General features: G+C 34.9%; 7 protein-coding genes across 7 annotated transcripts; 4 read left to right on the top strand and 3 right to left on the bottom strand.

Moving 5' to 3' along the window:
• Window positions 1-15,083: 15,083 nt before the first annotated feature.
• Window positions 15,084-16,830, top strand: LOC115979628 (acetylajmalan esterase-like). Its single transcript, XM_031101686.1, has 3 exons — window positions 15,084-15,508; window positions 16,381-16,599; window positions 16,692-16,830. The coding sequence occupies exons 1-3, from the start codon at window positions 15,220-15,222 to the stop codon at window positions 16,808-16,810; spliced, it is 627 nt and encodes a 208-aa protein (XP_030957546.1). The 5' UTR covers window positions 15,084-15,219; the 3' UTR covers window positions 16,811-16,830.
• A 14-nt stretch (window positions 16,831-16,844) lies between these two features.
• Window positions 16,845-17,608, top strand: LOC115979629 (GDSL esterase/lipase At5g03980-like). The gene is made up of 2 exons (XM_031101687.1): window positions 16,845-17,130; window positions 17,219-17,608. Exons 1-2 carry the CDS (start codon window positions 17,004-17,006, stop codon window positions 17,359-17,361), a joined length of 270 nt encoding a protein of 89 aa, XP_030957547.1. The 5' UTR covers window positions 16,845-17,003; the 3' UTR covers window positions 17,362-17,608.
• Window positions 17,609-19,428: 1,820 nt separating this feature from the next.
• LOC115982355 (GDSL esterase/lipase At5g03980-like) lies at window positions 19,429-22,305 on the top strand. The gene is made up of 3 exons (XM_031104930.1): window positions 19,429-19,607; window positions 19,698-19,846; window positions 21,885-22,305. The coding sequence occupies exons 1-3, from the start codon at window positions 19,568-19,570 to the stop codon at window positions 22,143-22,145; spliced, it is 450 nt and encodes a 149-aa protein (XP_030960790.1). The 5' UTR covers window positions 19,429-19,567; the 3' UTR covers window positions 22,146-22,305.
• Window positions 22,306-31,170: 8,865 nt separating this feature from the next.
• On the top strand, window positions 31,171-33,565 carry LOC115981634 (acetylajmalan esterase-like). Its single transcript, XM_031103915.1, has 5 exons — window positions 31,171-31,517; window positions 32,187-32,405; window positions 32,505-32,653; window positions 32,763-33,036; window positions 33,133-33,565. Exons 1-5 carry the CDS (start codon window positions 31,247-31,249, stop codon window positions 33,342-33,344), a joined length of 1,125 nt encoding a protein of 374 aa, XP_030959775.1. The 5' UTR covers window positions 31,171-31,246; the 3' UTR covers window positions 33,345-33,565.
• A 6,444-nt stretch (window positions 33,566-40,009) lies between these two features.
• Window positions 40,010-42,519, bottom strand: LOC115981669 (pro-hevein-like). Its single transcript, XM_031103960.1, has 2 exons — window positions 42,059-42,519; window positions 40,010-40,489 (listed from the first exon to the last, which is right to left on the bottom strand). Exons 1-2 carry the CDS (start codon window positions 42,512-42,514, stop codon window positions 40,283-40,285), a joined length of 663 nt encoding a protein of 220 aa, XP_030959820.1. The 5' UTR covers window positions 42,515-42,519; the 3' UTR covers window positions 40,010-40,282.
• A 4,774-nt stretch (window positions 42,520-47,293) lies between these two features.
• On the bottom strand, window positions 47,294-50,292 carry LOC115980661 (barwin-like). The gene is made up of 3 exons (XM_031102891.1): window positions 50,043-50,292; window positions 48,567-48,880; window positions 47,294-47,598 (listed from the first exon to the last, which is right to left on the bottom strand). Exons 1-3 carry the CDS (start codon window positions 50,290-50,292, stop codon window positions 47,428-47,430), a joined length of 735 nt encoding a protein of 244 aa, XP_030958751.1. The 3' UTR covers window positions 47,294-47,427.
• A 1,324-nt stretch (window positions 50,293-51,616) lies between these two features.
• On the bottom strand, window positions 51,617-53,539 carry LOC115982114 (pathogenesis-related protein PR-4). Its single transcript, XM_031104633.1, has 2 exons — window positions 53,065-53,539; window positions 51,617-52,123 (listed from the first exon to the last, which is right to left on the bottom strand). The coding sequence occupies exons 1-2, from the start codon at window positions 53,488-53,490 to the stop codon at window positions 51,953-51,955; spliced, it is 597 nt and encodes a 198-aa protein (XP_030960493.1). The 5' UTR covers window positions 53,491-53,539; the 3' UTR covers window positions 51,617-51,952.
• Between the last annotated feature and the right edge of the window lie 17,695 nt (window positions 53,540-71,234).

The following is a 71,234-nucleotide window of genomic DNA, read 5'->3' as shown; positions in this document are numbered from 1 at the left end:
GATTGTTCCTAGATGCATATACTTAGTGTATTATGCATTGGTTGAGTGTTGGGCATACAGGTAACTTGCATTGTTCTTATTAACTTGTATGTTCAAGTGTTCATTCCAAGTGTGAATGAGTATTGTGATCACTACCTTGTAGTGATTACTTGTTTGATCAAGCCATGGTTTATTTCTTAACTCCATCTTTACTTGATCACTTTATGTCTGTTTCATATGCATTTTATGTTTTCTGCATACAATGATCATGGTGTATTATTGTGTTTCAGGAGTTTCATGTTCATTTGATTCAAGTGCTTCACAGTTTCTAGAATTAGGTTTAAGTGAGTTTTGCTCAACTGTTCCCAACTTACATGTTAAGTTTAGAGCCTGTTTAGGGTTTTGTCACGGAATAGTCAAAGGGGGAGATTGTAAGGTTGAATTTAATCAACCATCTTGTTGGCTTTATTCCGTGCTAAATTTGCTTGTAATTCAACAATTAGTAACCCTGTATTTATGTGGGTTTGTTGTAAGGGTAGTGAGTGAGATAGAATGTTGAATGCTCAAGAGTGTGCAAGAAAACAGAGTCTCGTAGCTGGATCTCGCGGGTGACTCGTGGCTGCAAGCCGCCAGAAGCAGCACACGTGCCAAGCATGCCAGAAGTTAAAGCGTTATGCTAGCTGGAGCACTACAGGACAAAATAGGACAACTGGTCGTTCTGTTATCTCGCAGTTGGATCTCACGACTCAGTCAAGCCGCGAGCCAGCCCTGTTTTGAAAAACCTGACGTTTCACATTTCATTATTACCCCAGTATACATACCCCTTATACCCATAAAATAATGAGAGCTTCCAGAGAGAATTTTGAGAGACAAACCCTAGAGTAAAACAAGATTGATTCATCCATAATCTTTACATAAGAGACTCTTCAAATTCCTTAACTCTTTTCCTCTCCATTGTTAAATCCTTGAGAAACATTTTACCAAAACCTTTTCTCACCATATCCATTACTGTGAGAGGGTTGTTTGGTGTTCTGGGAAGTAGTTAGGAAGGAATCAATTTACATTGGTTGATGCTATGGTCAAGTAGTAGAATCCGGGAAGCTAGAAAAGAAATAGGTTCGACGCAACCTCGTTGGAGTAAGAAGCTTGGAGGGCTTAGGTACACTAGGTAGATTAGGCTTGAAGGGTCTATTGCTGTTCATGTATCCCAACTACATTTTCTAGTGGATTGTTTACCGCTTGGAGGGCGGCGGAGAGGTTTTATGCTGAGGGCTTCGGTTTCCTCTTCAATAACACATCGTGTGTTGTCCTTGTGTTTGTATCTCTCTTCCCTTTATCTTTGCCTTTTATTTTCTACTGTGGATGTGACTTTAATTGGCTTAAATTGTTTACCAATTCTGTATTAAGGTTTAGTTCATGTTCCGTACATTAATTGTTTGATATAGAGCTTGAATTGGTAATTTGTAAATTGGGGGTCTAAACATTCAAGGGTGTTTTTACACTATTTGAACTTTCAGATGATTAATCACTGACTTGGTATGATTCTGCCTTTATAGCCCCTTACTATTATAAACTTGGTTACTAGTTGGTCTTGTACTTGGTACTAATGTATTGTTTGTTGAATATTTTTTTGTCTATTGTAGGAGGATTGTAATTTATTTTGTAAAGAAGGCAGCATTTTGGGAATATTTTGGAAGCTTTTTTGGACATATCGTTTTTCTAACTTGTAACAATACTCAACTGTCAATGCTTATAGAAAAGAAATCTTAGTTCATAGGTTTTTTTTTCTATTAGTTATAGACTTATAAAATATAGAGTAGTTATTTAATGCTTTGGAAAAGCTATTTTTTGGAAATACCTATGGTATTTAATTATTGTAATTAATTATATAGCTTGGAACATTGTATAACTAGCAAGCTTTTTGCCTTATGGGTTATTGCCCAAAAAACTTGCAGTGACTGCCTCTATGTTACTAAGTATATATATCTGTTGGAATATTGCAGTATAGTATTATCTGTTGTGATTTATTTTATTGCTGGAAATATTATTTGTTGTGGTTTGCAGGTTTTATGGGTGTTGAGCAGTTTACTGCCTGGGTGCTTATTGTGTTGTTTAACAAATTACATATTATTTTTTGTGTTTATTTTTTGTTGTTAATGTGGGAAAGATTATGTATTGGGATTGATAGGTGCTTCTTGTTTCAAATCACAAGTGACTAAAAAATAAAAAAGACTTTTTGGTGTGTTATGTTGATCACAGGTGATAAAAAGAATAGGCCTTATTTGGGCCTTTTTGATTTGTCCTGATTGAAGACCCAATAGGCTTAGTTTTGTTAAGCTGGAAGCCCTATTTTAAAATAAATTAAGTAAAAAGGCCCAAAAAAAAATGAATTTTCTGTAATTTTAACTATGGCAAAAAGTCTGGCCCAATTTCAGGAAACTGATCCAACCGGGTTGAGTTCAGTTTGGGCCCAAAACTGACCCGGCCGAACCCGTGGACAGCCCTAGTTCTACCCGGTAAGTCTTAAACTTGGCTTTTTGATTCTATCTGTTGCAATCACTTGACACCTCACTCGTCCTTATTCTCCAAACTTGACCCTGCACCACATCCTCTAAATATTCTTATAGCTGATGGTTCCACCATGCATGGGAATAGTCTAGGTTTTGTTTCAACCTCTAACCTCTCTGTTCCTAGAGTCTTCCATGTACCTGACCTGTCCTATAATTTGTGCTCTGTGGGACAATTAGTTGAACTAGGTTATTGCCTTATTTTTTACTATTCTGGGTGTATTGTGCAGGATCCAAGGATGGGATAGGAGCTTGGGACCGGTCCTAGAGTTGGGCGTATGTTTCCCGTGGACAATCTTCATCTTCCACCTATTGCTTCTGTTTCTATTGCTGCTACAGTTTCTTCCTTACCTTCTCTCGCACTTTGGCATTCTCGTCTTAGTCATGCACCATCTTCTCGGGTACAACAGTTAGCTTCTAAGGGTCTATTGGGTTCTGTGTCCAAAGACAATTTTGATTGTACTTCATGTTAGTCAGGAAAATAGCCAGCTTTGCCTTTTAATAACAGTGAATCCATTTCTAATAGTATTTTTGAGTTAATTCATTCTGATGTTTGGGGACCTTCTCTTGTTGCTAGTATTGGTGGATCTCGATATTTTGTTGTTTTTATTGATGATTATTCTCGTTATAGTTGGATCTTTCCTATGAAATCTTGTTCTGAAATTTTACCAATATGCAGCAACTTTGCAAAATGGTTGAAACACAATTCTCCAAACGTATCAAAACTTTTCAATCTGATAATGCTCTTGAATATACTCAATATGCGTTTCAAGCTCTGTTACATTCCTATGACACTGTACATCATCAAACTTGCCCAGGTACCTCTTAGCAAAATGGTCGAGCCGAAAGAAAACTTCGTCATATTCTTGACACTGTTCGTGCTCTTCTTCTTTCTGCTGAAGTTCCTGCCCCATTTTGGGGTGAAGCTGCTCTTCATGCTGTTTATATGATTAATTGCATTCCAAGCGCTGTCATCCATAATCAGACTCCGTATGAGCGTCTCTTTGGGTCACCCCCTGACTATCATCACCTTCTCTCCTTTGGATCTGCTTGTTTCGTTCTTATTCAGCCTTGTGAGCACAACAAACTTGAGCCTTGATCTAGACTTTGTTGTTTCCTTGGTTATGGTGAAACTCAAAAAGGGTATAGGTGTTATGATCCTGTTTCTCATTGTCTTCATGTTTCTTGTAATGTTGTCTTTTGGGAACACCGATTGTTTGTTGAACTCTCTCACTTTTATTCTTCCTTGACTACCTCCTCTGTTTTAGAAATCTTTCCAGATGAGTGTTTTATTCCTTCTACAAATACTTTTGATCCTCCTTTGGACTTCTCTCTAGATATTTTTTATGCTTCTCCAAGACAGGTTGAAGATGAACAGATTGATGACGAGCTACCCCACCTTGAGCCTTGGTCCTCTGCTCCTGCTCCGCCTGAAGATCCTCCACAAGACATTCCACCTCACCATTCAACCAGGGTAAGATTCATTCCACATTTACTTGACTATCATTTGTTAAACTGCCCTTGCTACACTTCACGAGCCTCAAACCTATCGTGAGGCCTCCACTGATCCTTTATGGCAGATTGCAATGAAAGAGGAACTTGATGCATTAACCAAAAACCATACTTGGGATCCGGTCACTCTCCCTCCTGGACAGTCTGTGGTTGGTTGTAAGTGAATCTATAAGATCAAGACTCGCTCTGATGGGTCCATTGAACGCTACAAGGCTCGTCTTGTTGCAAAAAATTTTACACAGGAGTATGGGATTGATTATGAAGAGACCTTTACTCCAGTTGTTCGTATCTCATTTGTTCGTACCCTCTTAGCTGTTGTTGCTGCTAGTAAATGGGATCTTTTCTAGATGGATGTTAAAAATGCTTTCCTTAATGGGAATCTGAGTGAAGAAGTCTATATGTAACCCCATCCTGGTCTCTCTGTTGAATCAAACAAGGTTTGTCATCTTCGACGTGCACCTTATGGTCTTAAACAAGCTCCACAAGCCTGGTTTGCCAAGTTCAGCTCCATTATCTTTCGCTTGGGTTACATTGCTAGTCCATATGATTCTGCCTTATTTCTTCGTCGTACTGATAAAGGCACCATTTTGCTTCTTCTATATGTGGATGATATGATCATAACTGGTGATGACCTTAGTGGCATTCAAGAATTCAAGGATTTTCTTAGTCAGCAGTTTAAGATGAAAGATCTTGGACATCTCAGCTATTTCTCAGGTCTTGAAATTATTCATTCCACAAATGGTCTTTATATTACTCAAGCCAATTATGCTTTTGACCTTTTGTCTAGAGTTGGACTCACTGACAACAAGACTATTGACACTCCAGTTGAACTTAATGCGCATCGGACACCCTCGGACGGAAAACCATTATCTAATCCTTCTCTTTACAGACGATTGGTTGGCAGCCTAGTTTATCTCACAGTTACTCGTCCAGACATCTCATATGATGTTCATCAGGTGAGCCAGTATCTGTCTGCTCTACGATCAACTCACTGTGCTGCTGTTTTGCGCATTCTTCGATACCTGAAGGGCACTCTCTTCCATGGCCTTTTCTACTCAGCTCAGTCTCCTCTTGTACTCTGTGCATTCTCTGATACAGATTGGGCAGGAGATCCCACTGATCGCAGGTCCATTATAGGTTATTGCTTTCTCCTTGGTTCTTCTTTGATTTCTTGGCGAAGTAAGAAACAAACTTTTATGGCCTGCTCCAGTACTGAAGCAGAATATCGTGCCCTTGCTGATACCACATCTGAGTTCCTTTGGCTACGATGGCTTCTTAAGGATTTGAGTGTGTCCACATCCTCTGCTACTCCCCTTTATTGTGACAACCAGAGTGCCATTCATATTGCTCATAATGACGTCTTCCATGAACGGACTAAACACATTGAGATTGATTGTCATTTTATCCGTTATCATCTTGTCCATTGTGCTCTCAAGCTTTTCTCCGTCTCCTCCAAAGATCAACTTGCAGATATCTTCACCAAGTCACTTCCTAAGAAACGCACTCGTGATTTGGTTGACAACCTCAAGCTGGTCTCACATCCACCTTGAGTTTGAGGGGGGCTGTTAACGTATATTATGTTATGGGCTTTTGGCCCAGCTAGATTACTTGTATAGCACACTCGTACTTGTACTACACTTTACTTGTACCGCACACATATGCCTCTTATATAAAGGGACTTATGTATATTCTTTGATTGAGAAATACAACATAATTATTCAGTATTTCTAACAGCAAGAAAAATAAAACATTCACCAAAAAATTGAAAGAGAGAGAGAGAAATAATCTTTTTTTTGTGAGGGAAAATTATGCATAGAAATATAGAATAGAAAAGATAATGAAAATTTTATAGGCAAAAATCACATTTTCGTCCCTACATTTTCAAGCGATTCCCACTTTGGTCCCTAGATTTTATTTTTACCATTTTTAGTCCCTATCCTTAAAAACGCTTCCCGTTTTGGTCCCTGCTGTTACATCAGAGACGGAAAATTCACACGTGGCAAACGGCAGAATTAAAAAAAATATTAAAAATATTTTACTTTATTTTAAAATAAAATAAAATTTTAGTTATCAATAATTTTAAAATAAAAATATTAAAAATTTTAGTTAAAAATAAGTTCTTCATGTTCTTCCCCCAAGAACATGATTGCCTAGAAAAAAAAAAAAATACACGGTCAGATCAAAAACAAAATACCAACACTCAAAGCCAATCCTCATCAATAAAATACACCAAAACACAATTATGAGCTAGTCAAATCAAACCACGGTGACCATCAAACCGCAATGACCATCTGGGTTGAGAGAGAGAAGATCAGATCTCAGAAAGAATGTTGGCAACTGATGTTCTGTTTGGACTCTGAAGCAAGGGTTGACAAATAGACCTGATCTAAAGTTAGTTGTAATGAGTGCTACTCTTGAGGCTGAAAATTTTCAGAGTTATTTTGATGCACCACTAATGAAAGTTTTTGGGAGGCTCTTTCTCTCTTTCTCTCTCTCTCTCTCTCTCTCACACATAAATCACCATCACCCTCACCATCGTGGGTTTGAATCTGGTAGACAGCGGTGTATTTACTATTATGGGTTGCTTTGGTTCCAATTTGTTGTGTTTTGGGTTTGAAGTTGTGGCTTTCAATAGATGTTGATTCAGTGATTTTGGGTTTGAATCAGTGGTGGTCTAGCTTGATTTCGGTGGTGCTAAGTTGGTTTCGATGGCTGGGACTTGCTTGAATTGGTGGTGAGTTGGTTTGAATCGGTGTGGTTTAGCTTGATTTTGGTGGTGCTGGGTTAGTTTTGGTGGTTGGGGCTTGTTCGACTTTGAATTGGTGTGGGTTTTCAGTGGTGCTATGTTGTTTTAGTGGCTAGAGCTTCTTTGAATCGGTGTGGGTTGGTTGTTTCAATGGTGCTAGGATGTGTACGGTTGGCGCTTCTTTGAATCGGCGTGGGACGTATTAAAGTAGTGCCTTCGTATTCTTCCCTTTCTTCGGCTATGCAACAGAAGATGTTTGAACCAGCTCCACCTCCTGTGAAAGAGAGTGAATGTTGTTTTTTGGGTTTTGTTAGTTGATTGTGATAGAGTTGTTTTTTGGGTTTTGTTAGTTGATTGTGATAGAGTATCTGAGTTTGATCATGATTTTGTATATGTTTTTGCTTGTTTGGATGCTAAGAAAATGAAATAAAAGAGAAAAAAAATCTTGAATTTCTTATTTTCTGGGCAACCATGTTCTTGGGGGAAGAACATGAAGAACAATTATTTTTAACTAAAATTTTTAATATTTTTATTTTAAAATTATTGACAACTAAAATTTTATTTTAAAATAAAATAAAATATCTTTAATATTTTTTTAGTTCTACCATTTGCCACGTATGCATTTTCCGTCTCTGATGTAACGGCAGGGACCAAAATGGGAAGCATTTTTTAGGATAGGGACTAAAAGTGGTAAAAATAAAATTTAGGAACCAAAGTGAGAATCGCCTAAAAATGTGGGGACGAAAATGTGATTTCTGCCAGTTTTATAATAAGAGGATAAGAATAAGAAGAAACAAATAAATGATGATAAAGGGAAAGATAAAGAATGATATTTAGGTAGATGGTAGTGGGGCGATGAAAATGTGAAAGGAATGAGAAATGTTGAAAAAAGTGTAAATGTTAAAAAAAATGAGTACGATTTTATAAGGAGATTTTTATTTATTTTTATTTAATTAAAACATTATATATTTAATTTTTTTAAAATTAAAAAAATGAGAAAATATTAAAAATTTAATGATATGGAGGATATGACTGAATTTAAATGGTCAATTGTAGTGGTGCTATTGATGTTAGCTTGAATATATATATATATATATATATATATTTATAAAATTTTATTTTTGCAACATGAAAAATGATAAACTCTATCCATATAACTAAATTAAAGTTACTTTATGATGTTGAGTTAACAAAATGAATTGGTGGTTACCAGAAAGCTAAGAATTTTTTTTAATAGAATAACCTGAAAGTTGAACATGAATTGTCTTGTTTTATTGCTTGTATTTGGGTGAAATTGAAGCCTCGCATAAATTAATGAAGTCTCATTAGACCTATCAACCATTATAGCTCAAAGAATACCAATAACAAACACTTAGCATAAATCAGTACTTACCCTTCGCAAGTCAAGAGGCTACACATACAATCTAACATACATCATTACCCAACAATATTTCAACTCACCACACAGCAAAGTAATCATGCAAATGAACTTTGAAATGTCCATTTGGTGTTACAATTGATAGTATGTAACTTTCAGGAAAAAATATGTAGTAGTGATAAATTAAACAACAACACTATTCAACTACTCAAATTTATCACTACATGAGGAGAACATGAATTTATTATGACCCCTTTGTTCCTTATGTTATAGTTGATTTTTAATTCAAATGATTTAGATGACCTAATTAGTAGAGTATATGCTCCACAAACTTTCAAAAGATTAGAAACATTAGTTACATAGACAGACTAAACATTAGTTTCTTTCACACTACTTTTAAGGAACAATGTATGGCTTAGAGGAGTCGATCCCTATAAAGCAAATTATTGTAGAATTTATTTTACTTTTATTTTAATTTTCATATTAATTGCTCAATAGAATCCATGGCCTATACAAAATTTAAACGGTTGGAATTAAGAAGAAATAGATTTCTAAATATATAAATAGAATAGTTTTTTTTAGAAGTCAATCACTGCACATGAGGAGAGAAAAAAAAAATCAAATGAAAAGATAACGTATCAAGTCTAAAAGGAATTTTATAGAACAAATGTCATCTTGTACAAAAATAACATATATAGAACAACTAAATAGGTGAATTCAAAGCAACCCAAACTAAGAATTTAAAGAAAAACACATATAATAAAATTAAAGAGAGAAAAAAACTTAAATCACAAAACTAAATTGCATCAGCTCAATATAAAGTTCTAAAGAACACAACAATTATCAACCTAAAGCAGAGATGCAAGAAAAATAAAACTTTCACCAAAAAATTGAGAGAGAGAGAGAGAGAAACCTTTTCTGTGAGGGAAAAATATGTAAAGAATGGAAGAGAGAATGACAAATTTATAGTAAGAGTGTGTGAATAAGTAAATATGAAGACTGATATTAAGGTAGAGGGTAGTGGGGAGATAAAAAGGTAAGGTAGAGGGTAGTAGGTAGATGAAAAGTGATATTAAGGTAAAGGGTAGTGGGGCGATAAAAAGGTAAGGGATAGAAAAAGGTTAGAGAAAGTGTAAATATTAAAAAAATAGAAAAGTAAATGTTAAAAAAAAACTATAGGAAAATTGGATAAAAAAATGATAATGACGTGAACGTTGATATGACTCAATTGGAGTATAGCAACAATAAATGATATGCTTCAACATTTAGATATATATATATATATATATATATATATATATATATAAAGAGAGAGAGAGAGAGAGAGAGAGATTATAATATTTAAATATATTGAATTATTTAAATTTAATTATTCTCATGTTCCACAATGTTTTTCCAAATTAGAAAATCTAACTTTTTTTTTAAAAAAAATATCACTATATGTAAGTGTCTTGCATCTTAAAAATTGCCCTTATAAGCTTTCAAGAATTTAAATTTGAATAAAATAAAAGTTTAAAATTTTTGAGAAATCATAGATCAACCTATTCAATTGGACAAGCATTTCAGGATAACAAAAAATGAAATAATGGACAATCAAGATGAGACTATGGAGTATGAAAATAAATATTTGTAAAATAAAACAAAAACATTTTTACAGTGTCCTCTTTTATCATTTCTCATATGTATAACAATTTCAAAGCACTTTATAACTGTATAGCATGCCAAATGCTAACAACATTTTAAGTTAAAGGCTCCTTATTGGGACAAAATGGGCTTCTGCCTTTTTGGGGAAAATTAATTAGCCTTTTGCCCTTCTTCCCAAACTAAATAGGGAAATGCCCCTCTTTTGAAAATCGAGTTTCTCAAAATCGAGTTAAAAAAAAAAAAAAATTTCTGGAGACCTATAGTGACGTTTTTAAGGACCTATAGTGACGTTTTAAGGACCTATAGTGGCGTTTTGTAACTTGATATCCATGAAATCGATATAGGACTTAACTATAGGTCATTGAAAACGTCACTATAGGACTTAACTCGATTTTGAGAAACTCGATTTTCAAAAGAGGAGCATTTTCCTATTTAGTTTGGGAAGAAGGGCAAAAGGCTAATTAATTTTCCTGAAAAGGGCAGAAGCCCATTTTGTCCCTCCTTATTGAGAGAGAGAGAGAGAGAGAGAGAGAGAGAGAGAGAGAGAGAGAGAGAGAGAGAGAGAGAGAGAGAGAGAGAGAAGAAGAAGAAGAAGAAGAAGAAGAAGAAGAAGATTACAACTAAATATCTAATTTTTACAACATTTCTAAATGAGCTCAAACAATCAAACTGAACACAATCTAAAGGTTATTGGGAGAGGGACTTAGGGTATAATTATTGATATGTAATTTGTGTTGACAGTATCCCATTTTGCAACCAAGAGTCGATTCATCGTCCAAGGGTAATTTTATCTAGAAAGGTTAAAAATGTCATTCGAATCATTAGATGAGCAAGAGTTTAATTCCAAACATCAGAGACTCAGAGTTTATAATAATTGAAATATCATTTTTAGTACAAAAATTGGAGTCTAGAATTGAAAAATCAAACCATGATAAATTTCAATGAACAAAATACATTCTTGAAATTTAGCTAAATCTCTAATTTTTACAACAATTCTAAATGGACTCAAACAATCAAACCGAACACAATCTACAGGTTGTTGGGAGAGGGACTTAGGGTATAGTTATTGATGTGTAATTTGTGTTGACAACCCATTTTGCAGCCAGGAGTCGATTCATCATCCAAGAGTAATTTTATCTAGAAAGGTTAAAAATGTCATTTGAATCATTAGATGAGCAAGAGTTTAATCCTGAACATCAAAGGCTCAAAGCTTATAAAATTGAAATGTCACTTTCAATACAAAAATTGAAGCATAGAATTGAAAAATCAAACCACAATAAATTTCAATGAACAAAATAAATTCTTGAAATTTAGGACAAGATGCATGTGCTCATTAATTATGATTGGTTTTTTTTTAAAAATAGTTGTAGTTAGTTATGTTTCATAATTTCATTGGTTTAATCTTAAAGACAACAATACACGAAAATGTACAAGATAATTCTAATGAATAATTGTTGTTTTTAGCCAAATGGTCAATTATCTTCCTAAAAAAAAATTAATTAGAATTTTAAAACTCTAATTATTCCATAGAATAATTTGATCATATATAAAGTGGAAGAAGATCAAGTCCAAAACTCCTACTTCCCCAAATCTTATAAGAAAATTGGGAGGGAAAAAAAAAATCAAAATGGAAGAAAATAGGGTTCAAGATGTACACCAAAAATAAATCTTCCGCTTAAACCAAGGTGGTCGATACCATACCGTACCGGCCGGTACTGCCAGTATGTACTATACAGGTACGTGCATCGATACCGAAACATCAACGTTTCATAACGGTTTAAATATTGGCAGTATTGGCCGTGTATTGATTGTACCGGCCAATTTCTGGTGTTTCAGCTGGTACCAGGCATACCGGGCGGTACAAAAATAAGTTTTTTTTTTTTCAATTTTGTAATATGAATTTTTGTAAAGGTAGAATGGTAACTTATTTGCATTAACTTATTAGTATTATTTGTTTTCTTAGTATGTTAAAGTCTAAAATCTAAAACCATGAATAATTTGTTCTAAATTGAGGTAATGTTTTATGGTAAGTTTTTATTTTTATTATAATATATATTTATAAATATAAAAAATAATGATAAACCCGAAACGATACATCAGTATTGACCGGTACTGTAATATATAGATTTATTAGTCAAACTAGTACAGCTTCCAGTACGAGATTGACTCTCTTGGCTTAAACACTAAGACCATCATCATTCTTTCGAAACATGTTCTCAAAGATTAAATAATCATAAAACCAACAAAATTTAAAGGTGTCGAATATTTGACATTTCACCAAAACACCTTTAACCAAAAGCTGAAGTTCCAATCAACGCATAAAACATTAAAACCTCTATAATTCGGCAATCTGATGCTTAGATGTTGAATTTTAGTAATTTTTTTTCGTTTTCTGATTGTTTCTCTTATGCTATCATTTTGGGAGGAAAATTTACTTTAGATAACATTAAAGGAAAGAATCCTAATAGATTTCTATGACCCAAAGACCTTTTCTCATTAAAAAGAGGAGAAACTCAACTCATTTATGGGTGTTTTGGTTGAAAATTATGATCTAATTCACTAGAAAGAGAATTCATCCACATTTGTGAAAGAAACTTTCCCAATAGCCATGAAATTTAGAGAGAGCTAGACTCCTCTTCTTCTTTTTTGCTAAATAGAGAGAGACCTCTCTACCCCTCTTCATGTCCCTCATCAAAAAACCTTCCAAACACCATCAAAGAATCCATCATTCATCCCTCATTGCAAATAAGAATACCAATGCATCAAAATTTATCAACCGTTGTGCACTTTCAGCATCATAGCCCAACACCACAAAAGTTTTAATTATTTTCTTATAGCCATTATACCATCCAAACCACATGGCCCAAAGGCTTGTTCAACCTTATTGAATTCAAATTTCAAATTTCTAGTCTATCTAGGCAACTCAAAAAACACCTAACGTGAACGTAAAAAATCCACCCAAGGGATATAATACAGGTCGATTTCATGTAATTAATATCCAAATTCGACCAGAAATTTTGGTTAATATCCAAATCCAGCCCAAACACCTTTTACCCATGATGAAACAGTATTACTCGGAATTTTCCGGTTGAATCGGGTAGGATACCCATGACCCTATGAGTTTGGCCATCCCTACGCACATATTTGCAATAGCCACCAATGCACTCCAAAACACGTCTCCTCCATTCCACGTAGGGACGAAGTTCATGGATCGTGAAAGTAAGTGAAAAGCTGGACATTTATAAATGCTTAAACCCAAGAATTACAATCTCGAAGACCCAAGAATATTGCATTAGTTAGGGTTAAACGTATATTTGTGCATCTGGTTGCAACTAATACTGATTGTTTATTTCTTAGTTGTTGGAAGTTAGTTATGGTATGATGTAAAACAAGGCTTTAAAAATTTTCACATAAGCAAATAAACTAAAATTAAACGAAAAAATTGATGGCAAATAGAATAAATATTTTTGAAAACTTTTTTTTTTTTTTGAGTAAAATATTTTTGAAAACTTGATTGTGTAAGATGAGATAAGATATCTTGAATTACATTAATCCGTGCACGACATAGATTTGGTCTTAATAAGCAATCCATGAGATTATTTTTAAAGAGCGAGTCAAACCTGATACTCATTGATCATTATGATAAGATTTGCATGTTTAGGCTTATCTTGAAAAAGATTTGCTAGTTTAGGCTTATCTTTTCCATATTTGATCTTTACACCTTGTGGACTAATAATGATTTTTCTACTTTTTACTTGTTTGAATACAAGCCACCTTGCAATTACCTTATGTCTCCTCACAAGGTCAATTACTTGATATCTTCATCAAGTCTCCTCCACCAAGTCGCTTTCGTAATTTAGTCTCCAAATTTTAGTTGGTCTTACTTCACTTAACATGAGTTTGAGGAGAATTGTTAGTACAAGCCCAACAAGCTACAACTACAAGACCACGGAACTTTAATTACTTGTATCACACTCTTATTGTTTATATAGACATGCCGGTGTACAGTATTACGTATAATTCAATACAATATAATTCAGTCTTTAACATTATTTATTAAATTATTTTCTCATGCTTGACATGCCATTTATGAAATTATTTAATAGTGGGATGAAAACAAAATTGGCAATTAATTCCTAGGATACCAATATTTGGATTGGACAAGATGAATGCATGATTAATACTTTTCCGCCTTTCCACTTAGCTTCCATGCTTAGACCAAGGGTTTATATTAGTTTTCTTAACTTCCATGGAACTTTCTTTTTTCTTATATTGTAACTAAAAATTAAGGCAATGTATTTTTTCTAAAAAGATTGTATAATTAAGATATGTGATGTAATTTTCATATTTTTATTGAACAGTGTGATTTTTAAATGAAATAAAGATATATATTTGCTTTTCTTGATTTGTTCCTAAAAATAGTCAAGTAGCAAATCCACACTAATAAAAATAAATTATCTAAATAATTATAATTTGTTTTTAAAAACTAAAATCCAATTTAATAATTAGTTTAAATTAACCTAATTCAACACTATATTTATTTATTTATTTTTATTAGAATGATGACATAAAAAGGTGGGAGCTTTCAAAAGCTTGACTTTCATTTGATATTATAAAATAAATAAATAATCTGATTTTTCATATTTTTAAATGTAAATATTTTTAATTAAAATGTTTTCAGTGGTTTGGTGTGACATAAACACCAAAATTTTCTTCATTGACTTTTCAAAGTTGACTATATTTTAGAACATTCCAAAATAAAATGGCTTATTGATAGTTTATACATTTGTTAAACACATAGTACACATAAATTATTTTTTGAACTGAAATCATGTCTTGTAATTACTATTTCGGTTCAAATTATTTTTTGAACTAAAATAATACCTTGTAGTCACTATTTTAGTTCAAAAAATGAATTGGGTGTACTTTGTGTATGATAGGGTGGTGTGCCCAAATAAAATAGACAGAAAAAAAGAGGGGGGGGGGGGGATGGAGAGAGTAGTATTTTGTTGGGGTTTAACTTTAACTAAAATTCCTATTTCAGAAAGCCTAGCGATTGTTAGGAAATAGCTTATTTAGCTTTTTGTTAAAAGTGTGTCAAAGTATATTTATACTTAAAAAAAAATTAAAAAGTAAAAAAATGCAGGTAAATGTGAAGTTTTACAAAGTTGTATATAAAAACTAAAACAAAAGGTTAAAGGCTAAGAGCTGTAGTTGATGCCAAATAGGCTCTAATATCATCCCAAACTTGTGAATCACAGTTAACAGAAATTAGCATTTCTTATCCTTTAGTAGTCTCAGGCAACTCCTCGCACGAGATGCTTGTATTTCATAGTTTCATAAACCATAAGTTTCATAAGTAAACTGAGTGCTTCTGTCTTGACTCTTGAGCAATGGCTAATACCAATGCAGTTTTCACTTTGCTTTTCACTCTCATTTCTTTCTCTCTTCTTCTTCTTCTTCTTCTTCTTCTTCTTCTTCTTCCACATTGCATTGATGCTCATTCCCTTGAGGTTTGCATGTTTGATGCAATATATCAACTGGGGGACTCGATCTCTGACACTGGCAATTTTATTCATGAGGACCCAGCTTCGCCTTTTGCTCGGCTTCCTTATGGCGAAACCTTTTTCAACAATGCCACTGGCCGGTGCTCCAATGGGTTGCTAATGATTGATTATTTTGGTAAGAATCAAACATGTTTTCGTTGATGTTTATTTATTTGCTCTTTTTAGTTGTTGTTGGATTGTTTAAAAGTACACAGAAAAAAATTTTGTTGCATATATTTGTGTATATATATATTTTGGTTCTTTTGGTTCTTTTTAGTTTCTGTTGGTTATTAAAGAAGGCAGAAAATACTTTGCCTTTTATAGATTTCTTATAAGAAGAGGTTCTTTCAGAAAGAATAAGGAAGCAACAACCTGACTAACTGAAAACTCTGTTTCTTAACCACCCCATATATTTCAGAAAGATTTTTTTTTTCTTTCTTTCTTTCTTTTGAATGTCATTTGTGTTAGTGTGGATTGGATGCTATTATTGTTTTCGAAGGAATATTTCTATTTTATAATTATGTTGTGCTTATGATAATGATGGTGTTCATGATTATGGTGATGACATAATTTTGTGATGGCACTTGTTTTCCTTCGTCTTAATATTCATCGGCCACATTAGGAAAACACATTTGAATGACACATATATATAAGAATTTTCCCCTGCCAATCCTGTTTTGATTATATCTGTTCTATCATTATATCTACAAAATTTGAGTAGGGTGGGGGATTAATTTGTGATGCTTCTTCCTTGTCGATTGCTTACTATAAAGTTTATACTAGCTACATGCTTGTTTGAGCATTGGAAGAATCCTTTGTTCTGTGTTTTCCGGCTAAGAATTATTTTTTATTTTTTGAATTTTTTATTAGTTGGGTACACTATGTAAGTTAGTTTTATTCCTTTGTTTGACTTCATTGCATATGTTAGAATTCAGAACCACCTAAAAATATTATTGTCAAACTACTAATTTATTTATTTATTTATTGTTATTTTCTACAATTTCACAGCTCTAGCAGCTGGACTGCCTTTTCTCCCACCCTACTTGGATCAAGACACATTGGTTATTTGCAATCACGGGGAGAATTTTGCAGTGGCTGGAGCTACTGCTTTGCCCCCAGATGTTCTTGCAAAAAGGAATATTTCATTCGCACCTACTAAATACAATCTCAATGTTCAACTTGATTGGATGTCCACATATTTCAATGGGATCTGTCACAATGCTGAAGGTTAGCCTCATTTGAATTAAGCATATAATACCAAAGTCAAAGTTATTATCTACAGTTTTTCAACTATTTTTTGTTTTTTGTTTTTTTAATAGATCGTGCTAAGAAGCTTAAAACAGCCCTATTCTTGGTTGGAGAAATTGGGGGGAATGATTATAACTTTGCATTCCTTCAAGGCAAAATAAATTCCTTCTTTTTTTTTCTTCCAAAATGACTTGCTATGATTATTGATAACTAATTCTCTATTATTTTGGTTCCGGAGGGTCATTGGTTATGGTGCTACCGGAGTGGTTGTCCCTGGAAATTTGCCAATAGGCTGTTTACCAATCTATCTTGCAATATTCCAGACCAACAATTCTGCTGCTTATGACGAATTTCACTGCCTAAAGGAATTGAATAGTTTCTCAATGTATCACAATGATCAACTCAAACAAGCTCTTGAAGATTTGAGAAAAGAAAATCCTAACGTTATTGTAGTATATGGTGATTATTACAATGCTTTCCAATCGGTTTACCGTAATGCTCTACTTCTTGGTGAGTCTCTCTCCACTTCTAACAAACTTCAAGAATATCTGAATCTGATGGAGAATTTTTTTTGGGGTTGCGTGCAATTAATGGATAGGATTTGATTTTGAATCTATGCAAAAACCATGCTGTGGTGCTGGAGGTGATAATGACTTTAGCTTGACAAAAGCTTGTGGAGATCCGGATGCACCTGTTTGTCCAAATCCAGATGAACGCATCAGCTGGATGGGCTTCATTTGACACAACAGGCGTACCAGTATATGGCTAACTGGCTCATCCATGACATCTTGCCCAACCTTCATCGCACATTTTAAGTTGGTTTAGTTTTGTGAGGCTGGAGTATAGTAAGTAGAAAAGTTCTACTTATATGGTTCTTTTAGAGAGTTTTATTATTTCGAGTTCTGTTTGTTTGAGTAACAATTAAGCTTTAATGTGTAGTAATACCAAATTCACTTTGAGCATTACTGTAATAAAACAAGGAAATTAATCAAATTCACTTTTCCTATTTAGGCTTTACTCAATTGTCTTTAAGTGCAGCATATAAAGCCATAGACTGTCAATGTGTAATTTGTCTAGGAATGAATGATTTTCAGATTTTTTGCTCTGTTATTCTTTCCGATTGTGTATTGCTGACCTGTTTCTTCTTTAGTATCTGAAAAAGAAATCAAATTTATTTGTTTGCCTTTACTTTGATTAGATGAGTTTAATATTTTTCCTTGTTGAAAAATAGCAACTTGTTTGTAGAGTGATGATAATAACGCTAGTATTAACTCTAATTCTTTTTCTAGATTCTATTTTTCTTGCTCTGAACTATGTGATTTTTACATAGTTCAAAACTTCAAATATGCTGGACCATTCACTTAAAGTGGAATGTAAGCATAAGGGTTCTCCCCCATGCCTCTTAATGGGTCCTCCATACGTTCTGCATACTTTGGTGTGTGCCTAAAGTAGCAAATGGGGCCTGAGGTAGAGGTCGTTTAGACCACGTTTGAACTAGGCCAAACTTAAGGAACATCTCACTATGAAACCCCCATTTAGATCCAAACCAATTTCCCTTTTCCAATATACATCTTTTAAACTAGTGGAAACCCAAGTCTTCATTGCACAAAGTGGGCATCTTTCATCATAAATTTGAGTAAACTCAGACAGCTTTTACTTGTACTTTGTAGAATGCGCAAAAATACTCTAGTTGTGCTGATAGTGCAAGTACTACAACCCTAGTTATATTCATTTATTATATTAATAAAATTCACCTATCACATTCGTTCTCACATTAACTTATAGACTTTATGTTGGAGTAAAATTTGCAGTAATGGAGCAGGGAATTTTACTTGCTCAGGAGATGTATTTGCCAAGGGTCATTTTGGAGAGTGATGCCCTCGCTGTGGTCCAAGCCTTGAATGATAACTCCACAGGAAGTGAGTTAGGCCATATATTACAAGGAGTTCAACTGGTGTGTGATTCCTTTGAGTTCTGCATTTTTAAGCATGTTAGTAGAGATTTCAATGTTGTTGCTCATGAGTTGGCTCAGCTGGCTCGGAGAGAGGAATCTTCATGCTTGTGGAATGGGGTTTCTCCCCCTGCTGTTTCTTTGTTAGTCCATAGTGACTCTTTGTATCTGGCCAAGGGGCCTGTTGTTGTAGCCTCTCTGTTTCTGTCTTCCTGGTTTTTATGATATAAATCTTCCTTTTCAAAAAAAAAAAAATTTTGCAGTAAATTTGACAATTTAAAATTTTAACCCACGTTGTTAAGCAGGCACCATTTCAACACTGTCAGCACTCAAAACAGAAAGATCTGATTCTTCTGAACATTATCTATTCAAGAAAGTCTTTGTGTACATCACGAACATCTTCATTAATCACCACAACAAGAGGTTGATCTAATTCATAAACTAAGATTCAATGCTCTTTAAATGCAAATTGCCATATATAGAGTTTTTTCATAAGGCAGTTAAGCAACAACCTTACTAACTGAAAACACAATTGCTTAACCCCCCATCCCAAAAACAGTAAAGTTTATTCTAATTCATGTTCGAGTCTAGAAACATTTGTTCAATGGTTACGGGCTAAGCATTATTAGTTATGTTTTGAGTTTTTAACTACTTGTGTACATTAAGCAAGTCAAATTTATTCCTTTGTTCAACTTGATTGCAGGTGTTAGGATTCAGACCCACCTTATTAACCAATATTATTGAGAAAGTTATATTAAACTAAATTTGTCTGTTATGTTCTATGATTTCACAGCTCTAGCAGCTGGAGTTCCCTTTCTCTCTCTCTCTCCCCTCCCCCCCCCCCCCCCCTACTTGGATCAGGATGCATTGGTTTTTAGCGGTCATGGGCAGAATTTTGCAGTGGCTTGTTCTACTGCTTTGCCTACAGAAGTTCTTGCAAAAAAGAATATTTTAAACCCAGATACTAGAAGATCTCTCAATGTTCAACTGGATTGGATGTCTACCTATTTCAATGGGATCTGTCACAATATTGATGGTTTGCCTCTCATTCGAATTAAGCATATAATACCAAGTTAAATATATTATGTACTATTCAACTTTTTTCTTTTCTTTTGATGTTGGATAGATTGCGCCAAGAAGCTTAAAACAGCCCTATTCATGGTTGGAGAAATTGGAGGGAATGATATAACTATGCATTTTTTTCAAGGTAAAACAATTGAGGAGGTCAGAGAGATAGTTCCAAAAGTTGTCCAAGCAATAAAGGATGCTGTAACAGTAAGTTTTCTTAGTAAACAAAATAAATTTCTTCTATTTTTTTCTTGCAAATTAAATGGCTTGCTACGATTATGATTCATAATTCTGTATAATATTGGTTCCAGAGAGTCATTGGTTTTGGTGCTACCTGAGTGTTGTCCCTGGAAACTTTCCAGTAGGCTGTTTACTAATCTCTCTTACATTATTCAAGACTAACAATTCTGCTGCTTGTGTTTGTTAGAGATATATATTAGACATATTAGCCCAATGTAATAGGCCCAAGCCCATTCCTGCTTGTACTAGTAGTCTAGGGTTTATTCGCCTATATATACTCATGTTAGGGTTCATTGTAACATAGGAGGTTATTGTACTACACTCTCAGATAATAAAGATGTAGCCCTTAAGGGATTCCTCCGTGGATGTAGGCTGTAAGGCTGAACCACGTAACTCTCGTGTTCTCAGTGTTCCTCATCTATGCTTCCTCTTCTGCATCTACTCTAGCATACACAACATGATATAACACATCTCTATGCTAATATTTCACATGGTATCAGAGCCAAACTCCGTTCTTGGCATCAAACAAAACATCTCTAGCAAGCAAAGAAGATTCTCACGTGCATACCACCATCTGAAGTCACACATGTTTCTCTGCTGGATCTAGAATCCATGGCATCTCGCAGCCACCGTGGCGCAGTGCTGTGTCCAAGATCCACAAACTCAAGCAAAGCCAGGACTTAAATTATCAGATCTGTGCACATCAAGCCTTCGCCTGATGAAACCAACAAGACATAGGTGCTCCACGGCATATCGCGGCCAAAACCCAGAAACCCGACCTCCAACGGCAGCCGCACGCGCCACCACGCGCGACCAATGGCTCCTGGAACTCTCACACGCGCCGCCGAAGATTCTCGACTCCCAGCTCGGATCTCAGTCACACGCGCCGCCAAGCCGGCCTTGTCGTCCACCGATCCACTTGGCCCGAGAATCTGGTAATCATACGAGCTCTCACGCGCCACCACGCGCCGCAGTAGCAACCGGAAAATCTCTCACGCGCCGCCTAGATTCTTGACTTCTAGATCGTCTTCTGGGGTCACGCGCCGCCCTGTCGGCCTCCTCGTCCGCCGATCTATGAAACCTGAAATTACGGGCCTCAACCGAGCTTACACGCGCCTCCACGCGCCTCACAAGTTTCCGGCATCTCCTCCACGCGCCGGTGAACATCGTACACTCCTGCCAGGCGCCGGAAAACTCCTGCTGATGTCATCTGACGTCACCAGATGACGTCATCTCTCCACGTCAGCAGCCACGCAAGCACGTCCACGTCAGCCCTAATCCACGTCATCAGCGACACGTCATCAGCCACGTCAGCAGTGTCGTCTCGTCAGCACCACGTCGTTGACCCGGACCGACCCGACCCGGACCACCCGGATCTGACCCGTGAGCACTTTGACTGTTGACTTTGACTCTGGACCAGTTGACTTTGACTTTTTTGCGTTGACCTTTGACCAAAAGTCAAAATTTCCAAATGGGCCTATCTTGCTCAGTTTTTCGCGTAGATTCCAATTTTGGCCCCCGTTTCTTCATTTGATGCTTCGAAATTGGACAATTGGCACATTCTTCATTGTGGTTTCTTCAAAGGCATTCTACAAGGCATCTTCAAGTGATCTTCTCATGCTTATCCAACCTCAAGTCTTCATCAAGCTTCCGCCTTGAGTTTGAGGGAGGGTGTTAGAGATATATATTAGACATATTAGCCCAATGTAATAGGCCCAAGCCCATTCCTGCTTGTACTAGTAGTCTAGGGTTTATTCGCCTATATATACTCATGTTAGGGTTCATTGTAACATAGGAGGTTATTGTACTACACTCTCAGATAATAAAGATGTAACCCTTAAGGGATTCCTCCGTGGATGTAGGCTGTAAGGCTGAACCACGTAACTCTCGTGTTCTCAGTGTTCCTCCTCTATGCTTCCTCTTCCGCATCTACTCTAGCATACACAACATGATATAACACATCTCTATGCTAATATTTAACAGTGTTGAATTTCACTGCTTGAAGGGAATGAATAATTTCTCAACATACCACAGTGATCAACTCAGAAGAGCCCTTGATGCTGCATCTTTGCAAAAATCTTGCTGTGGTGTTGGAGATGATTATGACTTTAGCTTGATCAAAATGTGTGGAGCTCCAGGTGCAACTGTTTGTCCCAATCCAGATGAACGCATCAGCTGGGATAGAGTTCATTTGACACAAAAGGCTTACCAGTATATGGCAAACTGGCTCATCAATGACATCTTGCCCAACCTTCAATGCAAATAAGTAGTAAATTTCTACTTATAGAGTTTTATTATTTCGAGTTCTTTTTGTTCGACCAACATTGATATTCAGTAAACTTTTTTTCTATATGTAGTAATATCAAACTCACTTTGAGCATTATGACTTTACTAAAACAAGGAAATTTATCAAATCCACTTTTCTATTAAGGCTATATACAATTGCGTTTAATTTTATCTCGGAGCTTAAGTGCAGCATATAAAGCCATAGACTGTCGATGGGGGTATCTGTAACAGAAATCAGAGTTATTTGTTTACCTTTACTTTTATTAGATGAGTAAATTTTCTTTTTCTTGTTGCAAATAGAAAGTTGTTTATAGAGTGATAGTAAAGCTATTAATAACTCTATTTCTTTTTCTTGATTCTGATTTTCTTGCTCTGAACTTTGTGATTTTTAGATTGTCCAAGTACATGGATCATTCAGTTAAGAGGAGATTAAGCATGATGGTCCTCTCCCATGCCTTAATGAGTCGTCCCTATATTCTGCATACTTGGGCTACTGAGGTGTGTCTAAGTTGCTAATGAGGCCTAAGGTAGAGGTCATTTAGACCAAGTTTGAACTAGACCAAACCAAGTTCCATTTGCCTACATCTGTTAAACGAGTAGAAACCGGAGTCTTCATTCCACACACTGGGCATCTTTTGTCTGAAATTTGAGTAAACTCAGACAACTTCTTGAAGAGAATCACCTTAACAACTAAGGCGGTGTTTAACTCATCACTCATTTTTCGTGGGACCCACACCATGTTAAGTTGTTTGGCTAAGTTTTTGTTTTCAATTTTCATATTTTGCCTTTCTATGTATCCCTAGCTTCCATATGGTTTTGTCTATTGAGAGAAAAAAGAGAACAAAGAGTATAACGCGGCAGTAGAGATATTATGAGTTATGACCCAACATTTTCAAACCTATTATAGGACCCAATTGTTTCTCAAAAAAAAAAAAAAATATATATATATATATATATATTATAGGACCCAACCACCAATGTGCTTTTGAAATATACAAAAAAATAACTCTAATTCTACTTGTAGTGCAGATACTACTATCTTAGGGTTTTTATGGTTAGTCTTGTAGGTGTTGTAGATTAGATGCAAGTACAAATTCAAACAACTACCCACGTAAAGTTTGTCATGTTTTAATGAGTTATGAACTTATTAAAAGGATTTAATGAGACATAATTTTATTCCACGTGATTTTCTGGGGTCGATACACATTGTAATCAGGGTGGTCACAGAAACACCCTAATTTGCCAAAATATATATATATATATATATATATATATATATATAGTTGCAAAAAAAGAAAGTATATACATAATTATATTTAAATTAACATGTTGTCTATCCTAAAAAAATATTAACCAACCTAATTTGATAATCTCAAGAATTTGGGTTCAATCAAAATAGAGAAATGCTATGTCTATAAATTTTCACAACAAATCCTAAGTGGCAAGTTGTTATTAATTGCTATTGTTGGGGCAAAAAAGTAATCTCAGTGGTAGGTTTAAATTTAAACCTATAGCAACTAACCACCTATGATATGTTGTGAAAATATTATGAACATAGCATTTCTCATAAAAATAAGAGTGATGTTAGGGATACAATAAAATATCGCAATAATTTCATAACATTCCAAAATTAGCATGCCAATTCACACATGGATTTTTTTGTATGCTAATATTGAAATTGTTGTGATATTTTTTTTTGTCTCTAGCATTACTCACAAAAATAATCTGGCCCCCAAATATAATAATTGACTCCTTATTAAAAAAAGTTCAAATAACAACAAAAATGAGGCCAAATAAAATCAAAAATTGACCAAAAAACAACAAAATTAGGCCAAATAACAACAAATAAAAAAAATATTCAACAAAAGCTCGTTTAAAAAACCAAAAATAAAAACCCCTAATCACTCAGATTCGTAACTTGTTCAACCTATTCCATAAAAATAATTAAATAAATTTTAATTTCATTTTCCTAAAAATGGGTACAAAAAGGGAGATTGTGGCTGAGAGCTTTGCTCCTTGGTGATGCTGGGAACTTTACTCCTTAGCAGTTTGGCTCACAATATCAACATATATCATTCATTGCTCTCTTTCACTTTCTCCATTTTTATCTTCTCTATCATTATTTCAGACTATTTTTCACTTTATTATTCTCATCTTAGCATTCTTAGTTCTCACTTAATTTCTTATCAGTCACTTTCGGCTTTTTTTTTTTTTTTTTTTTAAAAAAATTTATTTGTATAAGAAAATTGTAAAACTTCATGTATTTGCATGCCTTTTTTTTTTTTTTTTGTGATGTCGATATATTCTATTCTCTTTTGATTAAATTTTGTATAATTTAAGTTTCTTAATTACCACTCTAGAAAAAAAAAAAAAACCCTAGAGATGCCATTGATGGTTTAATGAATCGCTATATAATGGATTGAAGGAGATTCTTCTTGGGGAAAAAAAAAAGCCATTATCATTAGGGTATTCTCCTTGACTATTATTAACTATTATAATAGTTAAATATATTGGCCATTAATTGAATTTGATTATTCTCGTGGATTCTAGTTAACTCAACTAGTAAAATCTCTGATGGTTGAATAAGAGATCTGGGGTTCAATCCTTACCTACACCAAAAACCGATTGGTATCTTGGTCTGATAATAAAGAGCTATCATCAGGAGCGGACGCCATAGGTTGAAACTCTCTCAAAAAAATTTGATTATTCTCAACGTTCCACAGTGTTTGTCCAATTTAGAAAATCTAACCTTTAAAAAAATATATATATCACTTAATGTAAATGTCTCTTAAAGTGAAAAAAAAAAAAAAAAAAAAAAAAAAAAAAAAAAAAAACCTTCAAATTGCCCTAATAAGCTTTCAAGAATTTAAATTTAAATAAAATAAAATTTTAGAAATTTTGGAAAGTGTAGATCAATGATCTTTTGCCTATTCAATTGGACAAGCATTTTGGGATAACAAAAAATGTAATAATGGGCAATCAAGATGAGACTATGAAGTCTTGGTCTAATAATAAAGAGTGCAATCATTAGAAGCAGAAACTATAAGTTTGAAAGTTTCTCAAAAAAAAAGAAAAAAAAGATGAGACTCTGAAGTATGAAAATAAATATTTTTAAAATAAAACATAAACACTTTTAGGGTGTCCTTTTTTTGTCATTTCTTATATATATAACAGTTTCAAAGCACTTTATAACTGTATAGTATGCCTAATGCTAACAAAGTTTAGGTTAAAGGCTCTTTATTGTTAAAAGAGAGAGAAGAAGAAGAAATTTACAGCTAAATCTCTAATTTTTACAACAATCCCAAATGGACTCAAACAATTGAACCCTACACAATTTACAAGGTGTTGGGAGCGGGACTTAGGGTATAGTTATTGATATGTAATTTATGTTGACACCCCAGAAAGGTTAAAAATGTCATTGAATCATTAGATGAGCAAGAATTTAATTATGAACATTAGAGTTTATAATATATATATATATATATTTTTTTTATACAAGATAGAAATTCTATTCTAACCTAATCTAAGTCTATATCTGTGTAAAGCTCCCTCCTGGAGACTTGAACCCCGGCCCTTGCCCCCCACACCCCACAAGCACTTATACTTATGGAGTGACCATCGCACCAAAGGTGTGCAGTGGTTGAGTTTATAATAATTGAAACAACACTTTGAGTACAAAAATTAAACGATTGAATTGAAAGATCAAACCACAATAAATTTCAAATTGAAAAATGTCCATTATTTTCTTAGCCATTACACCGTCCAGACCATATGGCCTAAAGGCTTGTTCAACCTCGTTGAATTCAAATTTCAAATTCCTGGTCTATCTTGGCAACAAAAGATGAATGAGCACATGTTTGCAACAGCCACCAAGGTTCCCCACAACACATCTCCTCCATTCTTGTTAGGGAGGAAGTTCAGGAATCATGAAAGGTAAGCGTGAAAAGTTGGACATTTACAAAGCTTAAACCCAAGAGTTACAATCACGAAAATTTGTCACCAGACTCCTTACCAAGAGGGAGTACAAATCCTTTGTACTACATTTTATGTTCCACTTTATGTTTTACTAATCACAACTTATCATTTTTTTTTTTTTCATTTTTAACTTTGGCTATTTTATAAGGAAATTTAAACAAATACATGGCAAGTTATAATTAGTGGAATATAAAATGAAACACAAAAAATGGTACAGAAGATTTGTATTCACCAAGAGGTAGTGCAAATGAGTAAGAAAATGAGTTTCCTTTTTTGATCGTATGAGATTTAAATTACATGCTACACTAAATAGTTGTATCCACAAAAAAAAAAAAAAAAAAAAAACAACAACAACAAAAAACAAAAAACAAAAAATAAAACAAAACAAAACACAACAGAACAAAAAGAATATCATATGAGCTAAGGTTAAACATGTATTTGTGCATTTGGATGCAACTTTATACTGATTATTTCTTTCTTAGTTGTTGGAAGTTAGTTATGGTATGATGTAAAAAGTGGTTTAAAAAATTTTCACATAAGCAAATAAACTATAAAGTTAAATGAAAAAATTGATGTCAAATTAGAGACACTCCATTTTGTGCAGTCTCTTACACAAAGAGAATAAATATTTTTGAAAGCATGATTATGTGAGATGAGATCTGACATCTTGATACAAAATAGAAATTCTACTTTAGCCTAATCTAAGTATATATATGTGTGAAGCTCCCCCCTAGAGACTTAAACTCTGACCTTTGCCCCCTACACCCCACAAGCATGTAATACTTATGGAGTGACTATCGCACCAAAGGTGTGCGGCGGTGAGATTTGACATCTTGAATTACATTAATTCATGCACGACATAGATTAGGTCTTAAAATGCAATCTCATTAGCTTATATTTAAAGAATGAAAGGCGATTTAATTTTAATCTTTTATTGAATAATAATAATATTATTATTATTAAATAAAGATGCATTTTTTATTTTTTTGATTTGTTTCTATAAATACTCAAGAGGCGACTCAACACTAATTAATATAGAAAATAAATTATCTAAAATAATTAGAATTTGATTAGAAAAAAATTAAAGTCTAATTTATTAATTAGATTAAATTAACATGATTCAACACTATTTTTTTTAGAAGAATTCAACACTCTTTAAAGCTTTAAAAATCATATATATATATATATATAGTTTTTTTTAATGTAAAAATTTTTTAGTGAAAATATTTTTGGTCAAAACATTTTCAAGCGTTTGGTGTGACATAAAATTTTGGGTAAAATATTATTTTGATTCCTAAACTTTAACAAATTTTTTTTTTTCATCCCTAAACTTTAAAAGTTTTTTCTTTGTCCCTAAACTTTGTAAATAGTTTTTTCAATAGTTTAGAGACAAAAAAAGGGGTAAAAAAAAAGTAATTTTTTCAATAGTTTTGGGACAAAAAACAAATTTTCAGTAAAGTTTAAGGATATAAATAAAACATTTTTAATAGTTTAGTAACAAAAGATAAACTTTTCAATAGTTTAGGGACTAAAAATGAATTTCTTAAAGTTTAGGAATAAAAAACAAACTTTAGGTAAAATTTAGGATCTAAAATAGTATTTTACTCTAAAAATTTTTAAACTAAAAAAACTGATGCCTGATAGCCATCATAGCCCCAACTTGATTGGTGTCCATGCACTGAATTGACAACCTAGGCTCCCAACAATCGGATTGACGATCTAGCCACAAAATGAGAGAGAGAAACGTTGTTTTTTTTTTTTTTAATTTTTTTTTTATAATAAAGAATGTTTAATCAAGTATTTTTGGTAAAACATTTTACAAAATTCTACAAAGAATTTTACTATCAAACAAAATAAACACGGTGAAATATAGAAAGTATTTTTTGTAAATATTTTTTGCTAAAAAAAGGGTCAAAAAATATATTTTGCCTTCGTCATTGCTAAAGTGTTTTCTCCGAGTTTAACTAAAACTAGTCGCTAACCCGTGCGATGTACGGGAAAGTTTTTAGTAACTATAAGATTTTAGCAAATCAAATGCCTTAAAATTTGAAAATCTTAAAGAACTTACATTAGCACTCATCAATTTGTTTACAAGGCCAATGCTAAATAGATCTACCAATTGCATTCTCATATCCTCTATCATTTGCAAGGTGAAAGGACTCTTTTGATTACGGTTTGCATCCTTCTATCCTTCAAAAGCTTTAAGAAGTGCCATGTGGTCACTGCATAAGAATGTGTATAAGGTTATACAAAATTTTGTCATTATAATCAACATCCTAAAGCTAATAACTAATCCAAAAATGTGTAACCAATGTTACATATTATAACAAAAACTCAAAGAGACAACAAAAACAGTCGTAGGTATATAAGAGAGAGAATCAGATCCAACATGTATTTTGATCTTTGCTTACTTTGAGATTGAATTTCAAGACTGAAACTTAAAATCCAAAATTCCAACAACAAAAGCACAGAAAAACCTCTCTATCTAACAGATCAAAAAACTCTACAGAAAAGTACCAACTTTGCTTTGAAAGAAGATCACAAAGACATCACAATAAAGAATGAGATGGAATTACTCCTTCAGTCTACCATGCTTCCAATCAGCTAGTCTTCTTTTCCACTCTCCCAACCACAAAATCCAATGCTAACTTTGCATTCAGAGGAACTTATAATAATAATAATAATAATAATAATAATAATAATAATAAAGCAAACAACAAAAATGAAACTATTCATCCTTTTCATCTAATATGTAACTTGATAGATGGTCTTAGGCACTTTTTGGACATAGATTCTTTAAATTGTATTTCAAATTAGAAGAAAGAAATTACATGTAAAAAAAAAAAATATATATATATATATATATTGTAGCAATCATCATTGTGGGAGCAAGATTTCTAAATATGTATATATATATATATATATATAATTTGCTCATGCGAGTTCTAGCTTTAAAACATTCAAGTTAAGTCTGTAAAAATCAAACTCCAAAAGATACAACAATGCAATTGTTTATAGGTAAAGCACACATATAATCAACATGATCATTAAAACAGAGTAAAATTCAACCAACCTTCATGACTCTTTTACAATTTTATTTGGATTGTGTGTCTCAATAGCATACCAATGCAATTATTAATTACTTAAAATTCAAAAAAAATTATTTATACATGATAAGTTACAATTCAAATTGAGTTTCATGAGTTCTTTAAATGTAAACAGAACACTACAATATTTAGAAATTAGATGTACATAGACAAATAGTTAACCCTATACTAAAAAAAAAAATCAGAAATTTAGTACAAAGGCAAACGAATACCATACCTTTAACCTTGATTCGAATGGAGGAAAAGAATGAAGAGAAAAGCAATAAAAAAGCAGAAATTAATTAGGAATATTAAATCTAAATAAAAGTGAATGGAAGAGCAAAAATTAAGAATGAAACCTGCTTTAAAACAGCAAACGAATGTACAAAGAATTAAATCTGTTGCTGTTTGGTATTCATTGAAATCTGCTGTTTTAAATCTGTTGCAGAGAAGGAACAACACAAATGTACAAAGAATTATAAACTGAACAGCCGTGAATTGGTTTGGTGCACAGAATATATATATAATATTAAAAAAAAAAAATAAACATTATCGCAAAAACTATTTATAAGATAATGGTTATAGAGTCCTAATTAAATTTGTTTATAGTTACAGATTTCTAAACAAATTTGACAAATTTGATTAAAAAAGACATGCACTTGTACAGAAGAGGTAGAAGGTTTGAAAAAAAACAGGGGACTAAAGAAGGCTGACATTTTAGGTGCCCAAATAATTATTCAATCAAACAAATGATTAAGCTAAGCTAAATCAGATGTGCTAAAAAACGTAGGTAGCAAAATAAAGCAAAACTGGAAGGTAAAGCAAAACCTGTAGGATTGTTGTCAGATTTTGAAGGTTGGGAGGCTCTTCAATACATCTCCACTTTCTTACAAAACCTATAGAATTTGAATTTCTATGAGTGTTTCCCTGACTTCAACAAAAAAGAATAGAGAGAAAAAGGGGTTAGGAATTGAAATCCCTAAATTGACAAAAAAAAACCTAATTAAAGACGAAATCCCTAAATTGACGAAAAAAACCTAATTAAAGACAATAGGAAAAGAGTTTATTCATAGATTAATTGAGAGATATCGAGAGAGAATGCTCTGATATGGAGGCTGGGTCAGAGATTGAAAACGTTGGCTCCCATGGTCATGCCCTTGCAAGTTTTCTGTGAAATAGCTTGGATCTGCGTTTAAGAGAGTGTATTGGTTCTGTGAAATAGGAGGGGTGCTGGATTTAGTTTTGTCGAGAGGAGAGGTTCTGCCTTGCGTGTTTTGGTTTCAGAGGGTTTTGGTTTTAGAATTATATCGGGGAAGAGTATTTGGTTTGTGAAATGTGAGTATATATATTTAATAAAAAAGAAATAAATCAGATTTAAAAATTAAAAATTTATGACTTTTTTTTTTTTGGTTTTGGTTTTATTTTTTTTTGTTTTATTATTATTTTTTTAATATTGTGCTGACGTGAAAAATTGTAGGAACTTCAAAAGTTTCGATTATATATATATACATATATATAGATTACTAGGTCAATACGTCAACATTAATAAAAATTTCTATCTGATTATCAAAACTGCTAAAATTACCTTTGGTGAAAGTCAAAATTAGTATTTCCTTCGAGTTTAACCAAAATTACTATGACCGAGTTTAACTATAATCGAAATAATTATGTTCGTAATTAAATGGGTTTAACTTATCTCCAGTATTTTTTTAGAGGGTTTGGCTAACTAAATAAAAAATCGGAATTAAAACTAATCACTACTTACCATTATATATTTAAAACAAAAATATATATCCAGGTAAAAAATTACTTAAGCCAAAAATACCCTAACTAAATTACTATTCATATTCTTCTCAAAAAAAAAAAAAAAAATAAAATTACTATTCATAAAGTCAAAATATCAGTCAAAATATCTTTTTTTTTTTTTTTTTTCTCACGGGAAAAGCTAGCATAGAAGCTAGCATAACCTAGCATTTCTAATCTTCATAGTTTCATAACCGAGTAATTCTGTTCTTGAGCAATGGCTAACACCATTGCAGTTTTCTCTTTGCTTTTAACTCTGAGTACTACTTTCTCTCTTCTTCTTCTTCTTCCTCATTGCATTGATGCTCAGCCCCTTAAGGTTTGCAATTTTGATGCAATATATCAACTCGGGGACTCGCTCTCTGACACTGGCAATTTAATTCGTGAGGTCCCAACTTCGACTTGTGCTCGGCTTCCTTATGGCCAAAACTTTCTCAACAATGCCACTGGGCGGTGCTCCAATGGGATGCTAATGATTGATTATTTTGGTAAGAATCTAACTTGTTGTCCTTGATGTTTATTTGTTTATTTTTGTTCTTTTTTACTTCTTGTTGGATTTTGTTAAAAGAACACACAAAATATTTTGTTCCTTATATATATGGATATAAAGGCCAAACTTGTCGGATTTTTTTTGGTTCTTTTTATTAGTTGCTGTTGGTTTTTAAAAGAACCTCAAAAACAATAATGTTTAGAAAGTTTTCAAACTCCATATATTTCAGAAAGAATGTTTTCCTCTCTCTCTCTTGATTCTTTAGAATGTCATTCAATACTGTTTCAATGACACATATATAAGAATTTTTCTCTCCCAATCTTGTTTTGATTATATCTGAGTTCTATCATTATCATACAAGATATAAGTGGGGTGGGGGATTAATTTGTGATGCTTCTTCCTTGTTGATTGCTCACTATAAAGTTTATACTACATGCATGTTTGAGCCTTGAAAAAAATCCTCTGTTCTGTGTTTTCCGGCTAAGTATTATTTCTTATGTTTGAATTTTTTACTAGTTGTGTACATTATGGCATTATGCAAGTTGATTTTAGTCTTTTGTTTGACTTGATTGCATATTTTAGAATTCAGAACCACCTTATTAACCAATATTACTGTCAAAGTTATGTTATACTAAAATTTTTTTTGTTATGTTCTATAATTTCACAGCTCAAGCAGCTGGACTTCCTTTTCTCCCTCCCTACTTGGATCGGAACACATCGGTTAATGGCAGTCATGGGAAGAATTTTGCAGTAGCTGGTGCAGCTGCTTTGCCCACAGAGGTTCTTGTAAAAAAGAATATTTCAGTTGTAGCTACTAATAGCTCTCTCAATGTTCAACTGGATTGGATGTCCACATATTTCAATGGGATCTGTCTCAATGGTGAAGGTTAGCCTCTCATTTGAAGCATATATAATACCAAGTCAAATTTATTGTCTTCATATTTTCAACTTTTTTTAAAAAAAAGTTTCTTTTGATGTTGAATAGATTGTGCTGAGAAGCTTAAAACAGCCCTATTCATGGTTGGAGAAATTGGAGGGAATGATTTTAACTTTGCATTGGTTCAAGGCAAACCAATTGAGGAGCTTAGAAACCTGGTTCCAGAAGTTGTCAAAGCAATAAAGGATGCTGTTACAGTACGTTTTCTTAGTAAACAAAATAAATTCCTTTTATATATATATTTTTTTTCATGCAAAATGACTTGATTGATTATTGATTCCTAATTGTCTATAATATTGGTTCCAGAGGATCATTGGTTATGGTGCTACCCGAGTGGCTGTCCCTGGTAACTTCCCAATAGGCTGTTTACCAATCTTTCTTACAGCATTACAGACCAACAATTCTGCAGCTTATGACGAATTTCATTGCCTGAAGGAAATGAACGATTTCGCAATATATTACAATGATCAACTCAAACAAGCCCTTGAAGGATTGAGAAAAGAAAATCCTAAAGTTGCTGTAGCATATGGTGATTATTACAATGCTTTCCAATCGGTTTACCGTAATGCTTCACTTCTTGGTGAGTCTCTCTCTGCTTCTAATAAACTTCAAGGATATTAATAATAAAATAAATCTGATGGAGAATAATTTTTTTTGGGTTGCGCCCAATGTATAGGATTTGATATTGAATCTTTGCAAAAAGCTTGCTGTGGTGCTGGAGGTGATTATGACTTTACACTAAGAAAAGGGTGTGGAGATCCAGATGTACCAGTTTGTCCAAATCCAGATAAACGCATCATCTGGGATGGAGTTCATTTGACACAACAGGCGTACAAGTATATTTCTGACTGGCTCATCCGTGACATCTTGCCCAACCTTCATTGCTAATTTTAATTTGGTTTAGTTTTGTGAGGCTTGCATAGAGTTAGCAAGTAATAAAGTTCTTATATGGTTCTTTTAGAGAGTTTTATAATTTCGAGTTCTGTTTGTTTGAATAATGTTGATATACAATTAAATTAAGCATTAAAGTGCAGTAATTACAAAATTCACTTTGAGCATTGCGACTGTAATAGAGCAAGGAAATTAATCAAATTCACTTTCCCTATTTAGTGCATCATTTAATGCCATAGACTGTCAATGGGGATATCTGTATCAGAAATCAAATTTATTTGTTTGCCTTACTTTGATTAGAAGAGTTTATATTTTTCTTTGTTGAAAAATAATAGCAAGTTGTTTGTAGAGTCTTTTTCTAGATTCTGTTTTTCTTACTTGAACTTTATAATTTTTACATTGTTTAAATACATTGGACCATTCAATTAAGAGGAATGTAAGCATAAGGGTACTCTCCCATGCCTTAATGAGTCCTCCCTATGTTCTGAATACATGGGCTACTGAAGTGTGTGCCTAAGTAGTAAATGGGGCCTGAGGTAGAGGTCTTTTAGACCAAGTTTGAACCAGACCAAACTTATGGAACGTCTCAATATGAAACCCCCGTTTAGAACCAAACCAAAGTTCCCTATTCCAATATGCATCTTTTAAACTAGTGGAAACTAGAGTCCTTTTTTTTTTTTTTTAACCAGAATCTTTTAAACCAGAGTCTTCATTGCACATAGTGGGATCTTTTATCTTAAACTAGTCGCAACCCCACATATCTGACTATTTTGTTATGAAATATAATAATAATTTACTTTATAAAATATTCATAAAATCATGTATTAAGATTTTTATTTTTTTTATTTTTTTTTGAGAGAGAGTTTCAATCTATGGTGTCCACTCTTGATAATAGTTCTTTATTATCGGACCAAGACATCAATTAGTTTTTGGTGTAGGCTAAGATTGAACTCCAGATCTCTTACACAATCATCAGAGACTTTACCAGTTGAGCTAACTAGAACCCACATGTATTAAGATTAGTAATAAAGCATTTTTCTTATAAGATAATTTAATTTTAGGTGTATTAAAATATTAATTAAGAAATGTTTTTATATATATATAACTCATTACCAAACCAAAAAAGGGCAAGGATTTTTTTTTTCTAAAATAAAAAATATCATATTGCTTTCTTTTTTAAAATAATGAATTTTGTGTTCTCTATAAATAAAAAATTATATGTATTTTTTTAATTTCTTTTTTTATTAAAATTTCCATCTACTCATATTATGAACTAATTTGCTAGTGATAGAATACATAGGGGGATTTAAGTTTTTTCCAATAATGATAGTTAGAAATGAATGATAAAATGGAGTTTTCCCACCAATAAAAAAAAAAAAAATCAATTTATCTTTAATTCCAAACCAATCTATCTCTTTCAAAATATACAAAATAGGATCATGATTTCTTACATTCATGAATATATACAGAATCAAAACATACCCATATGAAGGTGCTTTGCAAGCAAACAAACTGACATATCAATCATCGCTCAACAATGATTAATTGGACCGATTAGGAAAACAATTTGTTGTTGATAATGATAATATATATATTGAGATTATTTTCTCTGTGAAAATTGTAAAATTGTCCACCCAAAAAGATTACAAACAAAAAATTATTAGCAAAATCTCCTATTTAAGTTTCTATATGCACCCCTATAATAATAATAATAATAATAATAATAATAATAATACAATTGCAAAAGCTAAAATATGTCATTCATCCAATTATATTTGTTTGACTAATCTTTGCTTTTGTCTAAATAAGTGGTAATATAGGGTACTTCTAATACAACTATTAAGAGCATTTTCTTTACAAAAACTACAAATTTGTTCACCCAAAATTATTAAAAAATAAACAAAATTTAGTAAAGTCTCATAGTTTAACATCTAAATAGATTACTAGAAAAATCAAATTCTAACTTGCAAAACAACTAATTATTAACCCATATTAAATCAAACCAATGGGATAAAGAAAAAGACCTTGTGATTGGGAATTGGAATACCAAAATACATAAATATGCATAAAAGTCGATACAAAGTTGTCAAAAAAAAAAAAAAAAAACAAATGTGATTTGACAATTAAATCATTAGCTGAAAAAAATGGTTGAAACAATAAAAGAAACCACCAAAAGAGAAACAAAATTGGGGAGAGAGAGAGAGAGAGAGAGAGTATTGACCTTTTTTGTCATGAACAACTTGAAGGGAATATGGTAGAGAGGTGGAAATGAACTATAAAGAAATTTATAAGAAAATTAAGATGGAAGAGGAAGGTTGAAGTAGATGAAAGGTTGAAAATTTCAAATGACAATGATTGAGAAAATTTAGAATTGGTAGAATTTTAGAAGATTGAGAAAATTTAAAAATTTATAAAGGAATCAAATGAAAATTTTAAAAAGACAATGATTGGAGGAGATGGAAGATTGAACTAAGAAGAAAATGGTTGAAGAAGATGAAATGTTAAATAAAGTAAAAAATAAAAAATAAGAAATTACGCTAATGACATGGTACAAAAAGAGATTTGTAAACTTTTTTTGCAAAACTTCCATATTATATAGAGTATAGATAGATATGTATAAACATTGTTTTTGGCTTTTGATTATTTATTGATATATTTTTTTTGTTATAAAAATATAAATTAAGGTAAATGAATATTTAAAGACAAAATTATATGTAAAGTTATAACCGTCTAAGACAAATGTGTGAATTTTGACTATTTATATATTTAATATTGTCAACAAAATTTAGGAATAAAAAAATAAATAGATACAAAATTGTCAAAAAGATAAACAAATGTGATGTGACAATTAAATCAATAACAACAAAAAGCACCATTAGTTGGAAAAAATGGTTGAAACAATAAATAAAAAATTAAAAAATCCATCAAAAGTGAAACAAAATTGGAGAGAGAGAGAGAGAGAGAGAGTATTGACCTTTTATGCTATGAACAACTTGGAAGGAATAGGGTAGAGAGGTGGAAATGAAGTAAGAAGAATTTTATAAGAAAATTAAGATGGAAGAGAAAGTGTTGAAGGAGATGAAAGGTTGAAAATTCCATATGACAATAATTGAGAAAATTTAGAAATGGTAGAATTTAAGAAGATTGAGAAATTTTGAAAATTTATAAAGGAATCAAATGAAAATTTTAAAAAGACAATGATTGGAGGAGATAAAAGATTAAACTAAGAAGATAGTGGTTGAAGGAGATGAAAAGTTGAATAAAGTAAAAATTGCAAAAAATAAAAAATAAGAAAGGATGCTAATAACATGGTACAAAAAGAGATTTGCAAAATTTATTGCAAAGCTTCTATATTATATATAGTATAGATAGATATGTATAGACATTGTTTTTTACTTTTGATTATTTATTGATTTTAGTTTTTAGTTATAAATATCTAAATTATAGTAAATGAATATGTAAAGACAAAATTATATGTAAAGTTAAAACTGTCTAAGATGAACGTGTAAAGTCAATCTATTTATATATTTAATATTGTTAACAAAAAAAAAGAATAATTAAATAGCTAATGAGGTAGTGCAACATGAGCATAGCAACAATAAATATTACATTTCAAATTTTATATATTATATAAAAAATATAAGTAAACACTCAACTCACAGCTTCTACTTGTACTTGGTAGAATGTGCAAAATAACTCTAATTGTAGCCATATAGTCCATTAGAACAAAACTACAATAGCCTTTGTTTTGGTAATGGCGTGTGAGTTTAACGAAAAAAAAAAAAAAAAAAAAAAAAACACCAAAGTGGTGATACCGTGATGGGTTTTTTATATTGATGTGTCACAAATCACAAAAAAATAATTAAGATGTTCCTTAATTATATTAAATAGCATATAATTCCGTGCATATATATGTATAGTTACATTTAAAACCAATCACAATTATATATATAATTTGGAATCTAATTGGATCTAGATTCTTCGGTTTTTGCACCCAATAATTCACTTGTTACAAAGATTAAAAATTTGATGTGGTACATGGCACAAAATTGAACTTCAACTAAAATTCAATTTAGAATCTAATTGAATTTAAATTTTGAGTTTTGCACCTAATAATTCACTTGACACAAAAATTTTAAATTAGATAAGACACGTGGCACACAATTAGACTTTAATTTAGAATTTAATTGTATTTTCTCTCAGTTTCACCTATTATTATATATACAGACATAGATTAATAAAATTCACTCATCACGTGCGTTAGTGTGTAGACTTTATGTTAAAGTTAAATTTGTAATAATTTTAATAATTTAAGGTCTGTTTGGTTGTGTTATTTAAACAATAATTTTTATTATTTAAATAACACAACACGTATTTTCATAATACTTTTTTATCCACACATATTTTTACAATACTTAAACAACGTTATTAAAATAATATTACCCTTAAATTTTTAAAAGAAATGCTAACAGATGCTGTTAAGGCATTGACTAACAATCATTTTAAAAAAATAATTATAAAAAATATTCAATTAATATTTTGACAATTTCTTTTTATTTTTCATAAAAATAATATTTAAATTTTCCTAAAATGATCCGTTGCTTGATACTTTAAAAACACTCGTACCCACTCACCCGTGTTAGGTAGGCACCATTACAACAGTGTCGGCAGTAAAAAAAAAAACATTTATTTCTTCTGAACATTTATTCAAGAAAGCAAAGTATGAAGTACGAACATCTTTCATTAATCACCGCAACAGGAGGGTAGTTTTTACCGTACGTAGTTCTTAATGGCCTTGAGCATTACCCTTTCTACTTTCTAGGCATCGTTGTATGGTTGTCGGAACATGCCTGCATCATGTGATCTACATTAAGTCATACAGTACGTTGCTCGTGCTCTTGTTTGAGTTTTTTTTTTTTTTTTTTTTTTTTTGAGAAATTGTTTGAGTTTTTGGTACTTGAATAAACATGATTTTTAGGTGGAGTTTAGGACTTCCCTAAAAACTAACATTGAAACTGTCATGCCCATAACCCAGGTAAAAGTTAAATTAATTTATATATAGTTAGGGTTTCAACATTATTTTCTAAAAAAACCCCCTTAGTAAAATTAATTGTAAAATTGACCCCACAAAGAGATTTACTTAGATACCCCTCCTCTCTTCTTCTTCTTCTTTTTTTTTTTTTTTTTTTTTTCTTCTTTCGGGTATTACAGAAACCCTTCAGTTTAATTGAATTAAATTGTTAATGACCCATGCATCTAGTGCCACTGCCCTATGTTGGAATAAAAAAGATCTTAAACTCTTAATGGATCATGCTAGGAGCTTAAGAAAAAGGGCTAAGTCAGTCGTTATGATATGCATAATAAAGATATGTACATCTCATAATCTAGAGGAAGTTGTTAGAATTTAAGGCATTATAAATTTTATTACAACAAGCCATCCCATCAGTACATTATAAGTTTATATGAGATTATTTTGTAATGAATTATTTTATAATTCATATATAATAGTAAATAGGCAGTACTATATTTGAGAATTAGTTATATTACATGTCATTAAAAAGAGAGAAAAATTAAATTATTATGATTAATATGATTAAGTATGCAGTATGAATGAATTCACAAATGTTTAATTATTTTTGCTAAATTAACCCCAAAATTATTATTTTCATGTATTATAAATTTGGTTGAAAATTTTATACTTTTCACATTAACCTTTTTTGTGTGCTCAATTTTCTATATTAATTATTGAAATTGAATGAAGATATTGAAATTGATATTTTATTTATTTATTTATGAGAGAAGGATGAAATTGATTTGATTTTGAAAGTTGAGGGATTAAATTGATACGAATAATAGTTTGAGTATTATATTAAATTTTACCCCATAGTTGGAAGACCAAATTAATAATCTTATTATTATTATTATTATTATTATTATTTGTGTTGAGAAGAAACACGCATACTGCATTAATTACTAAAGGATTTTTCTTTTTCTTTTTTTTGGGGGGAGTGAATATCAAGGGAAAGGTAAGGCCCATATCGTCTTACCCCCAACTTATACAACATGCTTGCGCCTCACTATCCATAAACTAAAGAATTATATAACTTCAAGAATTTATACGAATGTGAGTGTGATTTAACTTGATTTCTTGATACTTCATGAAGCTCTGAAAGTTGGATTGCTTTATATTATTTTTGAAGGGACTCTAAAAATGCAATTATGATAGTAATTCTTAGGGATTCAAGTGCATTAAAGTTTAAACTAGGAGATTGAAAGTCTAGTTGAGTATTTTCACACCAAGCTTTCTTATTATTGTGGCTGGGCTTTTCGTTTTGCCCCTATAATAATAGCAAGTTGTATAGCCCATAATCTTGCAGCCTGTGTTGCATCTCGCACTACCTGGTTGGGCCTTCCCTCATTTCCTCTATTCTTCTCTGGGTCCTCTTTTGGATGGGATGGGTAGGGCCCATTGGTCTTTGCTTAATTGATTATCTTCTTTCAATAAAAATATGTATTCATGAAAAACAAAAATATAATTGGATACGCCCAAACTCATCTTCAACTGGAGAGGGGATTTTTAAGTGAAAGAGTGCCTTTTCATGTTGTGTAATCCATAAGCCCAATAGACCTCAAAAAAAGAGAAATACACACATAGCCTTAAAAATAAACAAAACACATGCCAATCTATCTTATACATATATGATTACATTACAATCCTAGCATATGATAAACTTTCAAAATGACTTGAAAGAAATCAAGATGACAATAATTATTATTTCAATCCAAAATTTCAAAAAGGGAAAATTAAAGATTAACCAATTGCCATCTTATCTTTTATAGCTACTCGCACCAAAACATGCAAGCCTTATAGCCATTTGCGCCCTTATTAACAAACCCATTGTAAAGTCACTTCTTACATTTTATGCATAAAATCTCTATTGATCATTGATAATAGAAAGCAGAGGGTTAAACCCATCGCCACAATCCACAAACTGGTAATTCACCATAAGGTGGCCTTGAGCATATCCTCTTCCATCTGTGTCCAATCGTTGGAAAACCCCAACATCCAAATCCAACCCTCCATTGCTGCACTGATCCACAATCCTCACTGTTGTCTGTGCCCCCGTCCACGCATTTGTCACCTAAATACAAGTCAAGATAGGATCGAGATCATCAATTTGCTAGTAACCATTATGGATTCTCTTGCTCTTATTGAAGTGAAACTTTATGTTGATCACTACAATCAGTACTCCAATACCAATTAGTAGTGCCTTTGAATTTGGGTTAATCCTGATTTGTTCTAATTGGTGGGCTATCAAGTATTTATTTCTCCTTAATTATGTGGCAGTTCTTGTGATTGACTGTTTATTGGTATCACATAAACCTATTATTTTTATAAGGATTATGCTAACAAGTGCTCTTAGGGCATTCATTAATAATTCATTTTAGAAAAATTTTGATACTACTTTTATGGGAAATGGAAAAAACTGTCAAAATATTAATTATTTCTTTTTCATTTCCCATAAAAACTTTCTTTAAATGGATTATTAATCAGTGCCCTAAGAACACTCGTTAGCATTTCCCTTTTTATAATATGCCAAATGACAGTTTGTTACATAGAACAATTGGGTCAAAATATGTGTGAAAATTTGTGGTATTAGCATTAATTATTGGTCTCTATGTATATGCCTGACCAACTGGGATGTACAGCAGCAAATTAAAAGTAAAAACTAATAAAAGCTCTGAGATAGACAAGAAACATTGACCCTTTTTGTGGGTAAGATTCGTTGAATGAAACAATTGAACACGGTTTTGAAAAACTTTATGTTGATCACTACAATCAATACTCCAATACCAATTAGTAGTGCCTTTGAATTTGGGTTAATCCTGATTTGTTCTAATTGGTGGGCTATCAAGAATTTATTTCTCCTTAATTATGTGGCAGGTTTTGTGATTGACTGTTTATTGCTATCACCTAAACCTACTATTTTTCTACACCAATCACAATATATCACTTAGAACAATTGTGTCAAAATATGTGTGAAAATTTGTGGTATTAGCGTTAATTTTTGGTCTCTATATATATGCCTGACCAACTGGGGTGTACAGCAGCAAATTAAAAGTAAAAACTAATAAAAGCTCTGAGATAGACAAGAAACATTGACCCCTTTTGTGGGTAAGATTTGTTGAATGAAACAATTGAACACGGTTTTGAAAAACTTTATGTTGATCACTACAATCAATACTCCCATACCAATTAGTAGTGCCTTTGAATTTGTGTTAATCGCCTGATTTGTTCTAATTGGTGGGCTATCAAGTATTTATTTCTCCGTGGCAGGTTTTGGGATTGATTGTTTATTGTTATCACATGATCCTACTATTTTTCTACTCCAATCACAATCTGTCACGTAGAACAATTGTGTCAACATATGTGTGAAAATTTGTGGTATTAGCATTAATTATTGGTCTCTATATATATGCCTGACCAACTGGGGTGTACAGCAGCAAATTAAAAGTAAAAACTAATAAAAGCTCTGAGATAGACAAGAAACATTGACCCTTTTTGTGGGGTAAGATTCGTTGAATGAAACAATTGAACACGGTTTTGAAACAATTGTCTATCAATAACCCCATTAGCAAATAGCTAGCCTACTCATATATTGGTATCAAGTTAAAGAATGTTGCAAGAAAAAAACAGTTTCATTTCTTACCTTCAAGCACTTGCCACAAGAAGCCTGACCACGAGGCCCAGCCGGGCCACAGAAAGCTGTCCATCCATACTTACTGCGCCATGCATAGGACTTGCCAGCATCCCAAGTAGAGCAATATGCACTAACAGCATTTAAGTCCCACCCATGTTGCTCTGGATTATAATAATGATATGTGGCACGCACATTAGATGCACTCTCTCCACCACCTCCGCCTCCGCCACCACCACCGCCGCCGCCACCTTGGCAGTTACTTTGGCAGTTCTTGGAGGGTGAGCAGTAGTCATCAGTTGTGCCACAATAGCCATATTGGCTACAACATAGGTTGTTTGAGCAAGTCTTTCCACCTACTTGCCAACCACATTGTTGAGCTATTGCATTAGCTACTAGGCACAATAAAACAACTGAGCACAGACCAAGCCTCTCCATTTTTTGCCCAATTAAATTCTTGCGCATCATGGTCTAAGATGGCTTGGGGTTATATATTATAAGGGTGCCCAAGTGAGAATTACCAAAATACCACTAAAATGGGATATACATTAGGACCGAAGTGTAATGTTGGTGTGCTTATGGGGACTACACACTCATCAATTTTGGGCCAAAATAGTCCTCAAGATTGGTGGAATGTGATTATTCAATTGATCAAGTGGCATGGAACTACGGTGGACTTAGTCAGGAAGATAATCTGAGGCGGCTAAGCCTAAGTGCATGGGTTGTTGTCAAAAGACATGTGAGGCGGCCACAAATAAATGTTAATAAAGAGGAAAAGGCCAAACTTTGAAAGTCAGAAGATAAGGTACCTGGCCTGCTTTGTTTGATCATGATTCATGTATATGGATAAGCTTTCCTACTCACCTTTATGACTTTTTTGTCTCTCTTGGTAGGAACACAACGAACCTTTGCAAATGAGTAATAAGTAAATCTAGATCTCTGGCTTCAAAGAGTGCATGTAGCAAATAAATGCGAATATTCCACATTTTGTTCATAAATTGGAATACTATTGTGTTTCTTAAAAAAAAAAAGAAAAAGAAAACTGTCATTGTTACGATAATTATTATTATATAGTTATAATGGGCTTATGCAAAACAGAAAATAAGAAAAACAAATCTAAAAAAATAGGCAAAAACAATGCATGATGTTAACACTTAACAAAACGGGGAGGAGGTGTTAAGGAGCCAAGTGATGGTTGACCTCATTCCAATTGTTAAGAGGAATACCATATGCATTATCAATTTTTGTTAGGTATATAGTACACATGTAAATAAAGTCTCACATTAAATAATAATAAAAAGAATAAATGATTAATATAACATAATTACACTCATACACTAATACACATTGGGTTTAGGTCTTTCAGTTAAGTGATGTCTCTATATGTTATAATTTTTTTCATAGAAAGAAAAAAATTACTATAAAATTTATTATTTTTATAACTAATTTAGAAATTTACTAAAAATTATTGGGAGCTATACATCTCTATCCCCATACATAGTGAGGGTCTAATAAAAGTTTCAAATAATTTTTTCTAGATTTATTGCATTTTGCAGCCAATTGAAGGCATAATTGGAACTTGTTCAACAAAAACCCCATTTTGAATTAATGTTTTAAAAAGTGTAAATGCTATCCCTTAATTTTTTAGTAACATATGCAGTTGGAAATTTTTTTACATGAAATAATAAGAACAACTTAATTAAATTGGATGGTTCACTTGTATATGAGATTAAATTGGATGGTTCACTTGTATAATATTTCAAGATTAGTCTTTTGTTTTTAAAATGGTAATTACATCTGTAGGGACACATTTCCCAGGCCAAGCCCAAGATGCATGGATCCTTAGACTAGGGATCTCGATACAACGAATTTGTAGAGAATGGGCCAAAGAGCTGGGTTTTAATTTATGAATAGGTGCTTCTCATGGACCGAATTTACCAAAGGAAATTAGTCCTCAGTATAATCCGAGGAGCCTTTCCTGACCCCCTTTGCCTGTCGTCAGAGAAGGATCCCCTTTCTGTTTCTCTTTCTTTCTTTTTATAGTCGTTTTATGTTTTTTGAATAGGGTCCCTAGGGTGGGTATTTGTCCCATCAGCCTCTCCCTTCAGTTGTTGGGGGTGGTTGTAAGTGCAGAGAAGTATGGTTCTGTCAGGCACCAGGCACTGAATGCCATCATGGCAACCTTTCCCTTAGACGTTTTTATTCTCTCTGTTGTCTTTTCCTGCTTTTGTGCTTTTCCTGTCCTGTGGAACGATATGGAGTGACGCCACTGGTCACATGTTGCCTCTTTTACCCTCGGCTATATCCATCCGAGGAGGATTCTCCGTGGCCGAGGAGGTATTTTTTCTTGGGCTGGGCCCCTGGCCCAATGTAGACAACGATATGGGCCTATTAGCCTTTTACCCCCCACAACATCCTATCACATGTTGGGTGATTGTCTTGTTTATGCATGTGTATTGTGAAATGCCTGTTGATGTTGATTGTATGCTAGAATATGTTATGAAACATACTTGAAGAAGAATCACTAAATTTAGGTTTAATTTAAAAAGATTAGTTAAAATTTTACCCTGACTATTAATATCAAATGCAATATTTTGAGTGGAAATGCACTCCAATTACACACATGTACAGGACTTTTTTTTTTTTTTTGGTGAGTGATGGGGATAATCTCATAGTTAAAAGTGAGAGGAAGAATTTAAACCCTAGATGTCATGAAAATAGGTGTCAATTAGTTGAGTTATAATGCTCTTGACATGTACAGGTGTTCTTGAGCATGCAAAAAAAGATGTTTCTTGGACAAATAGATTTTAAGTGGTGCATAATTATGAAATAAAACAAATAATATTATCACTAGTGAATCTTGTTAATTTATTATTGTTAATATTAAGTTCATAATTTAAATAGTATTGCACCCCAAAAACCTAGTAATAGTGAGATTTTACTTTTTCTTTTTTTTGCTGAATAAAAATTTTATTTGTGAATATCAAAGTACAAAAGAAGGGAGGGTTTGGAATCATCTCTCCTCACAACCTGACTAACTAGGAGAGGGACCCTAGAGATGGGAATTGACCCTACCCAATTAACAAAAATAGCCTATTGAGCTAAAAGATGGACTTGAACATTGCCCTCTCTATACATAAAAGAAAAGGAGATAGCATCAAAACACTTTACAAAATCCAAAATATCTGCAATCACCTCTGCAATACTTCAATGAGAAACATAAATAGGAATTAAGTTAGGAACCAATTTGTGATCCCCGTATATTTGTCTTTTCAATTTTTGCATAAAATTCCTGTTCACATTGATATTGGATGATTTACGCTTTTATTCTCTATTTGTAATAATTTTAAAAGGAAATTAATCTACATTAAACCAAATAGTTTACCCCTGACTCACCCAAGGCAGCTGTGGAGGATTTCCATTCAGCTTTGGAGTATCTCTTAGCTGGATTTATATAGGATTTAGAGAAAAAATGTCAATTGATTTGTAGAAAGTTTCAACTATTAATGGACTAATTTAGAGGTCAACAGACTATAAATTCTTAAAAAGTATGAAGTTGATGAACAACGTTGGGGTCCTGGGGACTATATACGTGTGTGTGTGTGAGAGAATACGTATTAGAATAGGATTAGGTTTTGTGTTATACCACTCCTAGAGCCTATGTGTCGGTTTATATATATCTTTTTTGTTGATAATTAAGATGCACTCCAATTAGCGTGCTTCAAAGAGTTTGATCATGCAAAGAGAGATAAAAACGTAGATGGTTCAGATCTACACTCCGACTAGGTATAGGATTAGTATTTATTAGGGAAATTACATTAATTTCTTTAGAGTTTTCATGAAATTGCGCTACATTCCGCTCCTGTTTTTTTTTTTTTTTTTTTTTTTTTTTTTTTGAGAGAGAGAGAGAGAGAGAGAGAGAGCTGTTTTTAGTTACGTATTAACTCTTTTTTTTTCTTTTTCTTTTTCGGTGGTGAAAGTACGTCCTAACCTGTTTTTTTAGAACATGTACTAAACTATTTTGAATAACTAATAGAATATTTATCTAAAGTAAAAGACATTAAGAAATTTGTTAAAATGTTTAAATAAAATAAATAAGGCATGTGTTTGCATCTCTTAGGTTTGCTTTCATTAGACTTTCAACTAGGGTTGTGTATTCACTACACCAATCTAACGAACTCGATTCATCCCAATTCGATGTCTTGAATTGTCTTTTTGTGGGTAAATAAGTTGGGTTGGCTTTTCTCTTTCTGAAATTTGGGTAGTGTTGGATTTGGTTTGGCAAAATTTTCAACCCAACCAACTTGACACAACTAACGTTGTTATATATTTCTTAGTTTAATTTATTTTTTATTTAAGATTTATTTAAATTTGTTAGTTAGATTTATTTTGATATTTTAACTTTTTAAGACATAATTGTAATGAAATTAAATTGAAATATTATGTCAAATTGTGTAAATTAGAATAATTTATTAAATAATGCAGTTGAACGTTTGAATGGAACTTTTATTTCACTAGGTTGAAGATTTTTCAAAACAAAGAGATCGGTTCAGATTAGAAAATACCCCAACATAACCCATTCACACAGGCTTTACTTTCAACCTCTCTATTTCATCACTATGCAAGATTTTAAGCAGAAACATGTAACATCAAATAATTAAATCCATCATGCTTTAATGCAAATTATCAACGAAAATTTTTTTCTAATAAAAAAAAAAAAGATTTGATTTATTTGTTCACAAAATCTAAGGTTCAAATTCACCCACACATCAAAATCCAAATGTGATATTTGTAAAACCCATAATATTTGTTTGTTAGAGATATATTAGCCCATTAGCATAAGCCCAAGCCTAATTCTACTTTGTGTGCAAGCTAAGTCTCCTACTTGTACTAGAAGTCTATTAGTTTAAGATTTAGTCTACTATATATACACATGTTATGATTCATTGTAATACAGGATTTGTACTACACTCTAATATATTATTGATGTAACCCTTTAGGGTTTCCTCCGTGGATGTAGGCCGTTAGGCTGAACCATGTAACCCTCGTGTGTTATTGTGTTCTATACTTTATACTTTCGGTTCCGCATCCATACTAGTATATTCAACATGGTGTATCAATGCTAATATTTAACATTGTTAAAGCTCCAACAAGGTGGATCCACTTTTGAGCAAAGAGAACGAAAATGGCAATTATATATCTAAATTTCATTCTCAGTCACCAAATGCTGTCATTAATTTACTATAGACTTCCTTCCAACGGTTTAGTTCTTTTCTTATTCTTAATTATTCAAGAAGCACTAGCTCCATTTATTTCTTGGCAAATCCATGGATTATGAGACGTTGGGCTACTTGGGCATCATGAAAATAGAACACCGCGCTTCAATCACCACAGTTCACAAACTGATAATTCACAATAAGGTGGCCTTGAGCATTGCCTTTTCCGTTAGTGTCTAGTTTTCGGAACACACCTACGTCCAAATCTAGACCACCATTACTGCATTGATCTATAATTCTCACTGTTGCTTGAGCTCCTGTCCCGGTGTTTGTGACCTGCACAGTACAAATGAAATTTAGCGGCTTTCTTCTCACTTTCCTTATTAAAAGAATGTGATACACTTGGTGTTCATTTGAGAATAGTTTATCTTACTTTTTGCTTAAAGTGTGCTAAAATATACTTGTGTTTTGAAAAAAAGATTTAAAAAGTGAGAAAATACGGAAAAAAAAATAAGGTCTTAAAAAGTTATATATAAAAATTAAAAATTGAAGGTGATGCCAAACAGGCTCTCAGTCTAACAAAATTAATAATTGATGGTCTCTAGTGAGCCTACACTTTGTTGACAAAACCCTCTTAAGTTAAAAAAATAAAATAAAAAAAGAGTTAGCTTTTATGCATAGTTTTCAATGTTACATCCGGCAAGCATATAAAGAATGAGTTCAATACTTCTATGGACTAGACTCATCAAGACTATGATACATGTTTATTTTTTACCATGTGTCATGACTTTGACGGTTCTAATTTACAAAAGTACTAACTCTTAGCCAATTCCCTAGCAAGCATATCAATTTGTCGAATTTCATAACATCCATGATTTGATGGTGCAAAAAGAAATCAAGGTCTGAGTTTTGTTCGTCTAAGAATCAAGTTATTGACATCTTCACAAAAGTTGTTTAAAATTGATACTTTTCTAAAAATAAAGAATAGATAGATTAGAATTCTCTTTTCAATTTAAAAAAAAATTCCAACCCCATCATGTCAAATTTCTCAAATTAAAAATGAAAAATAGCCAATATCAATTAAAAATCTGTCACAAAGAGAGCTACACTATTATAAAGCCACAAAAAAACAAAAAACAAAAAAATAATAATAATAAAAAAATAAAAAATAAACTCAAACTCGATACCTGAAATTATACTAATTAAGTTGTTGTATTCTAGTTTAGTTCTACCATAATTTTCCATAATAATAATAATAATAATTCTACCATGAAAGTTAACTTATTACACCACTTAGTACTTACCCTTAAGAACTTGGCACAAGCGGCTTGTCCACGAGGCCCAACAGGTCCGCAAAAGGCAGTCCAACCATATTTGCTACGCCATGCCAAGGGTTTGTTGGCATCCCATGTGGAGCAATATGCACTCACAGCATTCAAGTTCCACCCATTCTGCTCTGGATTGTATAAGTGGTACGTTGCTCTCTCATTTGAGGCACTCTCACCCCCACTGCCGACGCCACCGCCACCGCCACTGCCAGATTGACAGTTGCTTTGACAACTTTTGGAAGGTGAACAAAAGTCATCACCAGTCCTACAGTACCCATGTTGGCTACTAACTATTGATGTAACAATTTCTTATAATAATTTTTATGTGATTGATGTAACAATTTTGATTTGTGTAAAATTATTCAATTCCTTTCCCTTGGATTCCTTTAGAAATTACTTATTCCATTTCTTCGTAAACTCTAAAACGAATATTCTAAAATTTGGGAAATTTATTGTGTCTATAACATTGTTAATTGTGTTGTCTCTATCTCCCATTTTCTCCTTTTTGTCGATTGAGGCTGAAGGATATCATGAGAGGCGCCCTTGATTTGTTCTTAGCCCAAAAGTGAATTATTGTCACTTGCATGGTATGAAATGTTCCTTCTTGGTGCTATAGGTGGTGGTGACTATGTGTTAGGAACCTAGTGGTTCTTAATAGAGGATGGGTAGGAATTGTTGGGGAACTGACAGGAAAATTGAAGAAAATTAACATAATTCGAGATATTTACTCTCCATAGAGAAATATTGAGAGAGAGAGCGAGAGGGGGAGGGGGGGAATGCATTAAGCAATCAATTAGTTTATTCTTCAATGATATCTAATATTGAATTACAATTGTGGATGACAATTTTGTCCTGCTTCGCTTTGACCTGACCTTCTCTGCTTTATCCAACACAAGTTTTCCCCACCCCACAATGGTTGTCGGGTAGAGATGGGTTTAGACATTTTAAACTCCACCCCTCGTTGATAAAAATTATAATTGTAAATATTTCACATCTTAAAACCCTACTTTTTAAACAAATATATCAATATTAGCTTATTTTATTCTACTCATGACTACTTGCCTCTATTTTGTTATTTGTTAGACTATGAAATTTTTGTTTTTGTTGTGATATTGTCTTGTTAAAGACTTGGATATATAATATTATTCAGTTTTTGCCAAAAATTTATTTGATTCGATAGGATAAATTTAGTTGTAATTTCAAATATATTTTTAATTATGAAACAAGTTTTATTAAAAGAAATTATAATAGTTGTAGGGAAAATTAACAAAAAGTAGAGTTTAAATATAATACGAAATAACACTTTAACAGCATACTAGCTAGTTTTTAAATCCAACACAAACAAAATAAACTTAGGCTATTGAATGGAAAGAACTAACAAATTAAACAATAAAACTTCCTATTCTACCAATTAAAATTGGTGCACTTGGCTTTGTTAATATTGAAAACAACATGGGGAGCATTCCTTGGCTTCTTCTTCATTAGCCGCCTTCTCTTCCTTGACGAGTTGTAGTATCGACTTAAACAACCATGTAGAGTAGGGTAACGTGATTGGCTCTTTGTTCCCAACCTCAATCTTCTCCTCCTTAAGTTGACAGAGTAATGCTTGAAACATTATAGAAGACAAGTATTGGTTAGGAATCACATATAGTTTGCGCTTTTCACCCACATGCATGGCCGTGAGGTTTTCCTTGCTCTTCATTTGTAGATTTGAAAAGAATCGCTGAACTTTTTCTATAACTTTCATCATCTTCAACCCTAGTGCCACACTTAGACGCAAAGAAAATTTAGAAAAGATTGGAATTCTTAAAAAGTATGAAGTTGATGAACTACTTTGGGGTCCTAGGAACTATATATGCATGTGTGTGAGAATACGTATTAGAATAGGATTAGGTTTTGTGTTATACCACTGCTAGAGCCTATATGTCGGTTTATGTATATTTGCAACTATATCATTGTCGTTTTGATCAAGCACTCCAATTAGCGTGGTTCAATGAGTTTGATGACAACCATCTGATCATGCAAAGAAACATAAAAACGTAGAAGGTTCAGCCTTCAGGTCTACACTCCTTCTAGGTTTAGGATTAGTATTTATTAGGGAAACCACATAAATTTCCTTAGAGGTTTCGTGAAATTACGTTATGTTGCCCTCCTGTTTTTAGTTATGTACAAACTCTATTTTTTTTTTTTTAGAGTATGTACTAACCTATTTTGAATACCAATAGAAGATTTTCCTGAAGTAAAAAACATTAAGAAATTTGTTAAAATGTTTAAATATACTAATTATAATCAATTAAGTCAATATGGTTTAGGATTGTGTTTGCATCTATTAGGTTTGCTTCCAATTGACTTTTAAATAGGGTTGTGCATTCATTGCACCAACCTAACTAAATAGATCCAACCCAATATATTGTCTTGGATCGTTTTTTTGTGGGCTAATGAGTTGGGTTGGGCTTTTCTTATTGGAAACTTAGGGTTGGGTTGGATTCGGTTAGCCAGATTTTCAACTCAACTAACTTGACACAGCTAGCGCACGCTATTAGCATATATATATATATATATACACACACAGATATATATATATATATATCTTAATTTGATTTATTTTTTATTTAAGATTTGCTTTAAATTTGTTAGTTTTATTTATTTTGATATTTTAAGAAATTATTCTAATGAAATTGAAATATTATGTCAAACTGTGTAAATTATAATAATTTATTGAATAATGTATATGAATAGTTGAACGGAATTTTTTTTCTTTTTCCTTTTTTTTTTTAATTAGGTTGGAAATTTTTTTCAAAATAAAGAGATCAGTTCAGATTAGAAAATACTCCAACTTAGCCCATTCATACATCGAAAGGCTTTACTTTAAACCTCTATATTTCATCTCTACGCAAGATTTTAGGCAGAAACATGTAGTATCAAATAATTAAATCCATCAAGCTTTAATGGAAATTATCAACAAAATATATGTTCTATTAAAAACAAAATAAAAATAACAAAAGATTTGATTTATCACAAAATCTAGGGGGTGAATTATTTAAAATGTAAGGTTGAAATTCACACACGCATCAAAATCCAAATGTGATATTTATAAAACCCATAATATTTGTTAAAGCTCCAACACGTTGGATCCACTCTTAAGCAAAGAGAACTAAAATTGCAAGTATATATCTAAATTACATTCTCAGTTAACTTCCAGCAAATTCAAACGCTGTCATTTACTATAGAATTCCTTCCAACAGTTTAGTTCTTTTCTTATTCTTAATTATTCAAGAAGCACTAGCTCCATTTATTTCTTGACAAATCCATTGATTATGAGACATTGGGCTGCTTGCGCATCATGAAAATGGAACAGGGCTTCAATCACCACAGTCCACAAACTGATAATTCACAATAAGGTGGCCTTGAGCATTGCCTTTTCCGTCAGTGTCTAGTTTTTGGAACACACCTACATCCAAATCTAGACCACCATTACTGCATTGATCTATAATTCTCACTGTTGCTTGAGCTCCTGTCCCGGTGTTTGTGACCTGCACAGTACAGACATGAAATTTAGTGGTTTCCTTCTCACTTTCCTGATTAAAAGAATGTGAAACGCTTAGTTTAAGAAAATTAATAATTGATGGTATAAAGTTTGTATTTGATTGAACTGTTTGTATTCATCTTTAAAAAAGAAAAATAGATGGTCTAGTGAGCCCATCTATTTTGAAAAGAAAGATCTTTTTTATTATATACTTTTCCAAAATCACTGACACAATCATTCATCAAAAGAATAAATAAAACATGATCAATAAAACAATTAGCCTTTTTAGTTTTCGTAGGTGACTTTTAAGAATTTAGTAATTTCAAGCCATTTCATTCCGAATCATCTCTAAGGAAAAAAAATCATAGCCTTTTATGCTTTGTTTTGAATGCTACATCTAGCAAGCAAGAAAATATTGAGTCTAGTGCTTCTATGTACTAGACCTATCAGGATTATAATATATTTTACTTATGATTATATATCATGATCTTGACAGATTTAATGTACAAGAATACCAAACCTTAGCCAATTCCCTAGCAAGCATATCAATGTGTCAAATTTCATTACATTAATCTGTAATTTGATGACACAAAAAGACATCAAGGTTGAGTTTTGCTTGTCTGAAGATCAAGTTATTGACAACTTCACAAAGTTGTTTAAAGTTGACACTTTTCTAAAACTAAAGGATAGATAGATTAGAATTTCTCTTTTTAAATTATTAAAAAAAAAATTCCAACACCACTATATCAAATTTCTCCCAAAAAAAAAAAAAAACAAAAACAAAAACAAAGAAGCCCATATGAATTTAAAATCTGTCACAAAGAGAGCTACACTATATTATAGTTTTAAAAAACTCAAATTTTGTATTTGAAATTACACTAAGCTGTTGTATTCTAGTTTCTATTATAAATTTCCATAAAAAATAATAATAATTCTACCAGTACTTACTTGTAAGCACTTTCCACAAGCAGCTTGTCCTTGAGGCCCAACAGGTCCACAAAAGGCAGTCCAACCATATTTGCTACGCCATGCCAAGGGCTTGTCGGCATCCCATGTGGAGCAATATGCACTCACAGCATTCAAGTTCCACCCATTCTGCTCTGGATTGTATAAGTGGTACGTTGCTCTCACATTTGAGGCACTCTCACCACCACCACCACTGCTGCCACCGCCACTGCCACCGCCAGACTGACAATTGCTTTGACAACCATTGGAAGGTGAGCAATAGTCATCACCTGTCCCACAGTACCCATATTGGCTACAACAAAGGTTGTTGGCACATGTTTTGCCACCAGCTTGCTTGCCACAGTCTTGTGCAATTGCACTAGCAAGTAAGCAGAGAGATAACAATAAACAAAAGCTAAGCCTTTCCATATTGTGTTAGCTGTTCACAATTTAATTTGGAAAAATATGGTTCAAGGGTGTATGAATTTATAGGGAGGAGGTGAGTATTAGAATTACGTATTATCGTTGGTAGTTTGAATAATATGGCATAGCAATGTTAGGTGTGATATTGACCTTGACTGGACCATGTGCAACTTGCTACATGAACTACACAGACTTCTATTTGATTTGTAGCCAAATATAGATAAAGAATGACAACAATCTTGCACGATCGGTGGTTAAGGGTCAAGAAGGGCAACCAAATTTGTGTCATCATGATCATGTCGTACTTTTCAATGTATTCCATTCTGCTGAAGATCTGCCGTGATCATCTCGGTCAATTCTGGCGACTCAGAGAGGGATCTTCCTGGTGATCCATTTTGGGCCGAAGTTAAAATGGCCCTCTTTACTTCTACAATGACAAAGAAGGCCGTCATTATTAAATATTTCTTTTTTTTCCTGAAGGAGACCCCTTAAAGCCCAATCCATAATTCTTCTTGCTGGAATTATCCAAGATATATATTAACCTTATAACATCTCTAATCTTCAATGTGGTTAAATTACTTTCTCAAATAAAAAAAAAAAAAAAAAAGTGGTTAAATTAGCCAGTATGGCGTATACGTTGTGCTGCAAAAAGTCTAATGACGTAATAAATTCAACAGTATTTTTCATAAATATTGATGAATTAAAAAAAAAATCAATAATTACAATGGAGAGAGAGATTTGAACCATAAATATTTAGAGAAGAAATACTAAGAAGTGTCAAATAATTAAGTTACAAGATTCTTGATTCATAACTATTGATGTAACAATTTTTTTTTAAATAATTTTATTTTATGAGATTGATGTAACAATTATGATTTGTGTAAAATTATTCAATTCCATTCTTTTGGATTCCTTTAGAATTTACTCATTCCATTCCTTTGTTAGATTGTTAGTGGTGGTTTGAGTTAAAGTGGTGTTTTAGTAATCTCAATATCTATCACATTAATCGTAACGACTCAAAGAAAAACACTAGTCACATCGGTACTATACCTCAAAATGATTAGTCATAATTAAGGTTACTCTAATTGTTAATAAAGCCTAAATCTATCCAGTATATGCCTGGTTTGGGACTTAGAACACACCCACATACATAACACAAATTTAAACAATATCCAAATCAAATTTGGGACATCACATCAATACTTCGTTTTGGAGTTCATAATGAAATAGAATTAGTAAATCATAAATAAATAAAATGGAACATAGTGCATTTAAGTAATGAAAAGAAAAGGAAATTAAATGAATGAAAAGAAATTAAATAATTTTGCATATATCGATGTTATTAGCGAGCAGTTTAGTCTAGTTTTTAATAATATTAATGAAAGAAAAGGAAATTAAATGAATGAAAAGAAATTAAATAATTTTGCATATATTGATGTTATTAGCGAGCAGTTTAGTCTAGTTTTTAATAATATATATATATATATATATATATATATATAAATATATATATATTTTTTCAGAATCTAATTATAATATTGTTTTATACTTCTGAATCTTATTCAGAGTTCAAGATGATCTTGAAATGGTGGACCTCTTTAGAAACAGTGAAAATAATGATGTGATAAGGAACTACTATATTATGTTGTGATTATTATGTTGTAAAACTACTACTACTACTACTATTATTATTATTATTATTATTATTATTTGTATTTTGTGTTCCTTTTTTGTCCACTTTTGAAATAAAAATATAAATAATTCAAAGTTTATTCATTTCTTCTATAATATTCTTCGTTTACTATAGACGAAATGTTCTCATTGATACTTGTAGTATCCTTTGTTCTAAATTGAATCCCTGTAATACTTGTTGTATCCTTGGTTTTAAATTGAATCCCTGTTTGAAACTCGTTTTCACGTTTAAGGGAGTCCATTTATAACATAAAGACTTCATAAATTATATTGTGGTGAAATATCAATAACATTTACAAGATTTTTTACTTCAAATAATAAGGGAAAATTATTAATGAACTGAAAGAAGAATAGTAAATCAAAATAGAGAAAATCAAAATAATAAATAATTGTAATTAAGAGAAAGTTTGAGTAATCTAAGGTAAAATGTTTTTAAAGAAATTATTTTTGGAATGGTAAATATTTATTGAAACTAAAGTTTACAATTTGGAAATATTTCTAATGTATATAGGTAACCTAGTTGTACTTATAGGGAAGAAGGGCCCAAATATAGGTATTGGGCCGTGGGCCATGTCCAAGGACGTCAAATAGCCCGAGAACAGGTAAATACCAACAAAGGCATACGGGTTAATGGGCCGTGAAAGAAGTTTGGTCATAAGGAACTGTAAATGTTGTCCGATGAGAAGTGTCTCCTCGACTAAACAAAGTAAAGGTCAAAGGTTTGACCCTTCATCAAGGACAAGGCAACAAACAATCGTGCTAGTAAGGATAAACATCAGATAGGGATAAAACAAAAAAGAGTTGGGAAATATCAGAAGAGAAAGCTGTTACCACTACATTAAATGCTCTGCATCTAATCCCCTGGCCGAATTAATGTGGAAGTGATACTTGAATAGTAATCTTCAACCTTACAGCTACCCCCAAAAACTTCAGGAATGTGTTGATGGGACAAGTATCAAAGCCATCAATCTTATCTACACGTGGAGGGCTGAGATGAAAGAAGGAAAGAGAATATAAAGGAGAAAAACCCCATTACAGAGAGATCATTCGAAAATCTAAGGAAAAATCACTGTACACTCAAGAACATTAAATTTGTATAAGTTTAAGAGAAATATATAAGAACAAATCATCCTCGAACTTGATCAAGGAGAGCTTTTCTTGCTTAAACTGTTTGTTGTATTCTTCCCAACCATAACTAACCTATTATGACTACTATTTACTTATCTCATTGAAAGTTCATCTTCAAGCCCACTCTCTAACAAATTTATTGTTTTGGGTTTTTTGGGCCATTGACCCTTCATTTGGGCTTTTAGGAGCAAATCGTGTCCTTACAGTACTTTATATACAAATATTTCAATTATATAGAGTTATTGTTATTGTTACAACAACAACTACTTCTATTATGATTATATTATTGTTCTAACATCGATGACGATAAAAATGATTATGATGATATGTATAATAAAATTATTATTAGAATTAATTTATCTAAATGCTATTTTGGTCCTTAAATTTTTTTCTATATTTCAAAATAGTCCTAAACCTTTCAAATATTTCATTTCAATCCCAAACTTTTTATCATTATTGTCATAATATAGTTCTTATCGCTTAATAATGGATGAAAAGGTTTGACGCAGGTTAATGAGGATATTAAAATAATTGGTATATGTTGAGCTGATGATACTGTGCATGTCATATGGCATTTATTGAAACAAACATGAATTCAACCCATTACTCATTTCTGCCCGCAACGTCGAATCTAGGGGATAGTTTATTGGTCATCGCAATATTCTCATACAATTTATATGCTTTTGAAAACTTGATAGATCAAGTATATCAAATGAACGTCAGTGATACCTTTGGAAGAGCATCCTCATCGTTCACAGTAATTCAAAACTCAAAAGGTCGGTCATTGACTTAATTTCTGACAAATATTCAAATTTTTAATTTGATTTTTTTATATATCTATGTTTGTAATGAAAGTGATGAAAAACTACTATATGATGGGACTAACTACTAAGAGACCTAAATCAAGCTTCTAATGGCCAATTGAATCAAGGCTAACTGCCTTTATTTGTTTTCCTTTTTGTTTGCTATTTTTGTGACCTTTCTGCCTTTCTGTTAGGAACCCCGCCTCGTTGACTTGCACTTGATTCAAGAGAACTATTTCCTCGTTGACTTGCCAGTTGCCATGCTTCCATGCCTTTCCAAGAGAATTCCTCTTGCACCTTAGGTGGTTCTTCGATCTTTAATTCTTGAATCCCTTTTTATTCTCTGCCTAGAGTCTTGCAAATTTCTGGAATTTTTTTCTATAGACACTTAGTGTATGTTTGGGTTCGACTTAAGTTGCGTTGCGTTTCTTGTTCCTGCGTTTCTGTTTCTTTTTTTTTTTTTTTTTTTCACGCGTTTTGTTTTGGAGTAATGCAGTTACTGTTCATTGAACAGTAACCACAAATGTTGACTTTCTGCAGTGAACAGTGCACATATGCACTGTTCACGGACCCACAAATTACACTTTTCAGCAACTTTTTCATTAAAAATGGGTCCCACAGTACTATTCACACATTTAAAAATTATTTTGCTACAGTGTTTTCAGTTTTCAATTTTCAGTTTCAGCAAAATAAGTTCTATCCAAACACACCCTTAATCACTAATGTTTCTTCTTCTACCATGGTCTCAAGAATGTCTAAAATTTGGTCTTTGACTACTCATGCTGTTGGGCTTTATGGAGCCTAGTTATATTTGATCGAGTAGACGATCTGACCCGACCCGAATAATGTTGCGTGGTTTTTAATGAGAGATTTTCTAAGACTCAGTCCATGGAGTAGAGGCTTGGGTCGGTAAGCCCAAGCCGTAACGCTCATGGACAAGCCAAAGATTTTTGGCCAATTTTATAGCCCATTGTGAATCTTGTGCAATTGAAAAAATTATCTTACATACAGAATATAAAATTATATGGACAATGGACAAGCATTTATGCAAATAGAACGAACATATAGATAATTTATACCAGTAATTGGTTTATATGTAAACCGGAGAATTATTTGCCACCAAGGTACGAGTATTTTCCTGATCCAAATGGTTATATACCACTGTTTGACAAAATATTTAATAATATACTATTGTTTGTGAAATATTTAACAATCTACCACCTTTATGAAACTTGAGTTTATTATGTAACTCGAATTCTAGAAACTCGAGTTCTTTGAAAAAATAGCCTTCAAAGTTTGCAGTGTCATTTTTTATGGAACTCAAGTTTCATAAAAACTTCCATGGAACTTGATTTTGTGAAACTCGAGTTTCACAAATTCAAATTTTAAAAAAGTGGTAAATTCTTAATTATTTCATAAACAGTGGTAGATTCATACATATTTGGCCAAACAGTGGTGTAGGGACACGATTTTAGCTGACTCGATCCTTCTTGGTCAAGTCTTGGCCCAAAAAGTCCCACACAATGAATTTTTTGTAGAGTATGGGCTAAAGAACTTGGTTTCAGTTAGCTTAAATGGTTTGTTGCATAGGCTCAGGGGATACAGAAACAAGAACAAAAGGAGATAGCAGTGAAGAGAGATCTTTCTCAAATGATCAGGTCTCAAACTTGATTAATGGGCAAAGATTCATGCAAATAAAATTTCTCTACAGTGTTCTCTCCTCTCTTTTTCTCCGTCTTTCGTCCCCTTCTCTTGGGAGACTTTTATATATTATATAGGCCCTCTCCTATCATCTGAGTTTTACACTTGTTGACCATCCAAACCCCCACTTGAGCACATGTCCCATCAGACACCCTTATCAATTCTTTATGAGTTGCAGTGGCCAAGGTAGCACTGTTCAGGGGTCTTCTCTTCATTAATGCGGCCAGAAGAGTAGTTGTGATATATTTAATGTGGTGGTGGCAGCCTTTGCTGAAATATTTTGGGTCTCCTTCCTTTTTGCGTATTTGGGGGATGGACTACAGTGGCTGGGACGCACCTTTGATCTGGATTTTGCAGTGTCTGAGGAGGATTCCTCCTCGGACATATTCTCTTTGCCCCAGTGGGCCTAAATAAGGATTCTAGGCCACAATGTCTCCTCGAACGGGCCCAGGGCCCAGTCAACCTATTATTCTGGGCCGGTCCCCACAATAGCCCCTCAAAACTCCGGTTTTTGATCTCCTTCTGAGGAGAAAAGCGGGGTTTTGACATTTACAAAGGATGGAATTAATGGGATCTTGGTTCGCGCATGTGGGCAGTCACTTTTGACGTGCTACAATTTACGAGGCGCAGCCATTTACTCCAGGTAGCTTTATGTCTCCTTTATCCAACGGCAAGGCGTAGATCTAACGGCCAACATTTTTCCTTGAATTCTTGAGCGGGAGTGATTTTCTCTTTCTCCCTTTTGCTATATAAAGCGCTAGAGAGGCTCATTTTTTCTTTTTTATCTGCATATCAGAAGTCCAGAGAACTCTAGAGAACTCCAGCGCCCAGAGATCTACGAACACTTCCGTTCTTCAGATTTCCATAACCGTTTCTGCGAAGCGTCCTTCCTAGAAAATATTTTCAAGCATTTTACTGGTCGTTTGTGAAGATACTCGTAAGTTCCGTTCGTTTCATTGCTTCGAATTTCTCCTCAGATTTCACTTTTCTCCTCAGTTTTATTCCCGTCCCTCCAATTTAACTTAGATGGGTAGATTCAAGGATCTAGTAGACACTCCGGCTGCCATGGAGGCTTTTAGGGTGAAATACCACATCCTGCAGGGGGTGGTTCTGCGGTACTGTCCCCCAGAAGGAGTATTGATAGATAGAGACGTGGGTGAAGTTGTTATTCCTATGATTGCCTTTATAGAATGAGGAATGACACTCCCCATGCGTAGGATTACCCGGGACTACTTGTTCCACCATAGGTTGACACCGCATCAGTGCGCTCCAAACATGTTCAGGGTATTAGGCTGCATAGATGTCTTGAACGAGCGGATGGGTCTAGGCCTGACCTGGCATGATGTGGTTCACCTGTATGAGTGCCATTACGTCGAGAAGGGAGGGTATTACCTTAAATCTCGGTCCAAGGTCGTTAGGCTAATCTCCTGCCTCCCCATATCCAATAAGACTATGAAAGATGATTTCCTCATTGCCTCAAGAGAGTGGAGCGATGGTTTTCATTGTCCAACTTGGGCAGGAATTCCAGGTGCAGCGCCTTTAGGGCCAATCCTTTAGGGAGGGGGCTTAACTCTTTGGATTCATTCTTTTTTTTTTGGCTTAAGAATTGAAAAATTTTTATGACTTAACTCTGATCTCCTTCTCGGATATTTTGCAGATAAGGCTCAAGTTGCTCCTAAGCTGAGCCACATAAACATTCCGGCCTTGAACAACCTGTTGAGGTCGGAAATCTACGTTACCGAGGACGTGCAGCTACGCGCAGCTCATTTGATTTTGGGCTACCAACCCCTAACCCGTTCCTTCCAAGCCATTGGCCACGCCATAAGAGCCGGTAGTCCAAGGTTGGCTAGGATTGACGTATCCAAGCCCAAGTTTTTGGCCCGACAAGATCTCAAGCCAGTCATGTTACCTGGTGTTCTGAATCTTCCACCAGTTGCACAATTGCCTCCACCAGACAATCTTGAGGTTGGTACACAACCTGAAGAAGTTGAATCATCTCGTCTTTCTCTAGAGGAGGAGATAGACAAGTTCTATTTCGAAGAAGATATTCCCAAAGCTCCTCTGATTGAGCTTTCTGATCCCGAGGAAGAGCAGGATCGAAATTCAGTGGTCGGCGCGCCAATCGTTATAGACTGCTCAGACGAATCCTCAAACGAAGAGGTAGATAACATGGCCTCCAGCAAAGGTAAAAGCCTTAAAGAGTTGATGGCCACCCGAGGCAAGGGTCAATCGTCTAAGGCATCCGCTCAATCGCAGACCCCTGTTCTTCCTCCAGTCGCTCCTCAGCTTCTGTCTGATCTCGGCCTTAAGGTTAACCCGGACCTAAAGAAGAAAAGGCCGGTTGACACTCCTGAGGAAGGCGAGGTGGTCCCCTGCCCGGTCAAGCAACAAAAAACCACTCGGGGGCAGAAGAATAAAAGGGCTTCCTCTGTAGAGAGCCGGGAGGAAGAGAACCGGGCTGAAGTGCGTGTTAATCTACACACCTGGAGCCCAAAGCTGGAGCTAGATGGGGTCGCTATTCCTTATACTGCCTCGGTCCGAGAATACAACAGGGGCCGAGCAGGATACATAGCTGAGGCTTTGGAGCAGCCAGTACTCCTCCCTCGGGATATGGAGGCCTACAGGCGGTTCTCTCAGCCCGAGCTCTTTCTATCCCTTAAGAGGGACCTTGCAATGGTAAGTGACTCTTTTACCCTTTCGTTAAATCACTAGACATTGTTGCATTCTAAGATAATTTTTGTTTTGTTGGTAGATCACTCAGCAGGTGTTTGTGACTGAAGAGTTCTGTCGCAGCAACCGCAGCTTAGTTGAAGCTGAGGCCCAATCTTGGACAGAGGTGGAGAAAACCGTGGGGTCCCTCAAGCAAGAGAACCTTGAACTTGCGGAGAAGTTCAAAGAGGCGGAGAAAAAATGCCGGAGTGTTGAGGCCGGCTTGAAGAATGCTAAAACCCAAATGGAGGACCAGCGCCAAAAATTGTACGTGACCGAGACCAGCCTTGCCACTGAAAAACAAACAGTGCTGGATCTCAAGGCCACGCTACAAAAAGCCGAGGAGCAGGTCCGACTGGCTAAAGAAGAGGTTCAGCTAGCTCGGGAAGCAGCCAAGGCTGAAAAGAAGGCCTCTTATCAGCTTGGGGCTGAGGAAACTGAAGCCAGGCTCTCTGAGGAAATTCTAGAGGTATGCAGGGACTACTGCAGCATCTCATGGGCTCATGCCCTTGATGCTGCAGGGGTTCCTGCAGACTCGGCAATGAGGTTGCCCGAGAAGGTCTTCTTCCCCCCTAAGATCCGGAAGATTCTTGACGGCACTCCTGAAGCTTCTAAGAAGGCCATGGCCATTCCTGACACCATCCCCCTGCTTGATAAAGCCAAAGATCCTGCCAAGGAGTCCATTTCCGAGGTTCCTGCTCCTCAGCCAGAGCAGAAAGAGAATCCTACTGCTGAGGCTTAGCTTCTAGGATTTTTTTTTTTTTTTTAAACGAGAGTTGTCTTATTTTTGTTCTTTTGTAAAGATCTCTCTTTGTATTGACCCCGGCTTATTAATATAGAATGTTCTTTTTTTTTTTTAATTCTCTGATGTTTACTAATACTGTTCCTCTATTCAACGTTTGCAACAATATAAACAAATATAAACGAATAAGAAAAAGGGGATTCCGTGCAGCGAATTTAGAATGATAGTTGTAATTATGCTAAACTACACATGTACCTTGAAATTGCACAAGAGCCATAAGTTATTAATTTCCCCTAAGTCTGTAGTCCGAGGAGCCATGCAGGACTTAGGTTCTATTTAAAACTTGGATAGATGCAATAAGTTATTAATTTCCCCTAAGCCTGTGGTCCAAGGAGCCAGGCAGGTCTTAGGTTCTATTTAAAACTTAAATAGATGCCATAAGTTATTAATTTCTCCTAAGCCTGTGGTCCGAGGAGCCAGGCAGGACTTAGGTTCTGTTTAAAACTTGGATAGATGCCATAAGTTATTAATTTCTCCTAAGCCTGTGGTCTGAGGAGCCACGCAAGACTTAGGTTCTGTTTAAAACTTGGATAGATGCCATAAGTTATTAATTTCCCCTAAGCCTGTGGTCTGAAGAACCACGCAGGACTTAGGTTCTGTTTAAAACTTGGATAGATGCCATAAGTTATTAATTTCCCCTAAGCCTGTGGTCCGAGGAGCCACGCAGGACTTAGGTTCTGTTTAAAACTTGGAGAGATGGAAATGGACCAATGCGATGATCATGGAACAAAACATAGGCAGAGCCGTTTTCATTAGTAATAATATCTTCTTAGATTATTTACATTCCACGGGCGAGGTATAGTTTTTTCATCTAAGTCTTCTAGGTAATAGGCACCTATTTCGGCCACAGATATGATGCGATACGGTCCCTCCCAGTTGGGTCCCAACTTGCCCCAAGAAGGGTTCTTAGCGCTGCCGAGAATTTTCCTCATTACGAGGTCGCCTGGACTTAGAGGTCGCAGCTTTACATTGGCGTCATATCCCCGCTTTAGCTTTTGATGATAATAGGCCATATGGATCATCGCTTTTTCCCTTTTTTCCTCTTTCCTCAGCTAAGTCTAGACTTCTCCCCAGTAACTCGTCATTGTTTTCTAGGGTAAAGGTGCTAGACCTCAATGTGGGGAAGCTGTTCTCGATTGGGAGTACAACTTCGGCCCCATAAGTTATTGAAAAGGGAGTTTCGTCCGTTGATCGTCGCAGCGTCGTTCGATAGGTCCATAAAACATGCGGGAGCTCTTCCACCCATCTCCCCTTTGCATCATCTAATCTCTTTTTCAGACCGCTTACTATGACTTTATTCACGGCCTCGGCTTGCCCATTTCCTTGGGAGTAGGCAAGAGTGGAATATCTGTTGGTGATGCCAAACTCATTGCAGTATTCCCTGAAGTTCTTACTATCAAATTGAAGACCGTTGTCCGAGATGAGGGTGTGAGGAGTTCCGAAGCACGTAATAATGTTTTTCCAAATGAATTTCTTGGCATCCACGTCCCTGATGTTGGCCAAAGGTTCAGCCTCTATCCACTTGGTGAAATAGTCGGTGCCGACTATTATGTATCGCTTATTCCCTGCTGCTTTAGGGAAAGGACCGATAATATCAAGACCCCATTGAGCAAACGGCCAAGGACTGGAGAGGGGGTTAAGGATTCCTCCAGGTTGGTGGATATTTGGGGCGAATCTCTGGTATTGATCACACTTCTTCATATATTCTTGGGCATCTCTCTGCATATTCGGCCACCAGTATCCCTGGGTGAGTGCCCTGTGCGCCAGCGATCTTCCTCCTGTGTGACTCCCACAAATTCCCTCATGTAACTCCTTAAGCAGGGACTCGGACCCTTCTGGGTGTATACACAATAGGTACGGCCTAGAATAGGAATGCCGGTATAGCTTGTGGTCTTCCGACAACCAAAACCGAGGAGCATTCCTCCGTACCTTCTCGGCTTCCAGTTTTCCCTCTGGTAATGTATCGTCTTTAAGGAAGTTCATTATAGGATCCATCCAGCTGAGACTTTTTCTAACCTGATGGACCTGAGCTGGGTCTCTTCTAATTGAACTCGCTTGGACTAGATCCTCAACAAGGATCGTTCGCGGTAGATCATGCGCCGAGGACGTGGCAAGAGTGGCCAGCGAATCTGCATGTGTGTTCCCACTTCTGGAAACATGTGTCAGATTGAAGGATTCAAAGTCCAATTGCAGGCGTTTGACTCGTCCGAGATACTCTTGCATTCTAGCATCTCTAGCTTCTAACTCACCCATCACTTGGCAACCGACCAATTTGGAGTCCGAGAACGCTTCCATTGCCCTTCCGCCCAATTTTTGAACCATCATCATCCCTTGAAGTAAGGCTTCGTACTCGGCTTCATTGTTCGTAGCCGAGAACCCGAGTCTTAGCGATTTCTCAATGGCAATACCTTCGGGCGATATTAAAACTAGCCCAATTCCAGATCCTCTTTGGTTGGCCGCGCCATCCACGTAGACTTTCCAGCGCAAGGTATCCCATGCTAAGATTGTGCCAACCGATTTTCCATCCATGTCTTCCTTCTCGGTTATTGTTTCTACAGAGGGTTCAGCGAATTCTGCGACTAAGTCCGCGAGGACTTGACCCTTGACAGAGGACCTAGGCATATATTTAATATCAAAGGCTCCCAAAAGTGCACTCCACATGGCGATCCTTCCTGTGTAGTTGGCGCTTTGAAGTACCGATCGAAGGGGAAGCTGGGTTAAAACGATGACCGTGTGTGCCTGAAAGTAATAGGGGAGTTTTTGCGTGGTGTGTACTACCGCTAGAATTGCCTTCTCCAGTGGTAAGTAACGCACTTCAGCCTCATGTAACGATTTACTCACGTAATACACTGGTCGCTGAACTCCATTATCATCCCGTAACAGTACCAGGCTTACAGCATGGGGGGCTACTGCTATGTATGCAAACAGTACCTCGTCTGCCTCAAGGCTAGACATAATGGGTGGTCGTGACAAGTATTCTTTGAGTTGCTGGAAGGCCAGGACGCAATCCTCCGACCACTCAAACCCTTTCCAATTATTCATTAATAGGTAGAAAGGTCGGCATCAGTCTGCAGATCGTGATATGAACCGGTTCAATGTCGTCACCATGCCAGTGAGTTTCTGCACTTCTTTCGAATTCCGAAAAGCCTGTAGGCTATTAATCACTTTGATTTGATCTGGGCTTACCTCTATCCCTCTGTGGGTTACCATATAGCCTAGGAATTTCCCAGATCCAACCCCGAATGAACACTTGGAAGCATTGAGTCGCAACTTGTGCTCCCTTAGGATACCAAAAATGATTTCTAGGTCTTTCACGTGCTCGGACACCACCTTACTTTTCACCACCATATCGTCTATGTAGACTTCAATAACTTTGCCTAGTTGTGGTTCAAATATTCTGGTCATCATCCTTTGGTACATTGATCCTGCGTTCTTTAGTCCGAAAAGCATCACCTTATAGTGGTAGTTTCCGACGGGTGTCATGAACGCCGTTTTCTCCTGATCCTCTAATGCCAGGGGTATCTGATGATAGCCCTGGAAGGCATCCAAGAAGCTCATTCGAGGGTGGCCTACAGTCGCATCTACCAGTCGGTCTATTCGAGGTAACGGGAACGGGTCTTTCGGGCACGCCCTATTCAAGTCTGTGAAGTCCACGCAGACTCGCCACTTCCCCGTTTTCTTTCTTACCACCACCATATTTGCCAGCCATTTGGGGTAAAAGACTTCTTTGATAGCCTCGGCCTTTTTCAGTTTTGTCACTTCGTCTCTAACGACACTAGCATATTCCTTTGAGGGACGTCGGGGTGGTTACTTCTTCGGAATGGAAGATGGGTTAACATTCAGGTGGTGACAAATAAGGCTAGGGTCAACCCCCAGGGCATCGTAAGCGTCCCATGCAAACACATCAACATTTCTTCTCAGAAACCCGACCAGTTCCTCTTTTTCTTGAGGAGGCAACTCGGAGCCGACCTGGAAAAATCTCTCTGGGTCATCGTCAACAATAAACTTTTCCAAACTTTCACACCTTATCTCCTCGGCTGGCTCACTGACCTGCCCCACCGAGGTGACTGGTTGTTATAAGTTCTCATAGGCCGAGGACTCGGCATTAGACTGACGTGAGATGGCGGCCACCATGCACTACCTGGCCATGGCCTGATCTCCACGAATCTCTTCTACTTGGCCTCCGGATGGGTATTTTACCTTTTGGTGAAGTGTGGAAGTTACAGCTTCTCGGGCATGGATCCATGGCCTAGCTACTATCGCTGTGTAGGGTGAGTAAGCATCGACCACGATAAAGTTCACCTCCACCACCTCTGACCCAATCTGTATAGGTAGTCTGATCTGCCCTTTTGGTGTAACGGTCTTCCCTTCGAAGCTGATAAGGGGAGAGTCATAAGCCGTCAAATCCTCCGGCCTCAGGTTCAGCCCCTTGTATAGATCAGGTTACATTACCTCTACTGTGCTACCCGAGTCTACCAGAACCTTTCTCACATCGAAGCCTTCGATTCTCAGCGTAACCACTAAGGCATCGTCGTGAGGTTGGATAGTTCCCTACTTATCCTCGTCCGAGAATCCTAATATCAAAGAGCTTCCCTTTTTAGACCTTTTAAATTCTCTTTTCCTGTCCTCGGCGGAGAGTCGAACCACGGACAGTACCCTGGAAGGAAATGACCCGGTTCTTCCTAGGGCGGCGAGGATGACATGTATCGTCCTTGTGGGGGGTCTTAATGATACATCTTTTCAAGGCTCTTGCATTGCCTGGCCCGGATGACCGCTTGAAGGGTGTAAAAGGTGACGTAACTTTCCTTCTCGGACCAACTGACCTAGGTGATTCCATAGATTCCTGCAATCCTCAGTGGCATGTCCATGGTCCTGATGATAGTGGCAATACAGGTTTTGGTTGCGTTTCGAAGGGTCCCCAGCCATTTTTTCTGGCCATCTGAGGAAGGGTTCGTTCTTGACTTTCTCTAGAACTTGTTGTACTGGCTCTCTGAACACGGCATTAACCATTTGCATGTTACTTTGTCCAGCCTGTCTCGAAAAATCTCTCCTCGGCTGGCTATGGTTATATCGTTCCGACCTGAAATCATTCCCTTTGGGGGGAACGATCTTCTCCTTTCCCTTTCCTTGTAGTTGATCTTCTTCCACCCTTTTGTACTTGTCAATCCTATCCATCAACTGATGAACATTGGCAACGGGTTTACCAGTGAGGGATTTTCTTAGGCCATGCTCGGTGGGGAAACCACTTTTGAATGTACTGATAGCGACATTATCGTGGTTCTCATCCACCTCGTTATACATCTCCCAATATCTATCCGAGTACGCCTTTAGGATCTCTCCTTCGCGCATGGATAAGGACAATAACGAACTTAGGGGTCGAGGGACCCTGCTATTCGTAATAAAGCGAGAACAAAAAGCCTGAGTGAGCTGCTTATAGGAGCCTATGGAATTTGTCTCTAGGCTGTTGAACCATCTCATCGCCATTGGTCCCAAGCTCGACGGGAAGACTTTGCACATCAGAGCCTCATTTTGGGAGTGGATGGCCATTCTTTGGTTAAACTGGCTTATGTGCTCCACCGGGTCTGCTCGGTCATTGTAGATGGCAAACGTTGGTTGATTAAAGCGTCAAGGTAACTTAGCCCCTTCGGTTCTGTGCGCGAAAGGTGATTTGGAGATCTGATCTAACGCCTTGTTCATAGCGTCGTTTCCCAAACCCTTGCTGGACGGGCTCTCATACCTTCGCACAGGGTGAGACTCCTTCTCGTAAGAAAAGGTCTCACTTGGGGGTGTTCTCGATAACTCACGTCCTCCTCGTTAGTGGATGTATCTGAGTTGGAGGGAGATCGCTTTCGCTGCGCATGTTGTAACTTTCTTTTTAAGTCATCTATCTCTCGCTGCATGGCCTAATGATTGTTTCGCCTTTGGGATACATGACTACCTATTTGGGTATGACTTTGGCTCGTCTGGGTAGTGTATACGCTTCCCTCATGATTCCTTCTGTTGCCTGGGTTGGCAGGATCATTTTGCCGTTGAGACTCAATGGGTTCTATCTGTTGAGGGTTCTCCTAGTATGGACCTAGTCCTGCCATACTCAACCGTTGTGCTTACTGACACTTTAGTTCTTCCCACAGACGGCGCCAATTGTAGGGACACGATTTTAGCTGACTTGATCCTTGTTGGTCAAGTCTTGGTCCAAAAAGTCTCACACAATGAATTTTTTGTAGAGTATGGGCTAAAGAACTTGGTTTCAGTTAGCTTAAACGGTTTGTTGCATGGGCTCAGGGGATATAGAAACAAGAACAAAATGAGATAGCAGTGAAGAGAGATCCTTCTCAAATGATCAGGTCTCAAACTTGATTAATGGGCACAGATTCATGCAAATAAAATTTCTCTACAGTGTTCTCTCCTCTCTTTTTCTCCGTCTTTCGTCCCCTTCTCTTGGGGGACTTTTACATATTATATAGGCCCTCTCCTATCATCTGGGCTTTACACTTGTTGATCATCCAAACCCCCACTTGAGTACATGTCCCATCAGACACCCTTATCAATTCTTTGTGAGTTGCAATGGCCAAAGTAGCACTGTTCAGGGGTGTTCTCTTCATTAATGTGGCCAGGAGAGTAGTTGTGATACATTTAATGTGGTGGTGGTAGTTTTTGCTGAGATATTTTGGGTCTCCTTCCTTTTTGCGTATTCGGGGGATGGACTACAGTGGCTGGGATGCACCTTTGATCTGGATTTTGCAGTGTCCAAGGAGGAATTCCTCCTCGAACATATTCTCTTTGCCCTAGTGGGCCTAAATAAGGATTCTGAGCTACGATGTCTCCTCGGACGGACTGGTCCTCGGATGGGCCCAAGGCCCAGTCAACCTATTATTCTGGGCCGGTCCCCACAAGTGGTACTTGGCCATTTTAGCTGTATTTTCCTATAGTAAACAATATCTTATAATTCTTAATAAAACATAATAACTTGATAAAGAACTAATCTCATAGTTTGTAGTTTTTAATACCTGAATATTTATACTCTATTGGGTTCCCATTACGTTTTCATGGTGTGGAGTACTTAAAAGTGGGAAAGCAATCATCACCTACATCAACTTTGACTGTGCCACTTAAGAAGTCTTTCATAGTAAAATAATGTAATAAGGGTAAAGAAAGATGCTAGATACATTCTCTTCAAAAAAAAAAAAAAAAAAATGATGCTAGATACATTATTTGGATACGTAAATAAATGAAATGTTAGAATTACAAATTATTTTACAATATTTTTTTACAAATTATTGATATGATGAAAGGATATTAGTATGTAAAAAAATCATATTAGTAGTGGACCCAAATAAGAACTAATAAGAATTGATCATATCGACAATTTGTAACAATATTGTAAAATAGTTTATGGATATAACATTACTTGTAAATAAATACATAACACACAAATAAATAGAATGGTTAGTGTAAGGACACGATTTGGTGACGAACCTAAACAGTATTGGGTTCGTACATAAAAGGCCCAGACAATATGATTTGTAGAGCGTGGGTGTAAAGAGTTAGGTTAACTGTGGTATCTACCTCCAAAATTTTCTCTCAAGCCCATACCATGTTTTCCTTCTTTTTTGTTGGTATAATCAACGTCTTTTTTTAAGTCCCTAATGTTACTCTCTCCCTCCCCCTTCTTACTTCTTTCTCTTCAGTTTTATGTGTGTTCTTCTTTTTTTTCTCGATCCCCTTCTTCATGTTCCTCTTTTAGTTTATATACTCCCATTCGCGATCCATCTTCACCGAACACGTGTAGATTGTGTCCGGGGGATTTCTTTCTGTCCCATCTGGCGCCTCCTAGAACTTCCTACGGGCAGCTGTAAGGCTGCTTCCCTACTGCTCAGGTATCACCTCCACATTAATGCGGCCAGAGAGTTGGTTGAGAGGTCATTAATGCGGAGGCAGCTATAATTTCAGATATTTGTTTGCCTTATCTCTTTCATCTTTAGTCGGCTACTCTACCCCTTGAGATGACCTACTTCTGAGATCTGATCGTGGTGAGACCACGTCCTGATCGTCTTCGGACGCGATCGTCCTCGGACGCATACTGCCGAGGAGCATGGCGTCCTCGGACGAGTGCACGACCTCGTATGGGCCACTAGCCCAACGATCCTCAACCAATTCTGAATCCTATGGGCCTATCAACCGAATGATCCCCACAATAGCCCCTCAAAATCCTACTTTTCGACTCCTTAGGAGAAAAGGTGGGTTTTGACGTCATGAGCCTGCACCTGTGCGCGTTTCGGGGCATGCCCCTGACGCTTCAGCGCCCCGATTTTGGCAGCATTAAATTCTGACAACTCCCCTGTCCCCCACGTTCGACGGTTAGATCCAAATCGAACGGTAGGAGGCTTCTCTCGTTTTGTGAGCGGGAATTTCGCCGCTCACAATCTTCACATGTCTATAAAGGCGTTCCCAAATTAAACCTGTACCTTACCCTTAATGGTTACGCGGTTCCAAGGCCTATACACTGAACCTGCCTTCTTCCTGTCTTCACTGTTCTCCTGGCGACTACAAATAATCGTACGTTGTCCGAGGTCCTTCCTTTGAACCTGTAAGTCCTCTCGAAGCTTTTACCATTTTTATTCAAAATCAAAAAGTTTTTTCTCTACTAAGTTTCTTTAGAAAAAATGGGGAAACAGAGGAATCCCTTTCGGTGTCTCGTTGACTCCGAGGAGGGTATTAGACACTTCCGCATGAAGTACAGTATCCCACCAACGGTAGGGATGAGGTATGCGGCCCAAGGGGAGTGGGTTGACGCCAGGCAAACTGGGGAAGTGGTTATCCCCATGATCGCCTTTATTGAAGGAGGGATGACCATCCCCATGGGTAGTATCACTAGGGGTTACCTTAATTTCTTTAGGCTATCCCCCACCCAATGC

The sequence above is a fragment of the Quercus lobata genome, chromosome 3 (genome assembly GCF_001633185.2).
Source record: "Quercus lobata isolate SW786 chromosome 3, ValleyOak3.0 Primary Assembly, whole genome shotgun sequence".
Classification (NCBI taxonomy): domain Eukaryota; kingdom Viridiplantae; phylum Streptophyta; class Magnoliopsida; order Fagales; family Fagaceae; genus Quercus; species Quercus lobata.
This window is presented reverse-complemented; position numbering and strand designations above follow the sequence as displayed.

Bases quoted from the DNA above. Each gene is read 5' to 3' on its own strand.
- LOC115979628 (XM_031101686.1), top strand. From the start codon at position 15,220: ATGGCTAATACCAATGCAGTTTTCACTTTGCTTTTCACTCTCATTTCT. The intron at 15,509-16,380 runs GTAAGAATCAAA...ACAATTTCACAG, and splicing joins GCTAATGATTGATTATTTTG to CTCTAGCAGCTGGACTGCCT. The intron at 16,600-16,691 runs GTTAGCCTCATT...TTTTTTTAATAG, and splicing joins GATCTGTCACAATGCTGAAG to ATCGTGCTAAGAAGCTTAAA.
- LOC115979629 (XM_031101687.1), top strand. From the start codon at position 17,004: ATGTATCACAATGATCAACTCAAACAAGCTCTTGAAGATTTGAGAAAA. The intron at 17,131-17,218 runs GTGAGTCTCTCT...ATTAATGGATAG, and splicing joins CCGTAATGCTCTACTTCTTG to GATTTGATTTTGAATCTATG.
- LOC115982355 (XM_031104930.1), top strand. From the start codon at position 19,568: ATGTCTACCTATTTCAATGGGATCTGTCACAATATTGATG. The intron at 19,608-19,697 runs GTTTGCCTCTCA...GATGTTGGATAG, and splicing joins GATCTGTCACAATATTGATG to ATTGCGCCAAGAAGCTTAAA. The intron at 19,847-21,884 runs GTAAGTTTTCTT...CACTGCTTGAAG, and splicing joins CAATAAAGGATGCTGTAACA to GGAATGAATAATTTCTCAAC.
- LOC115981634 (XM_031103915.1), top strand. From the start codon at position 31,247: ATGGCTAACACCATTGCAGTTTTCTCTTTGCTTTTAACTCTGAGTACT. The intron at 31,518-32,186 runs GTAAGAATCTAA...ATAATTTCACAG, and splicing joins GCTAATGATTGATTATTTTG to CTCAAGCAGCTGGACTTCCT. The intron at 32,654-32,762 runs GTACGTTTTCTT...TATTGGTTCCAG, and splicing joins CAATAAAGGATGCTGTTACA to AGGATCATTGGTTATGGTGC.
- LOC115981669 (XM_031103960.1), bottom strand. From the start codon at position 42,514: ATGATGCGCAAGAATTTAATTGGGCAAAAAATGGAGAGGCTTGGTCTG. The intron at 40,490-42,058 runs GTAAGAAATGAA...ACTTGTATTTAG, and splicing joins CTTGTGGCAAGTGCTTGAAG to GTGACAAATGCGTGGACGGG.
- LOC115980661 (XM_031102891.1), bottom strand. From the start codon at position 50,292: ATGAAGAGCAAGGAAAACCTCACGGCCATGCATGTGGGTGAAAAGCGC. The intron at 48,881-50,042 runs GTTGTTTTCAAT...TTACATCAATAG, and splicing joins AGCCAAGGAATGCTCCCCAT to TTAGTAGCCAACATGGGTAC. The intron at 47,599-48,566 runs GTAAGTACTAAG...TGTACTGTGCAG, and splicing joins CTTGTGCCAAGTTCTTAAGG to GTCACAAACACCGGGACAGG.
- LOC115982114 (XM_031104633.1), bottom strand. From the start codon at position 53,490: ATGGAAAGGCTTAGCTTTTGTTTATTGTTATCTCTCTGCTTACTTGCT. The intron at 52,124-53,064 runs GTAAGTACTGGT...TGTACTGTGCAG, and splicing joins CTTGTGGAAAGTGCTTACAA to GTCACAAACACCGGGACAGG.